Source organism: Megalops cyprinoides, chromosome 16 (assembly GCF_013368585.1).
Source record: "Megalops cyprinoides isolate fMegCyp1 chromosome 16, fMegCyp1.pri, whole genome shotgun sequence".
Classification (NCBI taxonomy): Eukaryota; Metazoa; Chordata; class Actinopteri; order Elopiformes; family Megalopidae; genus Megalops; species Megalops cyprinoides.
The window spans coordinates 8,439,859-8,510,269 of NC_050598.1; the positions used below are offsets into that span (position 1 = coordinate 8,439,859).

General features: G+C 49.3%; 3 protein-coding genes across 6 annotated transcripts in view; all 3 read left to right on the plus strand.

The window, feature by feature from the left end:
• The first annotated feature begins 2,737 nt into the window (after positions 1 to 2,737).
• On the plus strand, positions 2,738 to 39,634 carry LOC118790624 (ankyrin repeat and KH domain-containing protein 1-like). Of its 4 annotated transcripts, none has more exons than XM_036547600.1 (34): positions 2,738 to 3,175; positions 13,277 to 13,430; positions 17,850 to 18,006; positions 18,502 to 18,664; positions 19,392 to 19,539; positions 19,645 to 19,878; positions 20,019 to 20,113; positions 22,064 to 22,301; positions 22,637 to 22,828; positions 23,017 to 23,126; positions 23,461 to 23,548; positions 23,950 to 24,077; positions 24,277 to 24,420; positions 24,553 to 24,655; positions 25,796 to 26,722; positions 27,952 to 28,088; positions 28,260 to 28,371; positions 28,469 to 28,614; positions 29,154 to 29,296; positions 29,589 to 29,802; positions 30,165 to 30,340; positions 30,485 to 30,647; positions 30,764 to 30,859; positions 31,180 to 31,296; positions 31,873 to 32,038; positions 32,496 to 33,036; positions 33,212 to 33,367; positions 33,781 to 33,930; positions 34,053 to 35,602; positions 35,790 to 35,966; positions 36,721 to 36,975; positions 37,673 to 37,848; positions 38,235 to 38,399; positions 39,073 to 39,634. In XM_036547600.1, the coding sequence occupies exons 1-34, from the start codon at positions 2,900 to 2,902 to the stop codon at positions 39,130 to 39,132; spliced, it is 7,857 nt and encodes a 2,618-aa protein (XP_036403493.1). In that variant the 5' UTR covers positions 2,738 to 2,899; the 3' UTR covers positions 39,133 to 39,634. The 4 variants fall into 4 exon arrangements, with proteins under 4 accessions (XP_036403493.1, XP_036403494.1, XP_036403495.1 ...); XM_036547601.1 differs by having other exon boundaries at positions 18,517 to 18,664; XM_036547602.1 differs by having other exon boundaries at positions 17,883 to 18,006.
• A 1,631-nt stretch (positions 39,635 to 41,265) lies between these two features.
• On the plus strand, positions 41,266 to 48,354 carry LOC118791411 (eukaryotic translation initiation factor 4E-binding protein 3-like). Its single transcript, XM_036548761.1, has 3 exons — positions 41,266 to 41,658; positions 46,091 to 46,267; positions 47,761 to 48,354. Exons 1-3 carry the CDS (start codon positions 41,526 to 41,528, stop codon positions 47,790 to 47,792), a joined length of 342 nt encoding a protein of 113 aa, XP_036404654.1. The 5' UTR covers positions 41,266 to 41,525; the 3' UTR covers positions 47,793 to 48,354.
• Positions 48,355 to 61,335: 12,981 nt separating this feature from the next.
• The window catches only part of LOC118791534 (cysteine-rich and transmembrane domain-containing protein 1-like), a 15,372-nt gene continuing 6,296 nt past the window's right edge, over positions 61,336 to 70,411 (plus strand). The window contains exon 1 of the mRNA XM_036548924.1: positions 61,336 to 61,448. The gene's annotated coding sequence lies outside the window, so the exon portion shown is untranslated. The remainder of the gene's footprint in view (positions 61,449 to 70,411) is intronic.

Sequence of the window (70,411 nt, forward strand, 5' to 3'; positions counted from 1 at the left end):
ACGTTTGAAGATTACACTCAGCGGAGCGGGGTCACCAGAGGACACCTGCAATATGCGGCACTGTGAATGATGGGATTCAGCCGTATAGGAGAAATATTATTTATTTGGTGCACGCTCTGATCCGGAATTACTTAAAAGGCCAGAAGAAGGTACAGAAAAGAAGGTATAGAAAAACGTAGTGTATATCATTACAGCTGCTTGAACAAGGGCTTTGGTTCAGAATAGCAATGTCCAACAAAAGTGAAAAGCAGTTAACATAAGGAAGATATTTTCTGATTTTTTATGAAGACAGACAATACATGTTCTCACCACACCCAGTATGCCAGACCTGGGTGGGCCAGGCCCACCAAAATTTTCACTTGGCCCCACCAAGCCTTGAAGCCTATGGGAACAAATGGGCCACGCTTCACTAGCTACACACATTCCCAGTAATAGATGGAATGCTGCCAAACTGTGGTGCCATATATTTAGAGTTCAGGGTAACTGCATCACGTGCAAAGATGGATACAGGTGTAGCACTGTCTTGCAATGTAGATAGTGGTATGGCTGAGCTCACTTGCCGGCTTTGTTGAATAAATCTGGGTTGTGTCAGCAAGGCACAACTGCTCATGTTCTCAGAACTGCATCAAAGAGGCACATTGATGTTCTAAAGAGGAAGGTATCATGTAAGCCTATGTTTAAAGAATGTAGCCCCAGCAGATAGCTAAGTGGAGAAAGAAGATGGAGTGTCTCTTTAGTGTCACTTGGCATTATTCCAGACTGTGGCTTTAGTGCCTGATGATGCAAGAAGCCTGCTTTTGTTTCCCCTCACAGTGTTTTGGTTACTCAGATGACAGGGATACTGTGATCACCTCCCATTGCTTCAGTACTGGAAAATAGGCACTTGAACATGACCAGTGTGTTCCAAAAGCAGGCCTCAAGCCAGGGAAATTTACAACCCGCCTCTCTTTGGGCAGACCTCTGTAAAAAGCAGGCAACCAGAAAAACAGTTGCATCACTGCTGAGGTCTTAACTTAGCAAGATAGCTAATTAAGACTGTGACTGGTTATATTTGGTGTAGACAGCTATGCTAATTTTGCCTTTGTGTATTTCTTATGCCTTTTTATAAAGTTTTAATTGCAGTATTGTCTCCTGGTACTTCAATTGTATGAGTTCCTCAACTTCTTAAGGATAAATATTAGACAGAAGGTGCTGGCTAAATCACTTTCAGTTTTAAGGTGTCTTCCAGCTTATTGCTCATCTGCTTTGCTATAGGCTGTTCTGTACCTATGTGGTTGCTGTCAATCTTGGTCCTACATTCACCTTCTAACATATCTTGATATGATAACTTTTGAAGCTGGTCTTAACGTCTGTCAGTCCTTTACTATTAGCTACCAATATAACAGTAATGTTTCTTTTTGGGCAGCTTGATTTTTGTCCCTTAAGATATTATGTTAGCCCCATTTCATGGACCCTGTGCCGTGATCTGGTGTTGACTGTCTTAGGGTCGCCCTCATGACTATGCGAGTCCCTTGCCTCCCGTCCCCTAGGTATGCTGCCATAATGTTAGCCTGCCGGGGTCTTTCCTTGTTGCACACCTTTTTCTCTGCCCTTCCTCTCCTGCCTCTCTGTTCTACATCCCTGCCATTCTTATCATCCACTAACCACTGTTTTCTGTTTGCTTCCTATTCCCTGCTCCGGGCTCCTGTCCGGAGCTGTAGCCCAAGCGCCTCATCCCGTTTTCCAGTCCTGCTACCTCGCTGCCCTGCCCATCAAAGCCAACTGCATTCCAAGACCCGGACATCCTAGGAGACATTCTTATAATTACTCTACTGTTAACTACTATTGTTCTATCTGCCCAGTGCCGGCCAGAAGCAGATGGGCCCCCCCCATGAGCCCGGTTCTGCTCAAGGTTTCTTCCTGATAGGGAGTTTTTCCTTGCCACTGTTGCCTTAGGCTTGCTCTCAGGGGGTCTCAGGCCTGGGAACAATGTAAAGCTGCTTTGTGACAACTTGTGTTGTAAAAAGCGCTATACAAATAAAAATGAATTGAATTGAATTGAATTGAAGCCAGCCCTGGATCTGACGACCCAACTCCTGAAGCACCCACTGATGCCCCTGCAAAATGGGGCTGCATCGATTTCATCACAACTTCAATTCCCAAACATTTTTGGATAACACGTCTGTTATGCTATGTTTAGCAAGCAACAAAAAAATTGTGGTATCTTCTGTTGTACCGCTGTGTCGTCCCTCACCTGACCATCCACTCATCCATTTGCACACTTTGGAAACACGTTAAGTGCAAAGACATTAACAGTACCCTAAGGCGAATCGTGGTAGATAACCACCAATCTTCCTAATTCTCACTGTAGGATTTCCTAAAATTGTTTGGCAAATGCAACTAGGAAAGCACTGTAAAAAGGCAGTTAATATTATGACGTAAATATCACTTTACCCATTACCCAAATTAACCTTTACTTTTTAATTGAAATTAAATAGGCGGATCCAATGGGTGGGACATTGTGATAGACACTGTGGCATCCAATCGCCAACTAATAGCTATTCCGTTTCCTGACGTGATAGCTCAAAACCCTGAGACACCGGTAAACCTAACATGACGCTAGCGAGCTTGCGCTTGATGAGCATTCGTAAAGGCCAATGAATATATAGAATACCTTTCTTTTGGCCAATAGCATTTCATAAGTATTAAAGAGGGGCGGGACTTCATTCAGAAGCAATGCGCGTTGGGTTAGGTTGTTAGAAAGTTAATGGCAGGGGGAACGAGATTCTCTTCTCTTCTCGCTTCAGGAGAGTTTCGGGATTTTCTGAAGTAAAAACACCATAATTTATAAACAAATACAAACCCGAAAGAAGTTTAAGGCAATATTGTTACTCTTAATAAACATATTATTTAGATAAGTATGCAGGATGCAGTAGCCGGGACAGCAATGCTGACAGACGGCTTCGAGGACGAGATTGACTCGGTGACTCCGCGCTCCCCTGCGGTAGGGATGGGGGTAGGTGCCACACCAGGAGCCGGACTCGGGGGCATAGGGATTGGTGTCGGCGGAAAAAAAGTCCGGTTGTTTGGCGACTCCGGTGGGGCCACTGCAGACAGGCTGGATTTTAAACTGGCCGCAGCAGCAGTGCTTTCCTCTGGTCCGGGATCTGGCAGCGACGAAGACGAGGTCTCAGAGGTAAGCTTAGACACGATCCCTATTAGCTAGCTAGCTAGCTAGATAACCAACCCCCTCCCTCCCCCCATGAAATTACATAAAAACAACCACCATTTTAACCCAAATATATCACATGCCAACCATATCGTTGGTAATTTATACGTTTAACTAGGGTGTATATAGTGGACACGGGCTTATTTTTACAATTTCAAGGTAAAATGTTTTATTCATGGCGAAGGCTGAAAGTGGGGCCTAGTGACTTAGGGTGTTAGCCAGCTATCTCAGGAACGATGGCAGCGGCAGGGCTTGCAGTATCGCACACATTTTAGCCAGCTAGCTTGCTAGCTTACTAACTTTGCAGGTTATTAATCTGACTAGCAGGCTGCCTGGCTTGCTACATGTGGTTTCGTGTGCGTTGGCAGAAGGGATATACAACAGTTCGCTACCATGTTTTACAATAATGGCGCCATTGCGTCACTCTAGTTAGCTAGCTGGCTAAGTATAAGCTGTTTTTCTCCCCTTTCCTCTATTGCGCTGGCTAGCAAGCTAAGTGACCGATATCCATGATAACGAAGAGCAGTGGGGTGGCACCGTGAGAGCAGTCCTTGATCACGAGTTTTTTAGCTTGATGGCACCCTCTGTTTCGTGGTGGAGCATTGCGGAGAATGTTATTAGCTAGCCAGCCGCCTCCTTCTGAAAACTGGTTAACATTAACATGTTCTCACTCCGGCTCAGTCTGGGTGTCGAGCCCAAACGTTTGCGACATGTGCACTCGTCTGCGGAGCGCCTTTCCACTCCAAACGAAGTGATCTCATGTTTGCCAGTTGTGGTCTGAGCGGCCACCTGGTCTGTCGGTCCCCGCATGTGTTTCTGTAGCTCCACACCCTCGTCATTTGCTGCAAGTCCCTTCTCACCGAAAACCGGATGATTTGCCTTTTAAAACGAGGCGCAGATGCCACTCTTGGATCCTGTCAAAACTCTGCCAGGCCCTGTTCTCACGTCATAACAACCTGGGTTGACTGTCTGCATGTGATGTATCTGGCAATGTTTACCTCTCATGTTATTTATTGGGAGCTACGGCTAAACCTGTCACCTAACGCATCGCACCTGCAGTAAGCACACAGATGCCAAATTATCTGCATCTGTAACGCATAAATATCGGTTCCCGGGCAGCAGCAACAATCGCAGACGCCCGTGTTTGCTTACACAGGTGCTTAATAATAGGATGATGCCACTTGATGCTTCTAATTAAATGGTCCCAGTCGCTGGTGTGGCACAGTGCGCCTAGACTTTGCGGGGGGTGAGCGGTTTTTAGAAAATCATTCTGGACTGTTCTGTAAAACGCTCGTCATTAAGCGAAAGTCGGAGACGAGCTGCAGCTCCCTTTCCCGTGGGGATCCCTCTCCGGCATCCCTCTCCGGCATCCCGCTCACACCGAGCGCCGGCGTTATGCTCCGGAGGGCACAGGTAGCCAGCAGTTCCCTTTAGCGAGAGGGAAATGCCACTATCAGACCAGTCATCAAAATTTGGTTCACATCAAGCTTTTACTAATTGGTGCTAGTGCTTGGATAATCTATTTTTTTTACCAGTTTAATTATCAATGTAATGACAGTTCCTGCTCAGGGAGCTTCTGGAGAATGATGTTATCACCTTTATGGAGTCCAACATCTAAATGTTCCTGTCTGCAAACACACAAATGTCAGATGATTGAATTAGCTGGTTAGGCGTGCTCACCAACTCAGTAAATTCTGGCATAAACCTTTTCACATGAGACGGTCATGTATGAGTCCTACTCGTGGAGGCAAAAGTGCGTTGTAAACGAGACGGCACCTTAATTACTTCAAATATATTTGATGTGTGCAAAAAAATAAAATAAAAACACTGGCCTCGTGTAATTGTCAGCCAACGCAATAAGACTGGGTCAGGGTGGCGGCGCGCGTGCTGTACCCCCCTCTGTAGGATACGGGTGCCCCTGCCGGGGCTTTTTAAGGGGCAGCACGTGTTCCTCCTGACCGCTCGGTGCATTTCGCTGGCATGCCGGGGGAGAGTGCTGTCCACGCCCGAAGCATGCTAGGCAGCTGGGCGCAGCTGACACCGCGTCCTCAGACTCTGTGCCGGGGGGTCTCGCCGGGACCCCGCACGCCCAGCTCCTACCGAGCAGCTACAGGCCCCTCTTCTATACCTCCCATCCAGGGGCCGTCAGCTCCGAGTCCCTCGCACCCAGGGCTGCGCACGGAGGATTCCAGAAAGCCATGTCTCGCTGTTGCTTTTCTCTCTGTGCACAACGCTCTATACTAGCTACGAGCCATCCAGGTTATGATTCTTACGTTATTGGCGGGTCTCTCTTTTTTTTTTTTTTTTTTTTTTTTCCAGGGCAGCTCGCATAGCTTTTGTATATGATCCATTTACACTGCCGGGTATTTAAAGAAGCAAATCACATTAAGCACAGCAGAAGTGTCCCACTTGACACGCCGCTTCCTAGTTACAATACCAGTTTCTTAACCACTGTGCCACACTGCCAGCCACATCTGTCACAGTGGGTGTTTCCGCCAGTCAGAGGGCGGCGGGCATTATGTTGCGATATTAACCAGCCTTGTCTTCAGAGTGGGGTTTTTTTTTAAACACATCTAAGAATGTTCTGTAAATGGTGGAGACAAAACAAGCCACACCTATTAGCGAAACCACGCCATGAATTCTACAGATTATCATCATGCACTGAAATCAACATCACATTCAGTTATTATTAATGAACGAGCAGTCCTTGATTTGTTCAGTCATTGCACTCTGTGTTGAGCAAGACTTATTGTCATTTTTAAAGTAGTGCAGATTGATTATTGGACTTGTATCGTAAAACTTCATTTGAATTTTTTATCAGGTCTTTTTTATTTCAGTCTTGCAGGACATAAATTGACACCACACTCTGGACTGCTGTCATATAATATGCGTAAAAGGCTCATTAATCGCGCATCGATGTTTAGACAGACGGCGGCTGCTTTCGGTGAATCGTGCCGGAGAGGTGCGGGTGAAGGATCATCTGCGTCCGCCCGGACCTGCTCCCCTTGTCGCCGTGCCACGGCGGCTCGTCCTGTCTGCTCACATCGCCGGAGGTGCGGCGGCCTGCCGGCGGCTGCGTTTGTTGAGCGCTGGGCCTCGGAGAGCGCAGCCGGACAGCGGGCGCGGTGCTCGCTAGCAAGCAGCGGTGATCCGCCGCCTGTGTTCAGGGGCCAGCCGTGGGGTCAAGGTCGTCAGACGGCTGGCGGCGGCCGGGGCTCTCTGTCCTCTTGGTCCGTCCAATGGCGAGAACGTAACTGGCCGGCTGCCGTTGGAGTGCCCGGTGTGATTGGAGAAATGCCGCCGGGGGGGGGGGTAGACGGCTTCAGATTTTCTTCCGGAATATGAAGTCAGTAAATTTCTGAACCTGGCGTTGCCATTTATCTGTTTGTCCGGCTGTTATATGTTCAAAAGACCCCATAGGTCCTCCATTACTGGCGGTCTGTTGTGAAGTGCTCAGCTAAAATCTGAAGTCCAGGATTAGATAGATGCTTTTCCAGGCCTTTCCAGCTCAAGTGAGCATGTGCTTCGGATGCTGCTCTCTCTGGGAGCTGTAGTTCATTAACGGGGAGGAGGGGGGGGTGGATTGCTGTGCATTGTTTCTTTTAGGAGCCCTAATGGAACTACAGCCCCCATAGCTCATTGTGTGCTGCATTCCTTTCATACACATTCCTAAGCATTGCTGCCTGCCATTAGCAGTCACTGTGTTTTCACCAGCCCTTTGGCCCATGTGATTTCCTCTCAGTTCCTGAGCAGAGATGCACATTTTCAACATTTAGGGGAAGGGAATGCATCATCAGATTTATCTGTTAACCTGCAGCCTGGCTTGAAGTTTGTGCATAAATAAATTAAAATTAAGATGTCCGTCACATCATGTAGGCTTCCACACGGTTGTGCACATCCAGGCTCATTTGTAAAATGCTCATTCTTGAATCGCTGCATTCGGATTAGTGAAGTACACCGTTATGCCCTTTGCTGTCCTAAACCTTGTCGTCTCTGGTTTTGCGTACTTTAATACAAGTTCTGCTGTGTGTAGGCCAGGTGCAAGGATCGTGATTTGTGTGTTAGCCAGCTTGTCTCCTGACTACCAGATCGTGATCGGTCTACTAGCTGACTGGTCTCCCGCCTGCCTGCCTACCTACCTCCTACACTGGAAGTGGAGCTACACGAAAATTTCTGCTCGTTGACAGCACTGTTTTGCAGCCTGGGCTCATGGCCTGACACGGGAATTCGCATTATTTGAAAATGCGCTCCGTATGATCTTCACCTGTAATCGGTGACAGTATCTGTAGAGTTTAGCACAGGGCAGAGTTCTCCGATGTGTTTGCGTGCGGGAAAACCTGTTACTATGTGTCTGTGCCTGTACCTGTGCATCTGTGCCCCGAGCGCACGATCAGGTGGTGTTCTGCGTGGCGGGAAAAGGCAGGACTCCGCTGCCGCTCCTCTGCGGTGGACATGCCGGCGTTTGCCATCCAAAACCCGAAGCTGGCTACACCTCAGCAAGGGTGAAATGGTGTGGGCTTGTTTGGGGATCTAATATACGATTTTTGTGGTTTGTTTTCGTTAGATATACCGTTAAAGGCTTGCTCTTAAATCTGAATTGGAAAATGAATTGATCAGTTAAAAGGAATGCTGTTGGCACACACAACCCCCACTCTGACAGTAGTGACGCTTCCTGATGTAGCTCAGACCTGTAACTTCTATAGAAGTTAATTAGCTGAGCTTAGCTATCTTACCTTCACTGGTAAATTGATTGACTAGATTGTGCGTACTTGATGACCTTTTGCACTCGCGTGGAAGAGACGAATTTCAGCCAGCGAACCGAGGTGCGACTGTGCAAACCTGTGTTGAATTAGTGACATTTACAGTGACAAAATGCTGGTCTCGCCTCGGTCTAGCAAATCCAGCATTGTGGAGCTTGCTCTTGTGTCAGTGATCTCGTAACCGGCGGTGTGATGAAGTGGTGCGGATTCGTCTGTGCAGCTGGAGACGCATCGGCGATGGGCTAAATGACGAGGTTCTGTGGAGGGGGGGGGTGTCAGATTGCGATGGTAAATTCTGTGCAGAGTCCCAGCAGGAGCGTAATCACTGGCTCTCTTGGTGATTATGAGAAACAAAGGCCAGCTGTGTTATTTAAAAGAGAACGGGGAAGCGGCGCTCTGACAAGGCTTCCCTTCCTTTCCTTTGCCTCCGTGAAAGCCGTCTGTTCAGCACGTTAATGCGCACGGGCAGGCTCAGGTCTGTGCGGGGCAGGCGGACGCTCTTACTGGAAGTGTGCTGGACGGAGGTGTCAGGTTGTCGTGGGTAGCGCCTTCACTGCAGACGCGCACGCACGCGCTCACACCCCGCCCCCCGTGCCGCGAGAGCGCCGCACACGCCATCATACCGCACGTGCGCGTGTGTGCGCCTGAGTTACGGGTCAGCGCCGTGGCAGGAGGCGCCGTAGCCGTGGAGACGCTCGGCCTCCCTCGCCCCCGAGCGCGGAACGGAGGCCGCGTCCAACCCCGCTCCCGCTCCTGCTGCCGGGCACACACACACACACACACACACACACACGCACGCCACACTCCTGTCTGCAACAACACCTCTGCACCAAACCCGCCTCTGGGAGGCCTGGCGTCAAATATTCAGCACTGGAGACGAGCAGCCGGCCCATTGGCCGCTTCACGCTCTGTAGCGCCTGTGTGCTTTATGGGAGTCCGAGCTGGTGGTCTGCAGTGCCAGAGGAGGTGTGCTGTGGCTGTACTGCTTATGGAGCCGTGTCTCCTGAAAGGCTGCGGATTGGATTCCCCCCCCGGCCCCTGCGCTGGCCGTCCCATCCCCGAGCAAAGGTGCTTAACCCGAGCGGCTTCAGTAAATATCCAGCTGTGTAAGTGGATAATGTGTAGAAATGTGATCTTATGTAAGCGTCTCTGGAACAGGGCGCCGGCCAGGCAAATAAATAATGTAGTGTAAGCAGCAGACGTTCCGGCTGGAGGGACGAGTCGAGCGCGCAGCCCCGCCGCGCCGAGGTTGCGCAACGCCCGGGCCCCGCGCGCTTTGTGGGGCGCGGACCCCCTAGGTGTGTGTGTGTGTGTGTGTGTGTGTGTGTGTGTGTGTGTGTGTGACAGAGAGAGGGGTGTGAAGGGTCGGAGCCGGAGGGGGCTCCGGCTCATTACAGCAGAGTGGATTAGCGCTGTTAGACAGGCAGGAGCGGTTTGAATGCCTCATCTTACACTGGGGAGGCTCTGGTTGCCCGGCGCCCCAGTGACCACTGACGAGCATGACACGGCCACGCCCAGACACATGGCCTGGGCCCCGCCCCTTTTAACCTTCTAAATGCCACGATCAACGTTGTGAGGAAACAGATGTGCTGATTCGGCTCAAATGCTCTGTTTGACTCGACTGGAACAAGTTAACAGAAAACGCCCATTGTTCCAAAAATATATGTCAGAGTGCTTACTACTGCATCATTTTAAAATATATTACAGAAAATTACCAAAAGGTAAGAAAGAGTGTTTAGCTCTTAAATGTAGCTGATTATTTTAAAATATTTTTTCATTGATTTAGACTGCTTGTGTCTAAGTTGGTTGGAAAATCAGCAAGTTACTTATTATGGTTTCAGTTTCTTTTATGTTCTCTGTGTTAACTGAAATATGAAAGACCAGACTCAGACAGACCGTTAGTTAGACCCCAAACTTGTGCCCCCAACTTGTGCCCTTTGGAAGGGTTGCTCCCTCTGGAGGTACAGAACTTGTGTACGGTGAGGCGCCCTCCGCCCCCCCCCCCCCCCCCCCCCCCCCCCCCCCATTCCCCCGCTCCCCTCCTGAATGCAGCACGCACAGCCCCCTCCCAGAAGAAGAACGTGCGAGTTGTAAATGGATCCAGATGCCGAGCGGTGATGTCACCCGCGGCCCCCGGGCTCCTCCCTGTCAGCTGGACCCGCCTGAACGCGCGGGGCCTGTGTTGTCAGGCTTCCCCTGCGTCCCCGCCGCGGCGACGGATGCTGGCCAGCCCTCAGAGACTCACCCTGAGCTCGCAGGATGTGGCCGGGGACTGAGGAAGTCGGCTGCAGGGCCCAGGTGTAAGACATGAATACGGAGAAAGAGGGTGAAGTAGACTGCATATGCCGTCACATTGAAAGGCATTCGCGGTGTGACATGGGTATTAAGTCTGCTTGTAAGAGCTATCGACTTGGCGCGCTCCTTGAACATGCGCTTACTCTTGTTTAGTGTCATAGTGTCATGCTCACGCTCACTGGTCTGGGAGTGTTGTTAGCATTAGCATGCTCTGACACTGTTGCTCATTCAGCTTGAACGGATACACTTCTGTTCTTTTGCACTGGAAGTCCCTCTGCTAAATGAATGTAACGTAATGTTTATACTTTTATTCGCGGTTGTAAGGTAAGCCGCTGACTCAGCCCTCAGTGCCCTCGAAGTGTGTTTTTGATTGAAGACTTTATATTGTAGCTGAGCAGAGAGGTTCCTAGCAGCACGGTTAAAGAGCTCGACAGGAGTGCGTCTCTTTGGCCTAGCTAATTTTGTGCGCGCGCAGTCGTTCGGAGCGGTTTAGCGTAGCGCCGGCTTCCTGCAGGGTGTACACGCGCCGCCCTGGCGAGCAGCAGTTTGGAGACTGGAAAAACCGGTCCGTGTAGTTCCCATCCAAATGATGCGAGAGAGAGGCCTCTGGCAGAGAGCTGGAGGAGCCGGGGCCCGCGCGCACATGTGCGCTCAGACGGCTTTAATCACACAGGCCTGCCCTTTTATTCTGGAAGCGCTCGCCTGAAAATGGGCCACACCTTGGCTTTGCGTGTCGTATTTGTCGAGCTGATGTAACTCCTCGGGTTGTTGGCGCTGCAGGGCGCAGGGGGTGTGTTTTTTTTTCTTCTTCTTCAGTGTCCGCCGCGGTAACGCTGTGCTCCGCGCGCCCCTCCGGTCCCGACCCGTCCCCGAAATGCTGACATACTGATTGACAGCTCGTCAGTGTTCGGTCCCCGCATGAATTGTTTGTCTGTTCCGATATTTAGAGAGGGGGCGAGAGTGAATCTAGAGGGCTAAATCGAAGTCAGCTCCCGGTATAATTCAGACTTGCCGTGCTTGGTCAGGGTGACCTCAGATGAACTTCTGGGAAACTCGGAAGATTCCAGATCGGTGTCGCCTGTGCGTATGCAGGATCCCGCTCTCCTCCTGCTCACTGATCGCAGCGCAGCGGTGTATGCTACGCCGGTACACTCTTTCACTTATCAGGAGAGATCTGCGGAATGGCACTGCCCTTGGTCTGAGCTTCAAGGCTGAAATGTCAGCCTTGCAGACCTGGTGTTTTTCCCTGGAGGGAGTGCTGGGAAGAGGGCTCGTAAACAGCGCCCTGTTTCAGAAGCGCAGTCTTCATAACAGGTGTAAAACTGTCTCAAGAGGACTGTTGTAACGCTGTTGTTACAAAGCTGCAGAGATCAGTAAGGTGCCTGTGGTGGCAGGGCTAGCATGCCTAAAGAGCCGGTCAGGAGCCTGGGAGGGGATTGGCAGACCCACAGTTGTACGGTTTTGGTTGTGGCCTTCAGAAACGCTTACGGCACCAGCAGCGCTGCGGTTGTGTAGGCAGAAGTGTGACTGTACGCAAGGAGGAGCCGGCAGGAACAGGAAGAGAGGGAGACGGACCTGCCTCCTTCCTCTCCTCCTACCTCTTTTACTCATCCCTTCCTCTCTCCCTCCCTCCCTCGCTCCGCTGGCGGAACATCCTGTCTCCGATGGACCGCTTCCATCATTACTAACATGAAGTGTCTACGCACTGCGGGGGAACCCTGTGAGGCAGTGATGGGGGTGTGGGTGTGTGTGCATTTTTCACACCCTCTGTGTCTGGGCATTTAATGCATATGCTTGCATCTCCGCGTGTGACTTCGTGTGCCACTATATCTTGCTTGTATGTGTCTGTGTTTTAGGTGCACATGGTGGTGTTTTTGCCGCTTAGGTCAGCGCTGTAGGGTCTCTGCTTTTAAGCAATCGCACAGCCATAGCTACAGTTGTGGAATTGACCTTTGAGAATGGAAGGTCAGAACTGGCTGCTTCAAAACTTCCATTAGCAGATAAGTTATAGCGTGGTAACTTGCATAAATAGGGAGTCCTGTTCAGTTTTAATCAATAAATTCGGGTGGCGGTGGGTGTACATTGATTTTCAGGGTTGGAGTCTAGCTATATTACACAGGAAGGTGTACTGCAGCGCTTGGGGCTCTGTAAGCTTACGTCATTAAAAACAACAAATTGGAGCAAAAATTCAGAGTAAAAAAGGAAATCGGACAACACTGAAATTTTGTTGAAAAACAGGATATGCCCCAGCCCTGTGAGTGGGAGCAGAAAACCTCAGTGACCCTGGGAAGCAGTTCATCTGAAGGAGACCCAGTTCCTCAGGTGTGTGTGTATGTGTGTGCGCGCGCGGCCGAGCGTTACGGTTTGTAAACAGGAGCCGTCGCGGCGGCGCCCTCCAGAGCCGAGGCGCGGCTGTACGGAGGTCAAGGGCGCGACCGAGCAGAGGGACGTGAGCCAATGAGTTCATGACCGTGGCAGCTTGGCTCTTTAAGTCCAGTGTTACTGTGGCCCTGATCCTTGGAGGGGGCGGTGCAGCTAGACACGCCCACCACTGTCACTGGTCCCCTCAGCTGTCACTCACAGGTGTGGGCTCTGGGTGTGGAATACAGTAACTGCTCTTCTGTCTGAGCTTGCCAAATCAGGAAGCTCGGTGACGCAGGCGTACTTCACCGAGTGACTTACTCCTCTCTGAGAGAGAGAGAGAGAGAGAGACACACTGACCCCCCAGTGCTTTCTGGCGGAATTAAGAGAGAAATGAATGTCTAAAATTACCTCCAAATATGTCTACTCCTCTGATCAACCATAACCAATGTCTGAACAGGAAGTAGTATTTCACGCATATGGAACATGTTGAAAATTTCAATGCTGTCAGCATGGCCCAGGGCAGGGAAGGTGAAGGTGTTAAAGGTCGCTGGTCAGGCGTTGATGACCGCACACCCTCTGATCGATCCCCCGCGAGCCTCACCGTTACAGCCGCCGCGTCTGCCCTCTCCCCCGCCTCCCCCCCCCCCAGGTGGAGTCTTTCATACTGGACCAGGAGGACCTGGACAACCCCATGCTGAAGACGGCGTCCGAGCTGCTCCTGTCCAGCGCCACAGACGGGGTGGACCTGCGCAGTGTGGACCCAGAGACACAGGTCAGGCTCGAGGCCCTGCTGGAGGCCGCAGGTACGTCCCGAGAAGCGCCGCGGAGCTGCCCCCCCGCGGGGCCGCGCTTTACAGGGGATAGAGAGCGCTCAGCGTGACACTTCAGCCCAAATTGTCTAACCATTCCTCTAATGAAATGCTGGAGTCAAACGGGGATGGAAATTGCGTCCCTGTTCACCCAAGGCATGTAAATTCGGGCCACTGGGTTACAATACGTAAATATATAATAATACCATATAATACATATTTGTATTATATAATTTGTTGGCTTCCTATATATAAATCAGGATACACCTAAAAAGTAAGGTTTGCTTGATGTGACATTGATTCTCATGAAGGCTCTCCCTTTAGCGTTTGTGACCTGTGCAGCACATAAAAGCATACGGTGTTTGAGAAGTGACAACGTCATTTTACATCTGTTGAGTGGCATGGGTGAAACCGATCCACTGTAACCATTGCCGCTAGGAGGGAGATCCGGCAGGCATCACCTGTTCACAGTTCAGCATAGCTATTATTAGACATTATTATTATTATTAGCCCCATCTGTAACTGTGAGGATTATATTTTATTTAGGGATTTTAGTTATGCTGTGAGCGTGACTGCTTGTCTGTATTCATTCTTCACTAGAATCTGTTATCACATCAGGCAGATCTTTTTAATGTAACGGCTTTAATGGGTACATACACGCATGCAGCAGGTTACCTGAGATCTGACATTTACAGGCAGTTATCAGAATTTCCAGTATGTGTGCATTCCTGTTCAAACTGAACCTCGTCACAGTGTCGATCAGCAGCACAAAATTAGTAATTTTGTAGTGTAGTGCATCTTGTTTGAGCCTTTGCAGTTGGAAATGCTGGTTTTTTGGTTTGTTTTTTTTGTTCGTGCCGTGACAGATGCGTGTCACTCTGGGTTACAGCCTGAGCTCTTGCGCGTTGAGTGAACTGTGCTGTCAGGGGAGTTGTGTGTGGAGTGTTTCCAGTATGTCTGTCTGTCTGTCTGTGACGTGTCTTTAGCGACAGTCCTGTTTTTGCGGGGTGTTCTGTTACAAAACCCCGCCGCCTGAAAGGACACGCTAGATCTGGTGTCTGGTCCTGTTCTCGTTCCTGCTCACTGTGCACAGTGTCTCTGTCGGGGTTTCTCTCTCTGTCTCTCTGGGTGTCCCTCTGTTTGTCTGTCTCTCTCTGTTTTTCTCTCTCGACCTCTGTATTTCGCTCTGAATCTTGGTCCTCTCTCTCACAGTCCCGTAACTCTGTCTCTTTCTCTTTGTTTCTCTCTCTGCATCTCTGATCTCTGTCTTGTTCTCGGGGCGTCACTCTGTCTCTCAGCCCTCTTGCTGACTCTTTGGGTCTCTCTTCCTGTCTCTCTCCCTGGCCCATTGTAAGCACTCTTGGTATTTTCCTAATACATACTTCAGGCTGAAAGGAAACAGATTGCCCCTGTCTCTGTCCTTTAATCTGTCACACAGAGGAGCGAGTTCAGAAGCGAGATATGAAGAGCCCGTTGATGAATAATCGATTTGCACAGGACATGCGGTGCAAAAAGGCATTTTCCCACAGGCACCTTCAAGGAAATTCCCCTCAGCGGCTGAGAGAATGCTTGTCTGATCGCGCAGCTATTCGCGCCTTTCTCGCAAGGCCCAGTGCATGCCGCCCGAAGCCTCGGGCTCAGTTTGTTCGGAGGACGACCCCGGCTGCCCCTTAATGTGTGTTTTTACCTGCGCCCACGTCCGGTTGTTTGCCCTGGTCCCAGCAGGTCACCCGCGTTTCGCTGTCGGATGACAAACGCCGCGTTAATGATTGACCGCTGAGCGACCCGCTCCGCCACCTGGAACATTGCAAAAATCCCGTCTGCGGAGCCAGGAAAGTCACACCGTGGGCACTCGGGGGTAAACAGCGCTCTGGAAGAGGAGGACAGGAATAGAAAAGGCGGGGAGGGAGAGAGGGAGAGAGAGAGGGAAGAGGGAGGTGCTGGCGGTGTGTAGTAGTTGCGGTGAGATTGGCTGTCGGTGTGGCTTACAGCGGTTCAGAGAGGTGACAGTGGTAAAAGGATATCATTGGGTAATGCTAAAGGAAAGTGTGAAAATTGGCAAGGTAGGGGTATGAGGGAGATATTGCCTGGTAGACACTGGGAGACAGAGGGGAGAGAGAGAGAGGAGAGAGAAAGGAGGAGAAGGAAGTTCAGGGAAAGGGAGTTGAGCCATGTGACACGTTGGGTGTGTGCGAGCGTATGCATGGTTCGGGGTGTGTGTTGGTGCGCTGCTGGAGGGAAGCTGTTTGGGTGTGTGTGTGTGTGTGTGTGTGTGTGTGTGTGTGAGAGAGTGAGAGAGAGAGAGAGAGCGAGAGAGAGAGAGCAGGGAGAGGCCCGGCATAGCTGAGCTGGTACAGGACCACCGCGGGGAGAGATTAGGGATCTGCAGCAGAACAATAGATTCCCATAGAGCAGCAGCACATCCCCTCATGACTCAGCACTAGCCTTTGGTGCGCGGCGTGCGCGTTTGCCTGTGTCTGCGTTCCTCTGCGAGAGTTTACACTGTGCGCGTGTGCGCTGCGCGCGCGTGTGAGCACCGCTCTGCACGCCGCTGTGTGAAGGACGTGGGGGCTTTCAGCTGTGAGTCTCGGGGAGGCCCGGCTGCCCGTGACCTGCCTGTGAGCACAGGAGATGCGGTCTGTCTCTGAGCGGGCAAGTCAGGCAGGCGGGGCGCTCCAGAGGCAGGCAGGTGTGGTCCCACTCACACACACACACACACACGCGCATATGCATACATGCAAACGTGTACACGCACACACAGTCATGAGCGGGCAGGCAGTGTAAGGGGCTGTTGGGGTATCCCTGCCATGGGAACCGCTCTCTCTCTCTCTCTCTCTCTCTCTCTCTCTCACTCCAGATGAAAACCCTGCTCTTATGTAGGTCAGCTGAACAAGCAGTCTGTTCACACACGGGCAAACACACACACGCATTCCTCTTTCTGGGCTGGATTCTTCCGCAGCCCTCAGCTGCTCTCCCCACTGTTCCTCAGCCCTGCCCAGGCTTCTGCTTCCTCTGCTTCATATTTTATTCAGTGAGGGTGGCTGCTGCAGTTGTGTGTGTTGTGTGTGGCTGTTGTGAGCTGCTCTCTCTCCTCTGTCTGTGAGCTGCTCTCTCTCCTCTGTCTGTGTGAGCTGCTCTCTCTCCTCTGTCTGTGTGAGCTGCTCTCTCTCTCTGTGAACTGCTCTCTCTCCTCTGTCTGTGAGCTGCTCTCTCTCCTCTGTCTGTGTGAGCTGCTCTCTCTCCTCTGTCTGTGTGAGCTGAGCTGCTCTCTCCTCTGTCTGTGTGAGCTGCTCTCTCTCCTCTGTGTGAGCTGAACTGCTCTCTCCTCTCTCTGTGTGAGCTGCTCTCTCTCCTCTGTCTGTGAGCTGCTCTCTCGCCTCTGTCTGTGTGAGCTGCTCTCTCTCCTCTGTCTGTGTGAGCTGCTCTCTCTTCTCTGTGTGAGCTGCTCTCTCTCCTCTGTGTGAGCTGAGCTGTTCTCTCCTCTCTCTGTGTGAGCTGCTCTCTCTCCTCTGTGTGAGCTGCTCTCTCTCCTCTGTGTGAGCTGCTCTCTCTCCTCTGTGTGAGCTGTTCTCTCCTCTGTCTGTGTGAGCTGCTCTCTCTCCTCTGTCTGTGTGAGCTGCTCTCTCTCCTCTGTGAGAGATGCCCTATGAATCCCCTTCCTATGAGTTTGTCATTTTATCCATTGTAATTATGTCTGCAGGCCTTGCAACATGCACTTGTAACTGTGTGACCTATGTATATGTGTGTGTGTGTATGTGTGTGTGTGTACATGTGACCTGAAGCACAGCTCAAGATACTCAGGCCCCAGAGTTGACTGACATCTGTCCGTCCAGCCTGTCTGCTTTAGTCCGCCTGTCACATCTGTCTCATCCTCCAGGACACACTGCCCTCTAAGGCAGAGGGAACTCGCCCTCCTGCTGCTTACACTTAACGCGCACACAGAGGAACCCAAACACACATGCACACGCACAATCATACCGGCCGCTGTTAGAAATATCACTGTTATAAGGGGAAAATTTAGCTTGTGGCACCAAAAAGAAAACTTTGGGCCGGTTCCAGCGAACGCGGTGTACTGCCTCCCAAAGCCACTTAGTGTGCAGATCCAATCCAAGTTAGTGCGGATTTGTCTGAAGTCAGGCCCGCTGCGGTTATTCAGAGCGGCCTTATCGCCTTTTCACCTGGCGGGACACCAGCTGTGGGAGGATGGGGGCGGGGGAGACAGTACACTGTGCTAGCGTGTCATTTGAAGACTAACGTGTTGCATGGTTTGGACGTGATTAACCCGAGCTGGCTCTTGTGTTTTTTGTGTGTGTGTGCGTGTGTGTGCGCGCCGTTTGGGCTGGCACTAACCCTCGGCTGCCGCTGCGCTGCGAATGGCGGTGGTGGTGGTGTGGCGCGCTGCTAACGGCGAAGGCATCGGTAAACTGTCCACTGCGGACGGTAAAGCGTTCGCAGATCCCGAGGTGCTGCGCCGGCTGACGTCGTCGGTGAGCTGCGCGCTGGACGAGGCCGCCGCCGCCCTCACGCGCATGAGGGCCGAGAACACGCTCAACGCCGGCCAGGCCGACAAGTATGTATCTCTGCTGTCTGCTCCCCCAGCCAGGCCCTCTGTCTGCCCCTCAGTTAGTTTGAATATTTCAGCAGGGCCCTCTGTCTGTCCCTGAATCACTAATATACACGTATGAATGTATATGTATAGTTAATTCAAGTTATAAGTATACTGTTATGTGTATACGTGTGTGTGTGTGTGTGTGTGTGCATGTCTATGTAGTCATAAATACTGATGCTGTTTTTCCAAATATATTTGATTGTGCCACCCTAAGAAAACCGATGTATTTGATTTGTTGCCACATTTTGTTTTGGTTCCTAATTGTAGGTATGTTTATTTGTCATGTTAAAGAGAGTGTGCAGTAGCATGCATTTTCCTGTAAGCCTGGAGTTACAGTAGTGCAGTAAGACCCTGGCTCCGTGACAAGGCTCTTCAGTTATGGATCCCGGCAGGGGCGTTAGAGTGAGGGGGGCGCGGTGGCTTATATCACCTGCACAGTCCCAGTAATGGCAGCAGTCTGGTTATTTTCAGCCGTAGCTTGGCAGAGGCCTGCTCCGACGGGGACGTCAACGCCGTGAGGAAGCTCCTGGACGAGGGCCGGAGCGTCAACGAGCACACAGAGGAGGGCGAGAGCTTGCTGTGCCTCGCCTGCTCCGCCGGATACTACGAACTCGCACAGGTGGGCGGGTCTCAGGGTAATGCACACACACACAGGTGGGCGGGTCTCAGGGTATCACACACTCACACAGGTGGGCAGGTCTCAGGGTATCACACACTCACACAGGTGGGCAGGGTATCACACACTCACACAGGTGGGCAGGTCTCAGGGTAATGCACACAAGTGGGCGGGTCTCAGGGTAATGCGCACTCACACAGGTGGGCGGATCTCAGGGTAATGCACACTCACACAGGTGGGCGGGTCTCAGGGTAATGCACACAAACACAGGTGGGCGGGTCTCAGGGTAATGCACACACACACAGGTGGGCGGATCTCAGGGTAATGCGCACAAACACAGGTGGGCGGGTCTCAGGGTAATGCACACACACACAGGTGGGCGGATCTCAGGGTAATGCGCACACACACAAGTGGGCGGATCTCAGGGTAATGCACACACACACAGGTGGGCGGGTCTCAGGGTATTGCACACTCACACAGGTGGGCGGGTCTCAGGGTATTGCACACTCACACAGGTGGGCGGGTCTCAGGGTAATGCGCACACACACAGGTAGGAGGATCTCAGAATGTCACACTCACACAGGTAGACACACATATCCTTTGTCTTCTGTTTTGTTTATCCTTCCATGGTTTGTGTGTGTGAGTAAAGTTGAATGCAAATAAAGTGGTGCGCGTGTGTGTGTGCATGTGTGTACGTGTGTGTAACCTGATCTCTGTGGTATCTCGGCAGGTCCTGCTGGCCATGCACGCCAATGTGGAGGACCGGGGTATCAAGGGGGACATCACCCCCCTCATGGCAGCAGCCAGCGGCGGCTACGTGGACATAGTCAAACTGCTCCTGGTGCACGGGGCCGACGTCAACGCGCAGTCCTCCACAGGCGAGTGCACGCCCCCGCAGACTCGCGCGCCCCGTCCCGCGCCCCGTCCCCCGCCCCCGAGCCGCCAGAGTGACGCCCTCTCCCCCCCCCCTCCCTCCCCCGCAGGCAACACGGCGCTGACGTACGCGTGCGCGGGCGGCTTCGTGGACGTGGTGAAGGTGCTCCTTAAGGAGGGCGCCAACATCGAGGACCACAACGAGAACGGCCACACGCCGCTGATGGAGGCGGCCAGCGCCGGGCACGTGGAGGTGGCCCGCGTGCTGCTGGAGTACGGGGCCGGCATCAACACCCACTCCAACGAGTTCAAGGAAAGCGCGCTTACGCTAGCCTGCTACAAAGGTGCGCTCACGCCGCCTCCCCGACGGCTGTCTCTCTCGCGTTGCTTGTTTGTCGTGACATGCCCTGCTAGGAGGTCAGAAGCTCAGTGTTTGTCTCTGTGTCCCCCCCCCCTGCCCCCCCCCTCCCCGGTGTGGCTGCAGGACACCTGGACATGGTGCGCTTTCTGCTGGAGGCCGGGGCAGACCAGGAGCACAAGACAGACGAGATGCACACCGCGCTGATGGAGGCCTGCATGGTGAGGCCCTGCAGCTCATGTGTACGACTCGCTGGGATCCTTTAAATACCCTACCCTGGGCCTCAGAGCCGGTACAGACTCCCACAGGGCCTCGGAGCCGGCGTGAACCACCTCAGGGCTTCGGAGCCAGTATTCACCTCCCTCGGGCCTCAGAGCCAACATAAAACGCCTTAGGACTTCAGAGCCAACGCTCTCCTCAGAGCCAAGATAAACACACCTAAAAATGACAGCAGTCAATGGTATCACTGAACATGCGAGGGTGGCCTTTAGTCTCTTAGAGCCCCGGTACATTATATCATAATAAAAGTGCAAAGGCATCAAACTGTTTTTATGCAAAGGCTTTATGATTTATGAAACCATGATCAAAACGTTGCTCCAGTGGTTACTAAGATAATCTAGAGGCAGATAAATGTCATGTCACTTTAACTGCACTTAAGAGGTCACCTTAAGCCAGAAAGGTGCTCCTGTGCACATCACAAGGTTGAGATGATCTACCTTGATGAAGAGAATGCTTTCATGATTATGCATCTCTGGAAAAAATAAATTTTATTTATGGCACCCATTCAAAAAATACTAAATCAGTGGCTAACAAGTGACTGCGTTTGTGGAGAAAACGTGCTATTTGATGACAGAGAGATAGATTAAACTATTAACAGTGAAGGAGCAGCTGTTAATTAAAAAGGTTGCCCGAACGCTCAGAAGACGGCATGTTGGCGACTCTTGTCTGCAGTGCGTTATAGAATCATAACCAAAGCTACAAATGTCAGTTATTTTGCATTCTCTAAAAGCATTTGAATGGCTAGAAGACTGGCACTGACCAACAGCAGAATATCTACAGTGCTTGTGTTGTGTGTGTGGTGTGGGTCCTTGTTGGCTTCACAACAGCAGAATATCTACAGTGCTTGTGTTGTGTGTGTGTGGTGTGGGTCCTTGTTGGCTTCACATCTGTTTTGTTTGAGTCCAAAAAAGACACACTTCCGGTTGTCATGGAGACAGTGGCGTGCCAGTGTTGATGCAGGGTTCATCTCCCTTTCAGTTGATGCCAAATTCCAAATGTTCCCATAATTCATGTCTGGCCTCTTTAAATTGACAAGACTGTAACCTTTGGGCTACGAGGAGCAACTTTCTAATCTTCTGAGATATGTAACGGTGTGTCACCAGCCGCGCCAGACCCTTTCAATCCATTCACTATGGGAGAGTTCAAAGTTCAGGAAACACTAGAGCGCTCATGAAACAAGCTTTCAGCGTTGCCTCAGTTATTAGGCTCTTTCACATGTATCCCTGAAGATAAGCCGCTATCAGTGGTTGCTTCAAGAGAAGCGGATCAATAATGGAAAATGGGAAGAAACACGCATTCTGAAATGAATAACTAGCTAAGCCTTCAGTAAATAGAAATGGCTGCAGTTTTCTGTTCAGTCAGACTGAATACTGAAAAAAGCCAACCTCAGAGCCACTCCGGACGCACCCCTGGGTGTTAGTGCTTGTGTGCGTGTGTGTGCGTGTGTGTGCGTGTGTGTGCTTGTGTGTGTGTGTGTGTGTGTGTCTGTGTGTGTGTCTGTGTGTGTGTCTGTGTGTGTGTGTGTGTGCTTGTGTGTGTGTGTGTGTGTGTGTGTGTGTGCTTGTGTGTGTGTTCTGACATTATAAGAGGGTATGTGAAATCGTACTGTTGTACCAATGAGCCTGGCTCTTTGGCGTCATAGTCAAAGTCGCATGGTTGGTACCCTGTAGACCCGGGTTCGAGGCCGGGTGGGGTGACTGCTCTCGCCCTTCGCTACAGCATATATGTAGATTTTTTTTTTTTTTTTTTTTTATTAGAGCGGGAGATTTTGTTTGTGTGGGGTTGTGTGAGTCTGTATACAGGTGTATGTGTGACAGTCAGTGTTACACCTGCTGCGTGAGTGTGAGTGTGCGCGCGGGTGCTGAGCCCTGTGTCTCCCTGCGCTCTCTCAGGACGGGCACGTGGAGGTGGCGCGGCTGCTGTTGGACAGCGGGGCACAGGTCAACATGCCGGCGGACTCATTCGAGTCGCCGCTGACGCTGGCGGCCTGCGGGGGCCACGTGGAGCTGGCCGCCCTGCTCATCGAGCGAGGGGCCAACCTGGAGGAGGTGAACGACGAGGGCTACACGCCCCTCATGGAGGCGGCGCGGGAGGGGCACGAGGAGATGGTGGCCCTGCTGCTGGCACAGGGTGAGCGCCTGTAGCGATAGGACAGTAAGACTTCATCAACCCCAGGATGAACAGGGCTGCCCTGTTTTTTTTCCCCTCTCACTTTCAACCAATTGTAATGTTTTAGTGTGGGGAGCAGTGTCATTGATTGGTTCATAGATTTGATTGACAGCACACGGTAGCCCCGTCCTTTATGATGTCACAAAAGCCTTGTTCTGCCACCAGCATTTCAGTGCCCTGCTGAGCTGACTGTGTAGTATGATTAAGCGCCTGTCAGGCCAGGTGGAAAATGAGGGTCGTTATTAATTGCGTCTCCGCGGTGCTCATTAGTGTTGCATCCGCCCTCTGCCGCCCAGGTGCGAACATCAACGCTCAGACGGAGGAGACGCAGGAGACGGCCCTGACGCTGGCCTGCTGCGGGGGCTTCCTGGAGGTGGCCGACTTCCTGATCAAGGCGGGGGCGGACATCGAGCTGGGCTGCTCCACGCCGCTCATGGAGGCTGCGCAGGAGGGCCACCTGGAGCTCGTCAAGTACCTGCTGGCTGCAGGTGAGGCTGACTGCGTCAGATCGGCCGGTCGAAGCCATTCGTACATGCACACAGTTAAGGAGGTGTTGCTGTCGCCTGCCTTTTGGTCCTGTGTCTCAGCGGTTGATGGAATTAGTGTGTGTGGTATAGTCTGCGTTGAATAAGCTGTCGTCTGATGTCATCTCTCTGACTTCTGTGCCTCTCTGAAGGAGCGAACGTCCATGCTACCACGGCAACGGGAGACACAGCGCTGACGTACGCGTGTGAGAACGGACATACCGATGTGGCGGACGTGCTGCTGCAGGCCGGGGCTGACTTGGTGCGTCTGGCTCTCCTCTCACCCTGTCCCCTCCCCCCCAAACTCTTTCCTTCCACTTCCCCTTCCAGCCTGCCATCTCTCCTGACAGGCCTCCTACCTCATCTCTCTCATCCCAACCTTTTTCTTCTGTGAAGTCTTTTCTCCTTTGTGATACGCCTCCTCCTCTGTGACACCTCTCCTCCTCTGTGACACCTCTCCTCCTCTGTGACATTTCCTCCTCTGTGACACGTCTCCTCCTCCTGTGACATTTCCTCCTCTGTGACACGTCTCCTCCTCTCCGCTCTGTGTGAACGTTCCGGAAGTGTCTGATATGCGTTTCGGGTTCGTCCCGCAGGAGCACGAGTCCGAGGGGGGGAGGACGCCCCTGATGAAGGCAGCCAGAGCGGGGCACCTGTGCACTGTGCAGTTCTTAATCAGCAAAGGTGCGTCTGCTCCTCCGCGGCCCGAACAAGGCTGAGTCTGCACCAAGCCCGCGCTTCAAAGAGCAGAACTGCTTACACTGGGCTCGCAAGGACAGGGAAAAGTGGACTACTGTCTCTGTACTGGAATAAAAGAGTTTTCTCACTGTGTCATGGTTCGCGGCAGTAGTGTTGATAACACTGTTCTATTCAGCATTTAATGTTGATGAATGGAGATGTTACATGGTGCATTAAAAGAATACGTGTGTATGAATGTGTATGTGCCTTTAAATTGGACCATGAGGACCCTTCATGTTAATTAAAATAACTTAAATAAATAAATAAATGTACCTCAACTTCTGATCGCTCGGTCTTTGTCAGCGCTGTTAACCCGTAACCCTGTGATTGCTCTCTGCTGCCCCCAGGTGCTAATGTGAACAGAGCCACGGCCAACAACGACCACACGGTGGTGTCGCTGGCCTGTGCAGGGGGCCACCTGGCCGTGGTGGAGCTGCTGCTGGCCCACGGGGCCGACCCCACCCACAGACTGAAGGTGCGCTCGCCCCCCACTTCCTTTCGGGAGGAAACATGGGAAATCCTCCAGCCATTTTTATTGTTAGCGGTTTGTAAAAACATGGTCACTGAGTGAAATAGAAGTTAAGTCGCCAGCGCATTGTGAGGTAAACTGAGACGGTGAGGCCTAGAGTGGCCTGTACGCGCGTGTGACCCCCCGGCTCTCTCTCCACACGCAGGATGGCTCCACCATGCTCATCGAAGCTGCTAAGGGCGGCCACACCAATGTGGTGTCCTACCTGCTAGACTACCCAAACAACATCCTCTCTGTCCCCGCGCCAGACCTGTCCCAGCTCACACCCCCCTCCCACGACACATCTCAGGTAAGGACACGTCCCCGCTGGGCCTGGAGCCGTGCAGCTGCGTGCGGCCTGGGTGCCCACGTGCTCGTGTGTGTGTGTGTGTGTGTGTGGTGACTGCAGCGTGACACCGGTTTCCACCCCCCCTACACACAGGTTCCTCGTGTTCCATTCCAAGCCCTGGCCATGGTGGTGCCCCCCCAGGAGCCCGACAGAGTGCCCTCCACCATCACGACCCCCCCTCCCGTCGCCATCAAAGGTCAGCAGACTCCTGTCCGCTCATGAGGCTGTGTGAATTTACACCTCTGTACCTAAAACTCAGAGCCACGCGAAAGCGGAAAACGAGCAAAGGCAGCTTCTATCGACTGCTTTTGAAGGCTGAGGGTAGATAGAGGAGCGTGGGGGCAGCAGAGTGGTTTATATATGGTTCGTCTTTGCCCCCAGCCCCTGTGCAAGCGCCTCTCCTAACAGCTGACTCACGTAATCCCTCTGTGGGATGTGGAGCGGCTCTGGCAAATGCCCTGTTCCCGCTCTAATTGCGAGAGGCGCGCTCCATTGCGCGGAAGCCCCGGGCGGCCCGGTCGGACTCCCGCTGTGACATCACGACGCGCGGGGAATCGGACGGCGTCATCGCCAGGCGTCTCTGCAGACGCGGCCGCCGCTTTACCCGGCCCGCGGTCACGACTTTGCACGGGCTCGAAACCTCCTTACCTCCCGGCGCCAAAGAGCGCCGGAGGAATTTAGGTCGTTGTTGTTTGTTAGACATACAGTTGTTACGCGTAATATTAGAGACTCTACTAATAAAAGAAATTCCCGCATTGGGATTTTACTGTGGTTGTGTTTATAGATGTAGTTTGTGCTGACAGCTTGCCTTGTCCTGCCTGGAGGCAAGGAGTATTTTTAATGCTGTGAAATGGGAGATGCAGTACATCACTGACTCTCATTGTTAACGAATTCTGTTTGACTGTAATCTCCCATGTCTGTGATACTTTAGGTGGTAAACTGCTGCTTTCCAGAGCATTGCTCTCAGGGAGTTAATTTAACTACAAAATGAATGAATGCTTGAAATTGACATTTTTTTTTTCAGTTCCTAGTGTGGTTAAGTCTGTAAGATGGATTAGGGGGTGTGGTCTGTGTTGAGTTACTGTGATTGCGAGGGGCAGGTCTAGACTTGGGGTTTCCAGGGTCCAAAGCACAGGAATCTTAGGCTTGTCTTGTCCTACTTTTCCTCAGAAGTTTGTTGTCCAAACAACAATTTGCTCAATATGTTATGAACGTACGCGCTCGTTTTTGACGTCACTGCCCCTTTTCCAGCGCACACAGATGCGCACACAGCCCAGCCAAAAAAAGTGCTACTGTAGTTTAACATTGTTTGATGTCTCTGTCCCCACGCGCTCAGGCTCGTCCAAGCAGCGGCCGAGCCCCCTGCAGGGCGGCGCCGGTACTGCGGGCCGGCCGGACGCGGACGTGCTGCCCCCCTTCCACCCGTACCAGCCGCTGGAGTGCATCGTGGAGGAGACGGAGGGCAAGCTGAACGAGCTGGGCCAGCGCATCAGCGCCATCGAGAAGGCCCAGCTGCAGTCGCTGGAGCTCATCCAGGGCGAGCCGCTCACCAAAGACAAGATCGAGGAGCTGAAGAAGAGCCGCGAGGAGCAGGTGCAGAAGAAGAAGAAGATCCTGAAGGAGCTGCAGAAGGTGGAGCGGCAGCTGCAGCTCAAGACGCAGCAGCAGTTCACCAAAGAGTACATGGAGGCCAAGGGGCTGAAGGACGACCCGGGGCAGGCCGGGGGGGCCCAGCCGCCCGGCGCCCTCCCGCCCCCGCGGCCGGCGCAGCCGGGCTCCGACACGGACGAGGAGGGCCGCTGCGGGGACGAGGACAGCCAGCCCTCCCCGGCCGACGAGGAGGAGGAGGAGGACGAAGAGGAGGACGAGGACGAAGATGATGAGGAGGAGGAGGAGGAGGAGGAGGAGGACGAGGAGGACGAGGACGAGGAGGAGGACTACCCCAAGCTCCCGCAGGTGGACACCATCCTGTACAGAGACGTCCAGCCCCCGCCGCCGCCCCCTCCCCCGCAGGCCCCGCCCCCCCAGGGCCCCGGCCCCGCCCCCCTGCAGACGGGCTTCGTCCCCATCCAGCCTCTGGCCGCGCAGCAGTCCACCGACTTCAGCGGCGCCGACTACCCCGGCAGCGCCAGCCCCGACCTGCAGAGGGTGCTGGTGAGCCAGCAGATGCTGGGCCCGGGCCTCCTCGCCCAGGCCCCCGACGGCCTCATGGTGGCCACGCCCGCGCAGACGCTCACAGACACGCTGGACGACATCATGGCTGGTGCGTTCGCACATCTCGTTTTCTTCCTCTTAACCTCGTACATCACCAGTGGGCCAAGCCCCCCCCACCCTTCTATACTTCCCTTTCACTTGGCGTTTTTTTCTGAGGGTGTGTTTTGACTAGCCATGTGTCTGCCTCGTCCAACTCCCCTTCCACATACCGCTTGCCTTGCGTATGCGCTGAGGCCATCGGCCCTCTGTGGTCACCGTGGAGCGCAGGGTGCGGCCCTACAGCCACTCCCACTGTCTGCTCTCAGCGCCCTGAGATCTTTCAGCTCTCTGCTCTAAGTGCCTCTAACTAAATTGATAATGGACGCTGGGCGTAAGATCCAAGAGCCGGTCTGCCACACCGCAGGCTCTGAGAGGTTCAGGCAGATTGTGAACGGGAGGGAATTGAATCCCTCTGATTTAAGCAGTCTGCGTGATGTCTTCACTTAGTGCTTAAAAGGCTCTTAGAATGACGCACTTAGTAGCAAGGGCTCGAGGTCGTTCCTCCCAGCCCCTCAGTCGTCACACTCGTGGCTAATGGCCATTACACGTCCTTACCTTCTCCGCTTCCTGTCCCGGCTGCCACAATCTTATTTGTGAGGGATCATTTCCTGTCAGTTATCTGGCAGTCCCCCCACGTCACTAACACATATTTAATGTGAGTTGTATGGCCAGGGCGGGAGGGCATGACAAACTGTAATTGAGAGAGCTCAAGGCCCAGAGCTTGTTTTGATTTAATCAAGGCCCACAATGAAAGCAGGCTGAATCACGCAGGCACCAACTGTCCCGTTAATTGTCTCCTGCCTGTGTCAACAGCATTCTGTGTGACTCTGTCAGCCTGAAACGCCGGCTGTGTACTGCAGTCCGGCGTATCGGGAGTCCGGAGATTACACGCTTGCTTTGTTGAGGCAGGGTTTTGAAGTAGCGTTCAATAGCTGGAAATGGTTTGCGGTAGGAGTTCCAGGAAAAATGAGACAAGTTTGTGGCAGTGTGTGGGGCAGTTGTGAGTACCTGGAGCAGGCTGAACGCTTCACAGAAGCGGGGAGGGTTTCGCGGTCTGTGGAATGCGCTAACGACCCTGCTCCTGGAAGTCTCGCGCTCCCGTGCGCCAGCTTTAACACTGAGAGGCTCCGTGCCCCCCGCCCCCCCCCCCCCCCCCCCGCTCCCCGTGCTCTGAATGACAATGGTGCGGTGTGTGGGTTTTGTCGCTCTAACACGCCCCTCCCCCTTGCCCCATCACAGCGGTGAGCAGCAGGGTGCCCATGCTGAGCACTACGACCTCGCCCACGCCCCAGCCCGCCACCGCCCAGACGCCCGTCACCACCGTGTCCCCGCCCTCCATGCTGCCCCTCTACCCCTCCGTGGACATCGACGCACACGTAAGCCCCGCCCACTCTCACACACATCATACCACCGCTCTGGAAGAGGAGAGGAATGTAACAATGTGTGTCTGTCTGTGTGTGTGTGTGTGTGTTTGTGTGTGTGTGTGTGTGTGTGTGTGTGTTTGTGTGTGTGTGTGTGTGTGTGTGTGTGTCTGTGTGTATCCACAGACGGAGAGCAATCACGACACCGCGCTAACGCTCGCCTGTGCCGGGGGCCACGAGGAGCTGGTGTCGGTGCTGATTGCACGTGGGGCCAACATCGAGCACCGGGACAAGAAGGGTACGCACCCTCCCACAAACCCCCTACAAACCCCACCCACCCCCGGAACGCGTTAACAATGGCCTAACCCTGTCCACCACACCCCCCCCCCCTCCAGGCTTTACCCCTCTGATCCTGGCCGCCACTGCGGGTCACGTGGGCGTGGTGGAGGTCCTGCTGGATAAGGGAGGAGACATCGAGGCCCAGTCGGAGAGAACCAAAGACACGCCGCTCTCCCTGGCCTGCTCCGGGGGCCGACAAGAGGTACAGAGAGCACTGCCCAAAAACCCCGTGCTTCGCAGATATCCTGCATCAATCGGAGGGCCCTACCCTGACAGAAAATCACTGTCGTGTGGCCCCGCTGAACATATGATAAATCTGTGGTCACGTGATTTAACTGCAGTCTCATGGGGACTGAAACCATGGGTGAACCTGGTATAGGGAATGCTCAGTGGTAGTTATGAGTCCTGGTCCTGTGCTGGAGGAGCTGTTGTGCTGAATAGGGAGGATTTTCACGATTCCCTTAGTCTCTGAGAAGTTTTCACATAGAAGTTGTCTGCATATGGCAGGGCACATTAATGGTGAAGGGATAGAAAACTGCACCTTTGTGTCCCTTAGATTTCACATTCTCTTCATTCACCCTATAACTCTTCCCCCGGAAGTGTGGCATATACATGATTCGCCTCACTAAAACTAGACTCGTAAGTCACCCAGCTGACTTTGGCACAGAGGTTTTGGGTGTGTGAGCGTAGGTCCCAGGTGTGTGCGCGCGCGTGTGAGACTCAGACGCTCTCGTGTCTCAGGTGGTCGAGCTGCTGCTGCTGCGTGGGGCCAACAAGGAGCACCGCAACGTGTCGGACTACACCCCGCTCAGCCTGGCCGCCTCGGGCGGCTACGTCAACATCATCAAGATCCTTCTCAACGCCGGCGCCGAGATCAACTCCAGGTGGGTCCGAGCGAGCGTCCGTTTCACCCCTCACCGACCCCGCGTCTGTAACTAACCTCACGCGCCCGTGTGTTTCTAACCTTAGCCGACCTTGTCACACACGCACACACTCACACACTGTGTACACACTGACCTTGTGTAGTCTGAACAGCTCTGTCTGTCCTTGGCAATACCGTTCTCAGTGTGTGGTCCTTTCATTCCCAGTGTGTATGTCTGTCATTCCCAGTGATGCTTTTCATGTTTGCCGCTCGTCTGGCTCCGTTGCTGATTTGGCGCGCCTCGTTCCCCGCAGGACCGGGAGCAAGCTGGGGATCTCTCCCCTGATGCTGGCCGCCATGAACGGCCACGTCCCCGCGGTCAAGCTGCTGCTGGACATGGGCTCCGACATCAACGCGCAGATCGAGACCAACCGCAACACGGCGCTGACGCTGGCCTGCTTCCAGGGCCGCGCCGAGGTGGTCAGCCTGCTGCTGGACCGCAAGGCCAACGTGGAGCACCGGGCCAAGGTGAGCGCCGGCCGCGGCGCAGCTGAGGGAAAGGGTGGGACGGGGTGCGGCCACTAGAGGAGTGTGCTGTGAGGGGCGGCAGTGTAGTTAAGGCGGTTAAGTGGTTCTCGGTGGTTAAGGAGCGGGACTCGTAACTGAAAGGTTGCTGGTTGGATTCCCCACAGGGGCACTGCTGCTTTACCTTTGGGCAAGGTACTTAACCTGGAATTGCCTCAGTAAATATCTAGCTGTATAAATGGATAACAGTGTAAAAACCTGTAATTGATGTAAGTTGGTCTGGATCAGAGCATCTGCTAAATGCCTGTAATGTAATGTAATGTGTGTAGTCTCTGAACTAACCCCTCTGACCGCTCCTGTTGCAGACCGGGCTGACCCCCCTGATGGAGGCCGCGTCCGGAGGCTACGCCGAGGTGGGCCGCGTGCTGCTGGACAAGGGCGCGGACGTGAACGCTCCCCCCGTCCCCTCGTCCCGGGACACCGCCCTCACCATCGCGGCCGACAAGGGCCACTACAAGTTCTGCGAGCTCCTCATCAACAGGTAAGCGTGGTCCCGCGCAGCGGTTCCTCCGTTCGGATCGAAGGCTTCACGGTGCGGCAGCGTGCCTTTTTCCACATATTCCTCCTCGAGGTTAAATTTCTCCCCGTCCCCTGCCGCTTCCTCCCCCGCCCTGTCCCTCCACAGGGGGGCGCACATCGACGTGCGCAATAAGAAGGGGAACACGCCGCTGTGGCTGGCGGCCAACGGCGGGCACTTCGACGTGGTGCAGCTCCTGGTGCAGGCGGGCGCCGACGTGGACGCCGCCGACAACCGCAAGATCACCCCACTCATGGCGGCCTTCCGCAAGGTACCCGCCCCGCCCGGGCCCCCCTGCGCCGCGCCGCCGTCCCCTGTTCATTCAGCCCTTTGCGCACACGCACAGTGCTTCTGAGCACCCCGCTAAACTGCGGTCTCTGTCTGCAGGGTCACGTGAAAGTGGTGCAGTATCTGGTGAAGGAAGTTAACCAGTTTCCCTCGGACATCGAGTGCATGAGATACATCGCCACCATCGCAGACAAGGTGGGAGAATCTGTCCCTGCCGTGCCTCTGTGCCACCCTCAACTGATCTGTGTGTGTGTGTGTGTGTGTGTGTGTGTGTGTGTGTGTGTGTGGCAGCTCTCATAAGCAGCACATGGAGCCTCTGATCAGGAGATCAATATCCTTCTGTTGTGTGCCAACCTGAAGGGTATGTGCTGTGTGTGATCACTAAGACATCTGCCTGTTTCTACACTGAGAGCACTGTATGTGTGTGTGTGGTTGTTAAGTGCTCTGTGAGTATGTGATTACTTAGACTAAGGTAGGCACATACCTGACAGCAGGTGTGCTCTTTATCCCTACAGGAGCTCTTGAAGAAGTGTCACCAGTGCATGGAGACCATCGTTAAAGCCAAAGACCAGCAGGCGGCCGAGGCCAACAAGAACGCCAGCATCCTGCTGAAGGAGCTGGACCTGGAGAAGGTGAGCCCCTTTCACCTCCCACAAGTCTGGGGAGATCTCAGTGCTCTTCCATAGCTCTTTTCATCAGAGATGCAAGCTTGGAAATGCAATGTAAATTGGAGCCCGGTACGAGCCCAGAGTCGCCATGGGCTCGTCTTTCCTTGCTGATATAGCATTCAAGTTGTCTGTATCAGACGATGAGATGGTTGAAAACAAAGGAATGACTGTACTACTGAGCTAACCCTGTGATGTCAGTAATGTTTCGCTGTGCATTCAACACTTAGCTTTACTGTCTGCTGTGGCAACAGCCAATGTCAGGGGGGATTAAAATAACTAATGAATGACCCGACTTCAACCATCAGTTACATACACACATATTGCACGAGTTTGAGTAGTGGTTTGTAATATGCACTAAAGAGAAGGGCCAATCATATGTGGCGGAGGTGAACTTGCACCCAGTTGAATAAACAAACCTCTGACAAAGAAATGCGCTTGCATCGGCCGTGCGGACAGCAGCTTCCAAGGACATACCCACTGTATGGTGAGCGGCTGGGTCAGCAGCCGTTTAGTTTCCCCTTGCTTTGCTTGCCCCCGCAGTCCAGGGAGGAGAGTAAGAAGCAGGCCCTGGCAGCCAAGCGCGAGAAGCGCAAGGAGAAACGCAAGAAGAAGAAGGAGGAGCAGAAGAGGAAGCAGGAAGAGGAGGAGGCGAAAAACAAGGAGGAGTTTTCGGGAATGCAGGACCAGGAGAAGGATTCTGCTGAGGGTAAGCACACGTGCACGCAGGCACACATGCACGCATGCACACGCAGTCTGAGTTTACATCTTACCTAGAGGGTTTCACCTCAGAGCACAGTTTGTGTCGTAAATGGTAACTGGAAGAGGAGCACCCTGGGTGCTGAGCTCTGAGCTCTAATGCCCTTGTGTGTCTCATTAATATATTGTGGCTGAGGCTGTGTCCAATTAATTCATAACAGTTAATTATCAAGACCAATAACAGTATTTTCAAAATGATATTAAATATTAATGTTACATGTATTAATATTTAATATTAATAGTTATTTGAATGTTAATTGCCATTTTAAATGGTAATTAAATTAGGAGAATTGTCGTGTTTTAATGTGCTTTTTTGAAGCCTTGCAGCCAGAGTCTCATTTTTTTCCAGTCTGAACCTCTTGATAACCTGTCTGTCTGTGTCTGTCTGTCTGTCTGCCTGCCTGCAGAGGCTGAGGTGCCCATTGAACCCCCCAGTGCCACCACCACCACCACCATCGGCATCTCGGCCACCTCCCCGACCTTCACCTGCGCCTTCGGCAAGAAGCGGGCCAACGTGGTGACCACGCCCAGCACCAACCGCAAGAACAAGAAGAACAAGACCAAGGACTCCCCGAGCGAGCCCATCATCCTGCAGGACCCCCAGGTGGCGCTGGCGCAGCAGAAGGCCGACAGGAACAAGATCCACGGGGAGCCGCGGGGCGGCGGGGCGCCGGGGGGCAACAGCGACTCCGACAACCTGGACAGCGCCGACGGTAACAGCGAGAGCAGCAGCGGCGGCGGCGGCAAGAGCCAGGAGCTCAGCTACCTGCCCGACCTGGCCTCCTCCTCGTCCTCGTCTTCCTCCTCGTCCTCCTCTTCCTCGTCCTCCTCCTCGGCCCCCTCCGGCCCCGCCCACGCCCCACCCGCTCAGGAGAAGAGGCAGTGCCCCGCTCCGCACGGCTCCCGCGACGACAAGGTCACGGTCTCCATCTCCAAACCCCAGCAGAAGTGAGTGGGTCTCTGCGTTCGCTGATGTCGCGACGGGGCTATCGCTAGTGCTGCAGACATCAGATTTATTCCCAATATGTTCTGTTTATTCAGTTTGGTTGGGTTCTGGTTTTTCCACTGAGGTGATGGAAGGACTGATAGATGTCCGTGTCCTTTTCTCCCCTCCGCTCCTCAGAATGACAGACTGCGCTAATGACTTGACTCCCAGCTCACTCCCCTCTTCCTTCAAGACGATCTCACTGCCAGTGTCCTCGCCCAACGGAAAGATGAACCTCACCAGCCCCAAGAGAGGCCAGAAGAGAGAGGAGGGGTGGAAGGAGGTGGTCCGGAGGTGGGTTTCCTGCCAGAAATCCTGCCTCTGCTTTTCCTATGCATTAAAAGCCGTTTATGGTTTGGCTTCAGTTTAACGCTTTTCCCAAAAGCCTTTGCAATAACAGAAGGCTTCCTCTTGTACCTACTATGGCACTTAACAGAATATGGTATTCTGTGTACAACTCTTGGATTTTGGATTTGGATTTTGAACATTTTGAACACAGGATTTACGATCATCATTTCTGTTTGCGTTTTTGTAAATGCCTTTGGGTGGGTGCAGCTTACAAGCTAACTGATTAATGTGTAATGGATATCCATGAGAAAGTGCAGACCTCACCCCCTGTGTGCTCTGGTCAGGCCGGCGTCTCTGCTCCATGGAGAGGCTGTGCGTGTGCCTGTGTGTCTGACCTGTGCTCTGCCGGCGTTGCGCAGGTCTAAGAAGCTCTCGGTCCCGGCGTCGGTCGTGTCTCGGATCATGGGCAGAGGCGGCTGCAACATCACTGCCATCCAGGACGTGACGGGCGCGCACATCGACGTGGACAAGCAGAAGGACAAGAACGGCGAGCGGATGATCACCATCAGGTACGGGTAACCCTGCGTCTCAGTGCCCTGTTGGATTATAGGCCTTTGAAGGTTACAGAGCGAGGAATGGTGGGTAGGTGTCTCCTTAGGTATCCCACCGCTGACACCACGGTGTGTTGCAGGGGTGGCACAGAGTCGACGCGGCACGCCGTTCAGCTGATCAACGCGCTGATCCAGGACCCCGCCAAAGAGCTGGAGGACCTGATCCCCCGAAACCACATCCGCACCCCGGGCGCCCACAAGGTGGGCTCGTCCTTCGCCTCGTCGGCGGGGTCGGGCGGCGGCGCGGCTGGCTCCAAGGGCCTGGCGTCCATGCCGCCGTCGTCCACCGTGTCCTTCCAGACGGCCTCGTCCTCGGCGCCACAGCCGGCGGGGAAGCTGGGCAAGGGGCTGTCCTCGGGCGTGCGGCCGCCCTTCCCCGTCTCGCTGCCCCTGGCCTACGCCCACCCGCAGCTCGCCCTGCTGGCCGCGCAGACCATGCACCAGATCCGCCACCCGCGGCTGCCCATGGCGCAGTTCGGCGGCACCTTCTCCCCGGCACCCAACACCTGGGGCCCCTTCCCGGTGCGGCCCGTCAGCCCGGGCAGCGCCAACAGCTCCCCGAAACACAACGGTAACGGGGCCGTGCGCCCCGGCGCCGCCCACGCCGAGTACCCGCCCCCCAGCGCCAACCCCGGCGCCCCCCTCGCAGCCTCGCCCCCCTCCGTCAGCGCCCAGTCCCAGCCCTGCCCGCCCAGCGCCCCCACCCCCTCCTCCGTGAGGAAGCAGCTGTTCACCGCCGAGCCCAAGACGGGCAGCAGCGCCGCGGCGGCCGCCACTGTGAGCAGCGCGTGCACCACGCGGGCGGCGGGCTCCCCCGCCCAACCGGCCACGCCCCCCACGCCTCCGCCTCCCCCGCCCATCGCCCCGCCCGCGCAGCAGCCCCAACCCCCCAAACCTGAGCCCTGCGCCGCGGCCACGCCCGGGAAGGAGAAGCCCTCCCTGGAGCAGCCGCCCGTCGCAGCGGGAGGGGCGCCCGACGCCGTCAGCTCCGCGGGCTCCCTCCCCTTCCCGGCCCCGCCCGCGTCCCTGCCCCTCCCCTTCTCCTCCAGCGCCGATCCAGCGCCCGCCGCGGCCCCGCCCAGCTCCAGCCTCCCCTCCTCCTGCCCCGCCCCCACCTGCGCCAGCTCTGTCACGCACACCAGCAACACCTTACCTCACTTGGCCGCCCCCGCGCCCCGCGTGTCCCACCGGATGCAGCCGCCCGGCTCCTTCTTCCCGCTGCCGGAGCAGCAGTCGGTGTTCGTGCCCCTCAGCGCCCCGCAGGAGCCCCTGAAGCAGCAGCCGCAGCCCGGCGCGGCCCCGCCCGCCTCCCTGCAGGCCTCCTCCGCCGTGGGCGTCATGAACGGCTCCCAGGTGCACCTCCACGGCGGCAAGGGCCAGCTCCCCCCCAACTTCGGCCCCGCCGCCCTCTTCAACCATTTCGGCAGCATCTTCGACAGCAACCAGGTGGGCAGCAGCCAGGTGTGGGGGGCGTGCCACCTCCCCGCCCGCACCCCGCCCGAGCAGCCCTACAGCGCCCCGTCGGCCTTCATGGGCATGGGGCAGATGGAGGGCGTGATGCCCCCTCCGGACGGCTCCAAGGCACCTGGCTACCGCTCCGCCTCTCAGAGGATGGTCACCAGTCCCATAGGTAAGACCCTGCTCTCAAACGCACCCTATTGGACGCTCACTCTGTCTGTCTCGCTCAGACACACTCACTCTGCAGAGTAACCCGCAGCCCCGGTTTTCTAACCGGATCTGTGTGTTCAGCGTGGAAGTTTAGTTCCTGCAGCTCAACATGGTGTGTTTTATTCCCGTTTCCCTCCCGGTCGCCTCAGCCGTGCACCCATTGGACCCCTCGGGCACCTCCATCTCCGCCTCCTCCGCGGCGCTGACGAGCTTCGCCACCAGCATCTCGGGAAGCCCGGTGTACCTGCCGGGCCCCGCCCCCGTGGGCACGCCCTCCTTCAGCCGCCAGCACTTCTCCCCCCACCCCTGGAGCGCCTCTACTTCCTGTACGTACTTCCCATTACTAACTTCACTGCCTGTGTGAAACCCATGTGTGGAGATTATTTATAGCGTGTTATTTGTGAAAAGTTGTTTACCCAGCCCTCAAAAGCTTCTCCACGTTCGCGGAGCTAAAATGGCGGCACGCACGACATCACTTACAGCATTCTTCAGGAGATGCCTTTCAGCCCTAGAGGGACGTTTAGTCTAAAATACTGATAATGACTTTCAAATCACATGCGGTGGTATGAGACAACATGCAAAACACAATCTGTTGTTCATGAGGATACGTGGCATGGGCCTTTCATGTCTGTATGGAACATCTGGGTATTGACATCATTTGGAATGAGAGAACGAGTGTGAGGTAGTTCAGGACTGAGCAGCCCATAGAGGCCCCCCACACCCTGACTGCTGCTGTGGTAGAGAAGGGAGGCTGTTCCTAAACTGAGCCATATGTGCAGATGGTTCTATATGTTTGTGGGACTTTTCAGGCTTGGTATCCACTCACCTAGGGTTTGCTAGGGTCCCTGTATTATCCGTGTGGAGACATAGAGGGTATTTAGGAGTTCTGTAGACTGCTGGTGGAGTGTCAGTGCAGAGTCAGAGAGCCAGTGCAGCCTGTGTGGCCAGAAACATTTTCTCATGTTTTAAATAATCAGACTAGCTTCAGGTGAAATGCAAAGCAGAGGGTTGTCTGTGTGGTGCGGAGTGAGAGCACGCGGTAAATAAGCGGTGTAATGGCAATGGCTTGAGTTTTCGCAGGTGAGTCCCCGGTGCCCTCGGCCTCGTCGGGAGCCTCCTCCCCGCTGTCGGTGTCCGCCGCCGCCCCTCCCCTGATCCAGGCCAAGCCCAGCAGCTCCAGCCAGCAGGACCGCAAGGTCCCGCCGCCCATCGGCACCGAGCGCCTGGCCCGCATCCGGCAGACGGGCTCCGTCAACCCCGCGCTGCTCACCACCAGCTACACCGCGCCCGTCGGCCAGGGCGGCATCTGGTCCTTCGGCGTGGGCAGTGCCTCCGGTGAGTGAGAGACCGGTGTCATCAGCAGTGATGGCCTGGCAGTCTCAAACCCTCACTGACTGAAGTAGCCTCAGTGTTCACATGGAGAACTGGTCATGAGACGAAATATTGTAATATTAAATTTGCAGAATCAGAAAATGAATAGATGTTCCGTGGCCCTGAGAACATACTGCAAAATCTAAATACCGACCTATGTAGATTAAAACTGGATAGAATGTGGGATACATGATTTTCCCACAAAAAAAAATCATATTGGTTGAGTTTCTACTTGCTTTACTCGTTCTGTCCAGTACTCCTCTTGAATGCTGTTTGCGTTTTAGTAGCCAGTTGAACTGTTTTTTTACTAATAGTATACTACTGCCCATCTTATTTCCAGAGGGACATGTTTTCTTTAATTTTATATGGTGAAAATTTCACGAAATGCATCATATTGTAAGCTGAGTGCATGTTGTGGCTGTTGAATAATGTCTGCGTATGGAAGCTTTAAAGCAGAGCTTTGTTCAGTGCTTTCAGAAGGTGGGCTGTTTGTGAATCAGGAATGATCATGGTTTAGACATGTACGGGGGAGGGTGGTCTGTTATTTTAGTTTGCCTGTTGTGGGGACAGATTGTGGGAGGCGATCTGGTGCTCCGCTTTTGGGAGTGTGTGTGTGTGTGTGTGTGGGGGATTGATCCCATGTTGTTCCGGTGCTGTGCAGAGGCCATGTCGGGCTGGTCGCAGCCCCTGGTGAGCAGCCACATGCTGCACCAGCAGCTGCCGGAGCAGTCGGCCTTCTCCCAGCACCAGCCCATGGAGCAGGACGACACCGGCATCGTGGCGCCTTCCAACACCTTCCACCAGCCCGTGCCCAGCAGCTTCATGGACTTCCCCAAGGTGAGAGAGCCGCTCTCGTCCCGGTGGCCTGGCAGCAACCTGTATGCCCAGCCCTCCAGTCTGCCCTTTCTGTACTCTGTGTACTCCACAACTGTATCAACTGATTGCTAAATTACATGAATAATATATATATTATATACTATATAAGTCATGTTTGTAAGGTTTCTGATCATTACTTAATCTGCCTGATTCGTTTGTTGTCTAAAGCTTTAGTTGGTCAGAGTAAAAAGCTGCATGGCTGTCTTTATTACCTGGCATTGTAATGGGAGGATGAAAAATTGGAAGGATGTCTTTGTCTGTGTGGACTTCAGAAGTCTTGAATCGCACTGAACTGGAGGTGTGAGATGTGATGTCGGTGTGTGATGTGTCAGCTGGTCTGTCTCCAGGGTATGCCACTGTCGATGTATGGTGGGACAATGATCCCTCCCCATCCCCCGATGGCTGAGGGGCCGGGGGCCCCGATATACAACGGCCTCCACGCCGCTGACCCCGCCTGGAACCCCATCCTCAAGGTCGTCCCAAACTCCGCAGAGAACTCAGACCCCCAGCAGGTGAGAGCTCCACGGAAGCGTTTTGTCTCCCATGTGTCTGCACAGTCCCCCATGTGTCTGTGCATTCTCATTGTGTCTGCGCAGTCCCCCATGTGTCTGCGCATTTTCATTGTATCTGTGCATTCTCATTGTGTCTGTGCAGTCCCCCATGTGTCTGCGCATTCTCATTGTGTCTGCGCAGTCCCCCATGTGTCTGCGCATTCTCATTGTGTCTGCGCATTCTCATTGTGTCTGCGCAGTCCCCCATGTGTCTGCGCATTCTCATTGTGTCTGTGCAGTCCCCCATGTGTCTGTGCATTCTCATTGTGTCTGCGCAGTCCCCCATGTGTTTGCGCATTCTCATTATGTCTGCGCAGTGCCCCATGTGTCTGCGCATTTTCATTGTGTCTGTGCATTCTCATTGTGTCTGCGCAGTCCCCCATGTGTCTGCGCATTCTCATTATGTCTGCGCAGTGCCCCATGTGTCTGTGCATTCTCATTGTGTCTGCGCAGTCCCCCATGTGTCTGCGCAGTTTCCCTCTGTGTACACTGTCCCCCTCTGCCTGCGCTGTTAGCACGTGTCCATTGCTGTCCCCCAGTGTCTGCACTCTCATGTGTTGCCACTGTCACTCTCTTGGGAGCGGTCACTCCTTGCACCTGTTCCTGCGTCTGACGTAAACCCCTGTCGTTTCAGGTCTGGCCTGGTACTTGGGCCCCACATATCGGAAATGTGCCCCTGAACCATGTCAACTGAACACCAGAATGATCGAGGCATATGACCAGTAAAAGAAACATGAATTTTTAATGAACAAGATAATTGCAATGATAATGTTAACCTAGCAAGTGTCCTAAAAGAGATAAGAATCGGAAGGATGGACACCATTTTTGATGTGCCTAACTAAACAGGAGAATTCAGTGTGGGCTGTTACTTGTTTACCACTGTCCATGAACAAAATTGATTGCCTGTTCAACAGGATACAACCTCTGCGTGTAGAATAGCCATTTTGACTTTAAAACCCCACATAAACTGTTCTTGGTCTGCAGGGCTCAACAGAACTGTAAGCTATTTATACTCAGACAAGAACTAGATGATTACATAAAAACATAAATCAGACCTTTTAGAGTGGTAAATACATGTATAATTGTTTACATACTAAAAAGGGTTAAAATGAGAGTAAATTTCATGTCGTATAGTGGCTCTACTTTATGTAGCCTGTATTAATGTGAAATATTTACCTTAATATTCAATAAAAAGATGGAGCTGTATGTATCTGGTTTTGTTTTCTTTAATGTGGGTGCTGTTTTGAAGTGGAGGCAGAGACTTCGACAGAATTAAAATTGTTGCAAAAGAATGGATGTTCCCAAAGAACACATCTTTTCCCACTTACAACTGTAGGTACCGAACAAGGGTTAAAGACAAGAGAAAACTGAACAAGAGGGGGTGCTGTTTCACATCTAATGTCTTGACTGTGATTTAAACATATGCCAAAACGTATCTTATCTGATGATAAATATAGGCTTGCCTAACCCATTAATATCAGGTGAGAGTTTCTGTCGGGGGACATGTTCTGAAATAATCTGTTGTCTTGCAATATTACAGTTCACCCTTCTTTGGTTTACACAATCTTTTATTCACTTTTCAAAACTTTTTTTTTCTTTCTTTCTGGCAGCTCTCTGTAGCATTGTTTCAGCCAAAACTGATTTGACTATCAAGCCATCATGCCAGCTACTTTAGGCCTGTTCACCCACGTGTCTCCTGCCCTTCTAAAACACCCTTGTTTATGAACATGCAATCCGAAATGGAAAGCATTTTTGTATGGCATGTGAAATACTTTGGTAAATTAATTTGGGGCTTTTGATAAGTTTAGAAACGTTATGTAGTTGTACTCTACAGTGCCACGAGCCAAATGTCAAATGAGGGATGCGCATATGAACACTGTAGACATGAGGTTATGTGGATACAGTCTTGGCATAGTTAAGGTGTGCATGGGGTCGAGATCCAAAAACAGTTAAGGTGGAAAGAAATCTGACCCAGTGTAAACAGAGGGGAACGGGCTTTATTTGGGACAACGCTTTAACATGACTTACATATGTTTACAAACCATTTATAGCTGTTTTTTTTTAATTGCGTTACTTTCCATAATTACTCGCGCCTTGTGCTTGAGTCTATAGTTAACGTTCATTTATTAGTATTACATTTCATCCCTGTCAAAAATAGAGAGGTCTAATGTGCATTATTCTGCCAGGGAAAACATAGGTGTATGTCTGAATATCGGTGAAATTGCTTTTTTACGGACATTCCTGCTTGAGGAAACGATATATAGTATGCCCGTGTTTCCTACTTTATCATCTAATAAACATTCTGATGAACATGTTATTTCAATCCCATATTTTTATTTGTAAAGTCAGAAAATGCTAGTGTACATTACTAGCTTTCTTGGGTTTGAGAGAAACTGAGGTAAACAGGAATATGATCGCCATATTGTCATCAAAAATGCTAGTATCGGTATTTCAACTATCACGTGAGCAAACGTTGACGCATATTCTGACGCATAAACACCATATTTTGCCATGCTGAAAAGCATGGCACTGCAAACACCTGCATTTCGTGTCACTTAAAACTGAAAAACAAAAAGGTCGCAACTCCTTCAGCGATTTGGGTTACGGGGGTAAGCGGCTGTTCGGTGTGCTACGCGTGTTTCTTTATCAGTATGTCCTTATAAAGCGTTATTATTAACGTAGGATACAGTCAACATCCGGACGCGCGTAATGTACCACGTGACGGGGGCTTGAGGCACTCTCCAGTTGTTGCGAAATCACAATGCATCACATGAGCCGAGTCACGTAATGTTTTTTTCCCCCTTTGCGCGTCGCTAGCAAATACAAGTGCACATGGTCAACACGTTGCACTCTCGCCTTTCCCGTTGCACTGCCTACTCGGCACTCTCTCCGACTTAGTTTCAGAAAACTTTGCAGCTAGCTCGCTTCTTGCTAGCCATATTTGTTCTGTTTGGTGTTTTGTCTTTGTTGAAGGAAGCAAGCTCGCTATATTCTTTGGGATCGCTAACTTCCTAAATACCATCCATCCGTATCTATTCCGATACCAGAAAGTTTTTTTTTAATTTCCTGAACAAATAACAGCACATAATGTCCACCAACTGCAATCAGACCAAAAGCTGCCCGATTCCCACCCGCGTTCTGCACCTGAAGGACTGGTCGCAGCTCCCGGACTGCTACAGCCAGACACCCGGGGGCACCCTCTTCTCCACCACGCCCGGAGGTAAGATTTACTGTCCCGACATTAGGAAGACTAACTTAGATAATGTCGATAACCACGGGAAGCACTGCTAGCAAAACATTCGCATTGTTTTGCAAGTAGTATTTTGGCTCGCTACTTCGCTCGTCAATAATTTAGTTGTTTCCGTATATCTTGTGTTTGGATGCAGTGTGGGTCCCTTTGTATACATTTATGTCTATTGTCGAACGATCTTCACCTGGTAGTGAAGAATAAATATACCTAGATGCGTGTGAAAATACAACCTGAGTAATTGTGATTATAAAATTACCTTACGAGTCGACAAACTATAGTACTGGTTTAACGGCTGTAAACAAGCTCGGAGCATAGTGAAGTAGCTCGTAGCCAGCATTGCAAATGTTTAGTGTATTTTTCCCCAAAACGGTTATTATTAGCACACTTTCACATGTTGGCTGTGCAGCGGAAATATGCATGGCATCTAGGGGGAACATGACGGACGCCTCTTTGAATCGCTCTGCCAAACGAGCAAGGAGAAACGCTGGATACCCCTGCTGCAAAACAAGCATTTGGACAGCACTGCACGTCCAGTTGACTGGCCTCAATGCACCCTGGGTAGCTTTGTGCGCCGTTTGCACTTCGCTTTTCTGCTTTTGTTCGTGCGCGTTTAACTGCACGCCAGTATCAACAGGATGTACACGTAGTCGTCGTCTCCCCTCTCGCCTTTGTCAGTTTAGCGAGTATGTCCCCAACATACAGAGTAATAACATTTTGACCTGCTAAATTCCACACCTCCTCAACCCCATGCCACGCTGGTCTAATTGTTAACCAGATAGCTTCGCACACTTTCATTTAACAAGTATGAGAATCTGGCTTGGTACAGGACGTGGCTGTGGCACTAAATGAGCAGTCTCACCTTCAAGAGCGTCTGCTGTCCGTCGAATGCTTTTGCATTTTAAAATAGAAGCAACTTTTGTTGCTGGTAAAGATAAAATAAATGAATCAGTAAAATGCCACTACACTACACACTACACACTACATTGTGGCTCTTGTTACGCCATACGGCTGTCTACGTTTGTCGAGAGCATACTCCATTGGTGAACTGTAGAGCTGCACGTTATTTACCAAAACTTTTTGTAACGGCAAGAGCTGACAATGGAAGTGATTTGAAGCTTCGATTAAGCCCTAGAATTGAAGGTTGTGGCGAAAAACAAACGTAATAGAGAACTGCTGCCGTAGTCATTTTAACAGAGGATATCTTAGATCCATCACACTGGTGCAGACTGATTACGAGGGATGTTATGCAATATTCTTGACAGGACAGGCTCTTCCTGTGCCCTAACGGAATTACACTGCTGTTCATCAGCTCCTGTCATAACAAGAAGGAAAAAAGTTTCCATAGTTGCTAACACTGCATATGTAAACAAGCGCCAGATAGCATGTACGCCACACTTATGGGAGGCCAGCACTCAAATGAGAGACTCATAACTTGCTACAGCAATGAAAAGAAGGGAAAACAATGGCCGCTCCCGGACACCATTGGTAGTTGGAGAACAAAACCCTCTCAGTGTGTCAACCACACTTATTGGATGCATAATCAGCACTTGCTGAGAGGGAAACCTACACACACACACACACACACACACACACACACATACACAGACAGGCATGCAGACACTTGTGCTCTCCGTGGCTGGCGGGTTGCCGGGGGGCCCAGGGCGTGAGGGGAAATGGAGAGAGACGCCCCCCCTCGGCCCAGCTGCTTGGCCACATCAGAAATAGCTGAGAACATTCTGTCCCAGCCCGCAGGAGCCGCTGCGGTGGGAAGGCGAAGGAGACTGCCACCCTTTCTAAGAATTAGGAGGGGAACCCCAGGAAGGAACTGGTTTCCGCTCTCACGCCGTGGAGGTGGGCGCGTTTGGAGCACCGGGGGGTCTGGGATCAGGGCCCCCGAGCCACCGGTGAAGGCTGGTGTGCACATTCACAGAAAGAGCAACGGGCGCGGGGCTAGCTGCGTCAGGGAGGGCCAGCAGTGGGACAGAACGGCGGGTCTGGCGTACACAGGTCCGCCTGTTCAGGTCACTTAGCGTGGCGCTGTACGCTGATGAAGCGATACCTGGCCTGGCTCCACACACCTGCTTCAGTTAGCATCCTGTCTGAAAATTTGCGTCCTCTGTGCCTATAATAGCGCAAATTAAGTGAAGATTTTAAGGTATGTGTCACACTTTATGCAATCCGTTCAAATCAGATTCTCATTTTCAGCATGCAGTGTGCAAATGAAAATTAGCACACAAACATCTCTGTAGGGGTGTGGATGTCAAAACATCAGAGGGGAAATTGATGCAAAGAAATGCTAAATGTCTTAGTTTTAGATGCCAATTGGCATTTTTCTCGATGATTGCTCGATGTGCAAACTGTAATGGAAAATTTTGAATGGAGTGATGATTCGCAAAAACATCAGTATCACATGACTTTAAGTGGGGAAACGGTCAGTATGATGTGTGAGGCTGTAAGACCACAGACAGCCTGCTCACAGATTAATGTGGACTCCCCTTCAGCTTTGAGCTCTCGAGGCGAGGAGATAAATAAATGACATAACAGAGTCACGCTGATCCACGGATTACATATCAGAGGTGTAAACAGCACTGTGTGTGTCGGCCTCTCTTTGGTGCGCAGCCAGCCAGCGCAGGCATACTAGGATCCAATGAGGTGTCACAGTTAGGTCCACACCTACCCCTCCCCATAGAAAAGAGTGTGTGTTTGTGTGTGTGGGGGGGGGGGGGGGGAGTGTCCCTGCATGCTTCTCTGTGATACAGAGAGGTGGGGTTATCATCTCTGCAGCTCTGTCTCCCTCCGCATACCAGCCCCCACCCCCTTTTGTCCAGGGCGCACTGCATAACAGGCTCGGTTGCATAACATGTTTTTCATCTGTTGAATAGGCTGACAGGTACAGTATGGTTCAAACTACAGAGCACGCCCAGTACAGTACAGTTCAAACTTCAGCGGACTCCATAATGACACATTGCGCTTCAGTGTTGCTGGGCATTCTTCAGTCCGCGGTGCGGCTCAGTGCTCGCAAGAATGCGTTTCTGTGTGGACGACAACGAGCTGCTAAGTTTGCAGGGCCAGGCTGTTGTGGCTGTTATGACTGCTAAGGGCTCCCTCTCTCTCTCTTTCTCTCTCTCTCCCTCTGTGCTTCCCTCCCCCCTCCCTCCCCTAGAACAGAGTGAAATGGCAGCCAGATTTTTGTACGTGTTTATCTGTTTGCATGGTTTTCCTAGAACTGTTGCAGGGGAGCCAATCCCCCGCCCCCTCCTTTTTTGCGGCGGGAACTTTAGTGTGTGTTGGGAAGCCTCCAGTGCCTCTGGCTGCTGTGGTGACTGGACACAAGGGTCCCAGCCAAAGCAAGCAAACTCCCTCTGCCCTCTCACACACACGCACACACACACACACACGCACGCTCTACCTCAACTTGCTCTCTCGCTCACACAAACATACACACTATCTCACCTCTTTGGCACAGACCCTCACCTCCTCACAAACATCAAGTACATTCCCTTTTCTCTGACACGCACGTATAACAGCATGTTCATGCCTCCTCTCCCTTTTTATGCTTCCCTTTATGCAACCCTTTTATACAAGTTCAATAATAATAATAATAATAATAATAATAATAATAATGATGATAATAATAATGATAATAATAATATTTATGGTCCACCCAAAGGCAGAACTTTGCCTTTGGCCTCTATCTCCCATTACCCCCATCTCACTACAGCCACCTTTGCACTTGAAACAGATGCAATTCTCTGATAGACTCGCAGGCAGCCAACGGCTGTTTTTCACACTTTAAGTCCCACAGTGCACCACAGCGTCGCGGTTGCCAGTTAGAGGATAGGTGCAACTCCGCTGATGCTATCTGAGCAACTTGCAGGCGCTTTGTGGATGAATTATGGAAACCCTGGCCGACCTACCCCTGCCTCTTCCCAGCAGAACAAAGCCAGTTTCTGATGCCCCTGTCGGCTCCCGGTCCCCATAGGGCTCAGACTACGACTCTGTCTCCTTTTGTGTGTGACCCGTATAGGTTGGTCGTGAAATGTGTCATAGTGTCTGAGGTGCACAGAGATGTAATTAAATGTAACGGAGTGCATGTCGACATGCTTATGTGGATACAGTAAGGCAGCAGTGTAGCATAGCGGTTAAGGAGCAGGACTCGTGACTGAAAGGTTGCTGGTTCGATTCCCTGCGGTGGGACTGCTGTTGTTCCCTTGATCAAGGCACTTAACCCATAATTGCCTCAGTAAATGTCCAGTTGTATAAATGGATAACATTATAAAAAACCTGTAACCAAAGTAAGTTGCTCTGGATAAGAGCGTCTGCTAAAAGCCAATAATGTAACGTAATGTAATTCAGTACTGGAACGCGGCAGAAGTGTGACCGGTGTCCTTGCATCCCTCAGGAACCCGCATCATCTACGACAGGAAGTTCCTGCTGGACTGCCGGAACTCGCCGATCGCTCGCACCCCTCCCTGCTGCCTCCCGCAGATCCCCGGGGTCACCGTCCCCTCACTGCACCCCCTGAACAAGCTGCAGGACCTCAAAGAGGAGCTGGAGGAGGAGGAAAAGGACCTGCCAGGTGAGACAGAGAGAGACAGAGAGAGAGAGACAGAGAGAGAGAGAGAGACCTGTACCGTTTTGTGCGTGTGTGTACACCCACTGGCACGTGCATTCCATAACATAGCCTGGAGGCTAGTTGGAGCGTTGAGGTGACTCCTTCCTGCCAGCGTATGTACATACAGCCACGAGACATACAGTATAACTCGAAAATCCAGTTTTCATTTTAATGTCTGTATATGTCAGAAGTGCCACGTGGAGGGTGAAAATAGTCACTTTTCTTGTCTGGTGGGAGACGTGCACAGACATGCAGACGAGAGAGTATACCACGAGACATCCTGTCTGCCTGCCAGCCTGCCAGCGTCCGCTCGCCTCCAGCAGAGAGGTTCCGGGAACTCGTCTTTACGAAATGCCTGTCTCCTGGAACTAGGTCACCTCTCCAGGGCTGGGTCGAGCTTGGCCTGCTGGCCCCTTATATGTCCCTGACAGCTCGAGCCACTCGCACGTCCTCATCATAAAAGGCCCATTTCCTCGGTCCCCGGGTGCCGCTGTGTACTCGAGCTCCGTCAGCGAGTGAGCTAATGCCGCAGAATGAACCCTGCCTGCAGCGGGTGTTTGTGTAATGCGCCCCTGTGGCCTCAGCTTTGGCAGCTGTACTAACAGACCTCAGACTATTTCTTCTCAAAGTCCTCTTCACCTCCTCCTCAGGAAACGCTGCACGGGGTTCAAAGGACAGGCCCGCTCCCGGTCCTCGCGTCCCCTGCAGCCGTTTGGGATAGCTTTGAAGCACAGGGCGTGGAGGACGACCGCAGTTGCAGCCAAAGTTGTTCGGTTTTTCGGCCAGCGTCGGTCAGGGGAGGGGCTCAGTAGTTTGACCCTCTACATTATTGTGCCTGGGAACAAATTGGTCCCTTCTGCTAGTTGTTCACACACATTGTTGTTTTGAGACTTTGGGTCGGCCACGAGGCTCGTATGGAACAGGGGAGGGCCATGGCAAACAGCCACGGTCTCACATGCTGTTTAGATAAGCGCAGAGGCTAGCCGTCCCTTATCCGTGTCATTGATTTATTAGATTTATTTTGTCCTCTTGTTTTAGTGCCCCTGCACCTGACCATATTTGTTTGATTAGGGCACAGATATGGTTTCAAGGTGACCGCGTTACTGCACCATGTGGAAGTCTTGCCTTTTACCCAGCCAGTCAAACTGGAAGTGAATCTGTAGTTGCATTGAATGTTTTTTTTTTTTTTTGTCAACTTCACAATTATCAGCGTTAATTTTTACCCACATTATGTGATAAATATAGAACTTGGAAAGCTGTACTGTTTGTATCACATGGTTTAACTTTGACCACATGAATATTCAAGAAAAGTTGCTCCCAGCTGTTTCAGAAAAGCTGGGTTGTGGCTTGATATTTCAGTCCTCTACAGTGCACAGTGCGTTTGAGTGCTTCAACACTGAGATGCTATTCTCACTGATGCTATTCTCTCCCACCCCCCACCCCTCTTCTCTCCACAGCGGACGAGAGCCAGTTTGAGATGGACATCTGAGCGCCTCTTCCTACCTCCTGTGGAGAACGTTTTCTCTTTTGATGTCCCCATTGGCCTCTCTCCGGAGCTGCGGATGTCATTTCCTCGTCCCTTTTTAGATTTCCTTTAATTTCTTTTTTTTACTTTGTGGACAACCAAAAATAATAATCAGGGTTGTTGAACCTTGAGTTAGAAGGCAGCAGTTTGTGTTGTAAAGCTGGGGTACAGAAAGCTGTTTGGGTTGGAGGGCTTTGGTGCCTAAGCTGGAGAAGCTGGAGAGAGGAAGTTAGGGATTGCAGGGCTGCTTGTAATGCAGTTTTTTTGCGTTTGTACATTTGGTACTTTATATTTTTTAAGATGCTACATGATTGTATAATGTACATTTAGTTTGGGGAGGGGCGGGGGTTGCAGGGAGAAGACATTTTGTTTTTTCGTGAGCCGCCCCTTCCTCCGCGTCGGCGGTGACCTGCAGAGGCTCATGGGTCAGATGGGTCCTGGCACGCCCGAACCGGGGCGTAGGGGCAGCCGTGAAACGCCCTCCACTGTGCTGGACCGTGCAGCTGTGGAGGGGAAAAAAAAAGAACTGAAACACAGAAATGTGAAAACAATTATAAAATAAAAATTTAAAAACACAAAATGTGTCGACTCATCGCTTTCGAGGGCCTGACTCTGAGCTGCAAGCTGTGTTTCTCGGTTCTCTCTCCCCACAGTGCTGAAGCACAGTTCTGAGGTCAGTGTGGCAGTAAAAGTGGTGGGTAACCCAGTTAGATGCACTTTGCACACACAGGCCTCTCTATCACCCATATGTTGCCCTTATCTGCTCAGGACTGCCCAGAACAGGGATGAGATACAGAGGAGCTGGTGAGCAGGTAAACAGGGCGTGAGTAGGCGTGCATGCTCAGGAGAGATAATGGAGAAGCACTTTACAATGAACGCATTATTACTTTCCCATTAGCAGGACAGTGAGTGAACTTAATTCCAAGTGCACAGAAATGTGTGGTCTGAATGTTAATATTTCCTATGCCCATGTCTGTCCGTGTGTGTACCTGCAGTTTGTGTTGTGTGGGTGGGTCAGTGTACATGTGGGAGTGTGAACATACTGGCTCACGCTTGTCACTTCACTCGAGGTCTCATATTGACACCAGCTGTTTGTAATATTTACATTTTTTAGAATATGAGTGCCCAAGATTCTCCTCACTTCCAAACCTCTTATTTCAGTCTATAAAAATGAATGTTAAGTATTTCCTCTCAAATATGCTGACTTGGCATTCCCCTTTTAAATTGAGTCCATACAATGTTCTATTTTTCTCTTTGAATTGTGGGTAGTATATATTGTTTTAAGCTGTAGTGAGGTTTCAAAGGCCACCCTGCACCATAGACCTTTCTCTACTGTTTAATATGTGTATAGTGACACGGTATCCCCTTCCCACTTCTGGTCATATCTATATGTCTCATATCTGTCTTCTGTATGGTGCAATGTGTGGTACTTTTTTAACAATCACATTTTAATTACCTGACACAATTCATCTTCCCTTGAACATCAATGACATCCACTCTACTGCAGATCTATCTAACCCCCAGATCTGTCTAAATAGGACAAAGGCAGCCATTTTCTTGGAAGGAATTCTAAGAAAGAGGCAGCTTATCTGAAACCGAAGTAAGGCTCATCTTTCTCACCATTGGAAAATGAGGAATTGCTGGTCTCTTGAATGGAAACATAATATTCACAAAAACATCCATCTCTGAGAAACCAAAGGCTTATAAATAACCATAAAGGGCACAATGGGGTCAACGTTTGTGTGATGAAAAACTTCTCTAATGAGAAACTATCCAAACTCCAGTTTGTGTCAGAGGGGAGGAATAAAATTTAAAATTACATAACAGTGTTGCCCTACAAAGTAGGAATTGATTTCCAAGAAGTTTACTTGACAATACTAAGGAGACTTCTTTATTGTTTTTTTATTTGTTTGTTGTTTTTATTTTATTTTTCATCTCTCTTTGTAAAGCACCTTTAAAAATGTATTATTTGAAAATACACATAGATACACAGAGCAACTTTATCACAAGAATGAAATGAATTTGAAATGAGAAAAGGAGAATCTGTGAGCTCTGAAGAGACAACTCTGCTCTTTCAAGTGTCTGAAACCTCAGAGGGTTTTGAATCTACACCCACTGTTTCTCGCAAACCTGTCCTCACGTCTGACCACCGTTCCAAAAACTACTTCTTGCCATGAAAGACAGGTACAAACTCTCCACAGGTCAGATCTAACCAACTCAGGAAACATACCCGCACTCATATGTAGCTCCCAAAAGAACTGACTGTAAGAGGACTGAATGTCAGGTCCACATGCCCCATGCACCTGAGAAAATTTGGGTATTTGTATGTTGTACACAAAATCTGATCAAGCACAAGTTTATGGAGCACCTCATAGCATTGCTTTAAAACTACCGAGGAGTCCCTCTGAAATACTGGATCCCCACATAATGACAATCATTTCATATTTGACTTCAGACCCACCAGCGTCTACACTGACAGTTTTTATATATTTGCCATGCCTTTTGTGGGTTTCAGTCTTCAGTTTCCCCGGTGTTGTGCCTTAGGGGGCTAACAGGAACTGGCAGGCCAAGGCCAATCCGTCAGATTGTGTGTGCACTGCTCTGGCACCGTACAGAGCACAGAGGCTGGAGTCTCATCGGTGTCACAGAGGACATCTGGCTTAGTTCCAGTGGCCTCGGTGACATGGAAAGCGCTTTTTCAATTTTGTTTATTTATCCTTTACTTAACCAGGAAAATCCTATTGAGATAAGAACAAGGGAGACCCGGCCAAGAGCAAACAAAAAAGAAAGGAACAGTCAAAATCTGTACAGATTAAAAGCAAGAACATTCACATTCGTTGACAAAGTTGTATATCAAGCAAAACATCAGAAATTGGGCTCGCTCCAGGGTTCCGGGAGGATTGAACAAAAGGTAAGAATGGACACACACAAAGACACAAGGGACCAAATTCTTCCCACTTAAGGGCAGCAGAAAACTGAACGGCCAGTGGAACCTTTTCTTTCCCAAGCAGCCCTCAGAGGGGGAAACTTGGGAAAGACAGACTTTTTTCCTCACCTAACCCTAACCCTTATCCTAACCATGGCCCTAACCATTGTATTGGAAAACTACAATGGGCGGCAATGTAGCATAGTGGTTAAGGAGCAGGACTCGTAACCGAAAGGTTGCCGGTTCGATCCCCGCTGGGACACTGCTGCTGTACCCTTAGGCAAGGTACTTAACCCACACTTGCCTCAGTAAATATCCAGCTGTATAAATGGATGACATTGTAAAGAGCTGTAACCTATGTAAGTTGCTTTGGATAAAAGCGTCTGCTAAATGAATAAATGTAAATGTAAAAAAAATGCAGATCTATCTAAATAAGACATTGGCAGCCATTTTCTTAGAAGGAATTCTAAGAGAGAGGCACTTTATCTGAAACTGAAATAAGGCTCATTTTTCTCTCTCACCACTGGAAAAGGAGGAATTGCTGTTCTCTTTGATGGAAACATTGCATTCACAAAAGGGTTATAAATAACCATGAACAGCGCAATGGGGTCAATGTTTGTGTGATGAAAAACCTCTCTCCTGAGAAATTATCCAAACTCCAGTTTTTATCAGAGGGGAGGAATAAAGTTCAAAATTACATAACACTCTGGTCCTAGAAAGTTGGAATAGTTCTCCAAGTTTTCTTGACAATACTAAGGAAGAGCTTATTCTTTACCCTATTTTTGCCTCTCCTTTTAAAGCACTTTAAAGAAATGTATTACTGTATTTGAGAATACACATAGCTACATACTTGAGAGCAGCTTTATCGCAAGGATGAAGCAAATGTGGAAATGAGAGCCCTCATTTGGAGCGCTTGTGCACAGCTCTGGCACCATACAAAGCCATGAGGCTGGAGTGTCATGGAGGACATCTGGCATAGTTCCAGTGTCCTCAGTGACATAGGGAGCGTTTTTTTGTTTATTTATCCTTTATTTTCATTGACAAAGTTATATATCAAGTTATATATCGGAAACCGGGCTCGGTCTTTGAATGCTAACTCTGACAAAGATGATGGGGGAGACCTGGGGAGACTGTTTTCCAGGCTAACACTGAACAAACTGTGATACCGGTCTCTCTGTACCATCCATACTGCAAGCACAGTCAGGCCCACTTCAGCTGCACAAATGACAGGGACTCCAGGGACTCAGAGCAGTTGCTCTGACACTATGGCTGTTGTCCAGCTGAGAAACTTACAACTACAGTCACCCCAATAAAACTCAAGTCACGCTAAAAACAAGAGCAATGATGCTAAGACTCCAGTCCTACTGTTGACAAATGCACAAACTTTATTGACAGCTGCCTGCTGGGTTATATGAGATGAAGCCCCCTTCCTCTCTCATTACTCCAGAAGAGGTGTGCTGGTATTGTTCCTGCTATCATAGTGGTGTCCCTCAGGAGGGGAGAGAGAAAGAGGGAGAAGGAGAGAGAAAGAGAGAAAGAGGGAAAGGGAGAGAGGGAGAGAGAAGAGAGAGAGAGAGAGGAGAGAGAGAGAGAGAGAGGGAAAGAGAAGAGAGAGAGAGAGAGAGAGAGATTGAAGGACTTGACTTGACCCAGCTGGCACACGTATCCATCACATGCAACCCTTGTGATTCTGTGAAGATAATTAAGAAATCACTGACTCTAAGGGCTAAACAATGTGCATTGCTTTGCCTCCAGTGGGATTACAGTTACTAAGGGAGTTGGAGAGGTCATCTAGAGGGGAGAGATGAATTTGGAGTGAGTTAATGCCTGCCTGGCATGCAGCAGCTGCCCTCTGTAGACACAGTTATTGTTGCTACATTTACTGTGACCTGAGCTATATCAGTGCAACTGTACAGTGTGTCTGGAGTGGAAATATCAGTGGCCCTGTTCTCAGTCTGTCTGGAGTTGCAGTATCGGTGACGCTGTTCTCAGTCTGTCTGGAGTTGCAGTATCAGTGACGCTGTTCTCAGTCTGTCTGGAGTTGCAGTATCGGTGACGCTGTTCTCAGCGTGTCTGGAGTAACAGTATCAGCGGCCCTGTTCTCAGTCTGTGCGGAGTTGCAGTATCAGTGACTCTGTTCTCAGTCTGTCTGGAGTTGCAGTATCAGTGGCTCTGTGCTTTGAATCACCATATCCATTGCTCTGTTCTCAGTCTCAATGATTATAACAGTCACCAGAGTTATGAAAAGCGAATAGTCAGTGGGGGCCAGAGAAAGGGGCCAGTGTGATTTTATAACCATCATCTTGAGTGATCCCAGGACCAGCCCTGGGTGTTATGTAATGCTCCTTTCTCTAAGGGTATGTTTGAATTTGCTTGAACAAAGTCAAACTCCGAAAGTCAGCTAAGCTGATTATGACCTCCCCAAAAGTCCTGCCTCTGCACACTTCCACACAAACAAGCTGTTATCTGTGTTACAGCAGAGTCTGCCATAGCGGGTGTGGCAGACTGTGGCATAGTTTATGCAAGGATGCTCGTGTTTGGTAACGTGAAGATCAGCAACAAATGTGACAGATGTGATCAGAGATTACAGTTGTGGTTTCTAAAACAAGTCTGCAAGCGTGCTACCATAACAGCTGTAGACTGCGTTGTGTATTTAACTACCTGGGTTCTCACTGCTCACTGCCAACCCCTTATGGCCAGCGTCGTTGCCAGTTGAGCTAAAGGCAAGTTGCCCCTAGCCTGTCGGCAACAACGCTAGTTAACCAGGTCTCAGGGAGTGATGTAACCGTTGCAACCGCTCGGCTACCTGCTACCCACTACCCCACAGGCTTTACGCAGGGCTTGCACGGGCTACTCACTTCAGCTCTGCCACACTACCATGACCCTTAACATTCAGGAATGATTCCTCATGCCACCACACTGCCCCGTTTGGGAATTGGAGCTTATTTTCATGCAACCCACTTACTCCTCCCTCGCCTGATGTTGATCACTGAGGCCAAATAGCTGTTGTCAGGACGACAGGATAAACAGTGTCCCCAAGACAAGGCTTGTCTAGGCACATTCATCAATTCAATGACAAATAGGCGGCAGCTGCTAGGATCAGCGTGCACAGCCACGTCCCGCACATACTGCGGTGGGGGTATTCAGGGTTGCCAGGTCCAGCTATCAGCTTTCACTATTGTGGAGTCAAAAATATCCCATTTTAAGCTGTTTTCACAGATGTCCCACCCGTGCCTCCATAGACACTAAAGTAACAAATAATTAGCTAAGGTAGCATATTTTTGCTGCAATAAAAATGATTTAATCTTCTACTAAATACATATTGATTACTTCAATAATCAATTTGCTGTGTGGTTGAACAATTTAATTTTTCAAAAAATACCGCTTGATATCTTGATAAAGAAAGGATGATGGTATCTGGATGTTTAAAACAAGGCTGTCTTAACATTACTGACTACATTTGAACATTTTAAGAACAGAACTAATTGCTGTTTCTGCGGAGCCAATGTGCCCATGTGTCTGTCCTCTGGTATGGTTGCCTTCCTGGACTTCTGGTTGTCTTTAGGATACAATATAAAGCATCAGAAAATCTATACAGCACAGGCATCAAATGCATAAATTTAGTTTTACTCATGTAGCTCACAGAGTGGATTTATCAATTAGCAGAAGAAAAACCTCTCATAGTGAGTAAAAAGTATATTTTGGTGCTCATGTTAGCTAGCATCCAGTGGTGGCAGTGGTAGGCACTGCTTAATTAATGAACGTAGCCAGCTAATAAATTTGTACAAATGTCTGACTTTGGGCGAAGGTAAGTGTCTGTAACATGATCTGTAAATACCACACCTGCTTTTAACTTAGTGAATATGACTGGACAGCTGGGAGGGTGAAGTAGGTCAGCGTGATGTCTGGTGACTTTGGGCTATATTTTAGGATCTGAGCATGAAGCATACAAGCAATTGTCACAGGAGAGAGATGCGCCAAAAGCTATTCAAGCCAGACGTTTATGCTTAAAGATATTTCCCCCATTTACGAGGTAAATCAATAATTGGAAAAATTACATTCCTTCACCATTTTTCTACCCCATCAGCTCTAAATAAGGGTTGTTTTTATAACATGGACATGCTGTAGGAGCTGTCCATCACCTCAGACCATGCATTCCTGAATGGTATAAAACCCTTTCAATCACCCCTCCCCTTCCCTCCCCAGCAGAAATGACAAATATATCAATTTAAAGGGAAGATTCCCCACCAGACAATATCAAAATCTGAGAAAATGTATGCAACAGACTCACTGTGTAATGTCGGGTCACCTGACCCTAACCAGAACCCCCAGCACACACATCCCAACAAATCCAACTTAATTCTAGTATCTGAATGTTTTTATTCACTTTTTTAGGGCAAGGCTTATTTTGCATCCAGCTGGACACCTAGAGGCCTGCCTTTCTCAATGAATTTCCCAGGCTGAAAGGCTGGTGTTTCAGAGACGTGTCCCCCGGCGATCATCTGGGAGATAAATTTAGCGTCAGGTCACCTCTGAACCCAAGGGAACAAGTCCTCTTCGCAGCGATTGACCTGTCACTCCACCGAGGGCCGCTCCTGTTGAGCGTTCTCACAGCTCCCCCACCGCGTGCTTTTCCGGCTCTGCTGGGGCCGCTGTCACTGCTAAGCAATGCTGCTGGGCTATGCCTATATAGAGAGAACATGCTGGAAGTGTGCTCGACCCCCAGTGCCTCTCTTTCTGTCTGGGCCTGAGCACAGGTCCCGCAGCATCTAGGGTAGCGGAGCCGGAGAACAGCTGTCAGACTAATTGGGAGTCGGGAGATTCCACTACAACACTCAATATCATCTGAGAGCACTACAGCACTCTGGAATATTGTCCATTGCCTGTGAAACACAGATGCTACGTTTCCTTGCTGGAATTAGATTTTTTGGTTATCCACGCGGTTTTACGCTCCTTGCAGTTATCCTCATAATAACCTACCTTCGTATAGAGCGTGTTGGTGCGAGGGGGAGACTGCGGCTCCGCACAACATTACATATGATCGCTTTGACTTTTCTCCAGAGTTGAACGTGCCAAAGTAATGTAAGTGCAGATGTCCTGGGTGCGCCGCGTCCCGCGGTCACGCGGATTCCAGCGGCTCATCTTTCCCCTGTTTTCTGGGAGTCCGGCAACCCCCGGATGTGCAAACTCTCTTTGGCAGGACAAGTGAGCACTGCATCACTTTTATCTCCACGAACTGGTACTGCCAGTCTGTGGGTGCGGTGCTTGAAGGGGGTGCTGAACATTTTAATGAATATGTTCGTGTCTCAGTGTATCCAAGCGTAATAAGCAACACATATATGCCCAAACACAGCGTGACACATTCGTTCTCTAAATGCAACCATCTGTTGCAAAGATACAGAATAAATACACAAATCCATACATACACCGACTACAGCTGAATATCAGTTTTTGCTGAACCCAAGCACTAACTTGTGATTTGTTTGGCCTGGTCAGGAAGTGTAATTCAATCTCCTGGATAGTCACCAAGCAGGGTCATTGTGGATTGGCTAGCCATACGAGCGGACGGATGGATTAGGCTGACATCTGCTGGTGAAAATGAGGAACCGCATCTGAAAATTCCGTACCCCTGCGATGTTGCGGACTTGAACAAGCAGGAGGAGATGAATGGGCTTTCATTCAGGTTCCCAGGAAACGCAAGTGGCAGATTGCGGCAGCGTCGTCACAGACACTAGATATGATTGGTTAAAATGATCATTTAGTCACAAAAATGATCACTTCACACCATGCTTCCTTTCATCGTCACAAACTCATTGTCACCCGCAGTCACTCAGATACATGAACAAAAATTATGTAAAATATGAGCAACAGCAATGGCAATAGCTGTTGTTAAGATAAATAGAAATTACATGCTCGCATGTAACAGATTATACACAATTACACCCTTTAGCTGCATTTAATTCTCCTCTGCGCTACTTTTTGATGTAAAGTAGGGCCTTTAGTCTAAGACAACAGCTTCCAGCAAATGTCTGACTTTGCAGGAGGGAAACTGTATCCCTGTGTTTTGCTGAAAGATTATTGCAATGAACATTCTATGTTGAATCAACACCAATTTTGGATTTCTGGATGTGTTTTTCTGCATCAAACTGTGTTGAAAACACACCACTTAATTAGTGCTTATCTACTTGATATTAGGTTATTAAATCACCATTGGGTTTATTTGTTTATAACAGGCTTGCTGAAACCCAATACTGAATCAGCATCGATTTTTGATGTGGTTTGCTTCGATCCGCATCGACTGTGTTTGGTTTATTGTCAGCATTCAATAAATCTGAACACATGCCATTGAATCAACATTCACAGGAGGGGTCTGCAGGAGTTGCACTGGGTCAGATTTCAAGGAAGATTTCACAGAAGTGGATGGATTTGGTCTCAGAGACTTTTTTTCTCAGTCTTTGGAATTAAGCCCTGTACTTTCATCCCAGTCTTTTGGGTTCCCTTTCCTCCTCTTAGAAGCATTGTATTCACACTAATGCCAGTGAGGGCAAGTTTAGAGTAATGTGAATAACACCAAAATCTAATGATATTATGGGCCTAGCAGAAAGCCTTAGAAACAACAATAACGACAATTCACACTGAGAGACATCATCCTATGCCAAGTAAACAACACCGTTCAAATGGGAGCGATTGATTTTCCTTTTATACATCATCAGTTGCCTGTTAATGGGTATAGGAGACCAACAGGCCAGCCATTAGGAGAGGGAAATTAGCATCAGCCTGACCTAGTCTGACTGCAGACAGCCATTGAGGCAAACTGGAACACACAATGGTCTAATAAAATTACAGTGTGGATATCTTCTAATAGTGAGTCCAATTATTGTAAATGTTGAGGATGCATAAATTCCAATGACAGTGTATGGAATATTTAATATTTATAATGAACATTAATTCACTTTATAAGTTCTTATTAAATGTTAAATAGTCTTAGAATATTAAAGCACTGTATATACGGCCCTATTTGTCACTGTTATTTGTTCTGTTCCTGCTCATGATGGTAAAACAACAGTTTTTCGCAGTCAGCTTGATCATATCTTCCTAAAACACAAGTCACCAAATCTATTTCTGTGACGGTTTCACAGACGCACTGCACTAAATCTGGCATGGATGTGTCGATGCTTTCGTACATTATTTAATTGAGGATGAAAATGGCGAGGGTTTTTGTGTCTGCTACATAGGCATATTTCTATTTTTTGTTGTTGAAAATTAATTTCTTCCTAAAGCCAAACAAAAACTTCTCAGTGGAATTCTTATTAGAAAAAGATACTCAACGTGCTTTATGCCACAAGGTACACGCAGGTCGACAACAGCAACTTGAATAATCCAGCAGGGGGTGCTGATGTTCTCTTTTCACCTGATCCATGGAACATGCTGCTTTTTACTTACTGTATGTCCCTCAACTGTAAGCGTGTGACATCTGTCATCCTCACACATTAAACTAACAGACTTAAAACTTCATAAAATGAGTTTGCCTAATATGGCAGCCACTTCTCATTGAATTAATGTGATTCTGGAAGTCTATGTCAAATGTCAAAATGCATTCACATCACAGTGTATGAGATTACCCAGACTGCATATCTCAGCAACCAGAATGCATCAGATAGTGTACGTTCTGTTCTTCAGGACTGCTGTTTGAGACAGCGTCTGGCCCTTTCTGTACCTCAAGCAGGGTGTACTCCCATTAAGGCTAGCACCTGAGGACACACTAGACTTCTTCCATCCAGGGCTCTCCTCTGTGTGATTATCTCTAGTTTTATGTCCTGTTATTATTTATATGTTTATCAACTGGGGGACTGAATTTAATGGGAGCCTTTCCTTAAGGAGTCAGTAGTATTTTAAAACTAACCAAGGGAAAGGGTATTAGCTGGAAGTCTAATGCAGGCAGCAAGTCTATAACTCTTTCAAGGCAGAGGTATAAATGATCAGTGCATAAAGTTTCCCCTGGCTTTTATTTTCCCACAGAACCACATCAAGTGGCTTTTAGGATTCCTCTTCAGCCATCCTCATGCAATTTTTAGATCCTTTTTTTAGTTTTGACTTTTCTCAGTAAATCTTACATTCCCCTCTCATTTCCATTCTGTTCTCTCTAACCTTCTCTCTGCTGGTGCACACACCTTCTTTAAGGCAAAACCTTGGAAATCTTCTGAAACAGACTGTGGGGTGAACATAGTCCCAACAACTTTTAGAAACCAGTTTTGCTTTCAAAAACATTTCTGGACTCTTTTTGGTGAAAGTCAACAGAGCATGCCAATAGATATAAAACAAACCAGTCACACTTTTGATGTAGTTCTGTTTTTGACTGGGCCCTAGTTAAAAACATGTATTTATTTATTTTATGGATTGTGAGATATTTAATATACTTCTCTGCTTATATGTAATTCAGACATATACAGTGCCTTCCATATCTCCTAACAAACATGCTTTGAAAGAAGAACATATTGGATAATTATTATGCTGAAATAATGTTTAAACCATTACATTTTAATCTTAATACCATTGCAAAGAGCTAAATCATATGCTCCAAGTGTATTCCTTATCTTGTTGATTACAAATATAATCATGTTCAAGGCCTTGATGCTTGCATACAGGGTGACCAACGAAACTGCACCTACCTACCTGAACTCACTACTGCAAGGCTATGTTCCCTCCTGACTGCTACACTCTGCTACCGAATGGTGTCTGGTTGTCCTACTGCATCGTGGCGCAAAATCACTATCCAGGACCTTTCTGCGCCATTGTCCCCCGATGGTGGAATGAACTTCCACATTTCATCCTTTCTGCCGAGCCCCTCTCTGTCTTCAAGAAACATCTGAAGACACAGCTCTCTCTGTCTCATCTAAGCACCTGAAACACTACCTCTAAAGGAATTTCTTATGTCTCAAAACTGCTTCCTACTAAACTATAAAATAAAAAAGGTAATCTAATGGTTTTTATGTTCTTGTTAGCTCTATCAGCTACCTTTACTTTAGCTGTACTTTGTCTGGCCAACCACTGAAACCTGGTCATGCAGCGCTTCTAATATTGTTGACTCCGTATGATTTTTTGCTTGTGTTGTACTCTACTTAACTTGTAGGTGGCTTTGGATAAAAGTGTTTGCCAAATGAATAAATGTAAATGTAATCATATTTAATCTCATATTTAATTCTATTTGACCCTCTACCTAGATTTGTCAACAGCCATAATGTTAGGGGGTGCCATAACTGCAATAATAGATGCAATGCCCCCAATCACAAGTTATCTCTCAGTACCTTTTCCATGCCTGATCAGTATAGAGAAATAGGAGAAAGTGGGGGGTCCGGGGCGTTGTAAAAGTATTAATCTGGAAATGGAATTGTAACATTGTGTATTGGCCTGTAAGCAACTGCCAAGAAAAATGAGCCCATGCACAGCACCACAGAGTAAAACTACCTCAGTACAAAGCTCTCAAAATCCCAGTGCCTGAAATTTCTTTCCTTGGTGAGGAATTAGTGATACAATGAGAGACTGTAATAGACTTCCTTTACACTGTAATCATTTTCTAATGGTATCTGCCAGTTTGCAGTTTTTAGATTAGTAAACCCTTTTCAACAGAAATGGCAGCCTAAAGCCTAACACTGACTCAAGAAATGCTGCATGACCTGTGTTGTCATTTAAATTGAGCAGTTCTCCATAACTGCAATTTTGTAGCCCAGGATGGGCTGGCTGGGGTCACCTGTTGTGGGAGATGCACTATGCATTTGTATGAAGATAAACTGGTTGGAGTAGTTGCACGTTCCACTTTAAATCAAATATTGAAATATAGACATGATCAAATGTGTACAGCTACAAGCTGAAGGTGGTCTGTTGTGGGAGACAAAGCATCTATAATTGAGAGGCATTATATTCCTTGATTGTTTACCATAAATACCCATGGGTTGTAAAATAACATATTGCTGCTCATAAATTATGATAAAATTATTGATAAAATTATGTCAGATCCATTGTATATGCACTAATAGGTCTAATGAATAATAATGAATCTATATTGCCATTTTCTGTCTGCCAAAGTCAGGAGTTATATTATCCCTTCCAATGAAACGAGTAAATTTAATTCAGGCTATGTAATAGTAAAATATAAACAAAATACGACAACGCAACGATAATGCACACTGAATCAGTTAGTTTAAGCCTCTAACTTCCCCTAGTTTAAACTTCTAACTTCTCTTATAACTAAATCATGTGACGTGGTTGGGCCGTCCATCCATTACTCATTTGGGTGTTAGTAGGTATGGTAGAGGCCACGTCCTGTGTAGTTGACGCAAGATCGTGAGAAGAGCTTGGGGGGAAAGTCAGGTGATTGGAAGTCAGAAGTTCCAATGAACGGACGTATTTATTTTTCAACAAAGCCACAACGCGTTCGCCTTTGATTGGGTAAGGCGCTCGTCCCATAGCATACTGTCCAATCATACAAAAACGTTGAGTTTCCGTTGAATACGAACGTTCACCGGACCCCTTGCACCGCTGTGGTGATTACGTCACGCATCTAATACACCCGTTTTCATTACGTACGGAGTTCTGGGGCAAGGCGGCAGCTTGATGCGGTAAATATTGGGAGAGATCACATTGAAGAGTTACACAGGAGAAGAGCATCAACTCAGAGATATACTATTCCTGCCAAGGTAAACTTCGTCTTAACTTCATTTTTCACGAACCAGAAAGTAACTCGAGAGGCTGGATACCTTTTTAAAATAACGTTACAATGATTTGTCGCAATAAGTACTGGACTGTTTCAAGATGCTGGAGCATGGCGAGCTAATGTTATCTCATAACTGTGTCGATGTCTGGATTGCTGGCTAACATGGGATTCTGTTTTTTTCCGTGTCTCACTTTGCCTGGCCATTCTCTGTAGTTACCATCTTATTGGTAAGTTTCTTTGCTAGCTAGCCATCTTAAACATCTGACCAGGGGTAAATCGATTTGAGGTTGATGTATAATTTTATCTTGTAATGAAACATTATTCTTCATCGTTTTTTACCAACGTATCTAAACTAATTTCGTTCAGTGGTATATTTAATTCCATGTTGGGAGGATTACGGCATTAGTAGGAGAAAGCGGAATTTGCTGAAGGTGCATTTGCACCTGATCCCCCCAGTTTTGTACGGACGATTATACTAGCTAGTCTAGCTAATTTAGCTAGCTGTTCGGGCACAAGAGGGGAGTATGTATGTTTTTTTCCAATCATTCTGCTCTAATAATGTGTCGTACCAATTGGTTTCAAACTATGCGCCGGTCAGACTTCTTTTTATAAATATATTTTAGAGATGACAGTCCAGCTAGCCGGTTATAAACACGCTTTTCACAAATTGCTTTTCTGCATGAGTCATGGTTTCGTGTAAGGCACGCTATTTCTCCACGCCGCATGTCGTCTTGTCCCGGGACACAATTGCAGTTAAAATAAAATTTATTTACAGTCAATCTCAGTATAATTCATATTTAATATTAGCCCTTTTATGTTAGCTTTAGCTCGAGCTTCACACAGGGTATGCTCTGGACGCACGGACTGCGTCCCAAAAGTGTACTAGCAACTATTGATAGCTAACTAGCTAATTTAGCCAGATCGAACGTGGTCAGTTGTCTTTACAGCAGACTAGTTAATTTGCTAAATACATCGCAGTACGAATGTCGTATCTGTACTGGATGTCCGGTGTATCTATTACCTTCATTAACTCCGTGTCTGCTCCCTTCTTCAAAGTTAAAGCGTCTGTGCTGTGTTGGAAATAATTTACTGGCCTGTTGTCTGTATGCGCGTTATAAGAGTTCTGTTATAAAATTTGAAGTACAGCCATTAATCCGACGAGAATAACAATTTAACGGGTTTTCAGCAGCGTCTCTCACGACTGTCTCATTGCAGTATCAGCTACAAAACATTGCTTTGTTGCCAAGATGCTCTGCAGGGATTATCTTAATCGTAACATATAAAATAGTCGGCAATAGTTTGAAGTTTTTCCGTAACCCTGTACCAGTATTTCCAGTAATGCTGTACCAGTCTTGCGTTAAATAGGCTAAACCAGTTTAACTGGCTAACAAGCTAATTTATAGAAAACTACGTTCTGGGGTTTTCAACCTTTTGGCTAGTTTTCTGTCGCTTCGTAAATTCTGGCACTCCTTACACGTTTACTCAAACATATAGCATAACGCAGCACTCTAAGGGTATGATCGATATGTGATGTCAATAAGGAAATCATAGTGATTAAGCTTGATTCTACGTTTGCAACAGAGGTGCAGTGTTCAAGGCGCAAGGGTCGAAGCCTGCTCCATTCTTCTTTACCAACATATGAGACAACCTTATTTGTTCGAACGTATGAGGGGAAAAAATTGACTTGTGAATTGTCCTTGTATCAATGTTTCCCTCGCCATTTCAGTTTCAAATTCTGCACAGTAGTCAGATAAAGAGAAGCTGATACCATGCTTTTTTGATACCATGAGAATTGGTAGCTGTAATGAAGCTGCGTGATCAGAAATGTTTTGGCAAAGTGATATTAGTATAACATGTATAATGTCACATGGTTTGCTATTATTTTAGGGTCTTACCTCAAAAGACTTTTTTTTTTTTACTACCGTTATTAGTTAAGTAGTGGGCCTATATGGCTGTAATGGCACATCTCAAAGTCCACTTTGTGCATATATTTACCCCCTGATGGCAAGTGTGTGGTGCTTGCATAAAACCATAAAAAGTGCTCTGGATGGTGCAGCAAATGAAGACAGTGCATTTTAGTCAGGGAGAAGGCATTATATATTGCAGTGAGCTCAGATGGTGTCATATTGCTGGATTTGTATACAATGGAAATAGAGACTCTGTCTGAATCTTGAGGATGTTTTCTTGCCCAGCTAGGAAAATCAGTCTCTCTGTAACAGAGAGGTCAGGATTTTTGAAAAAATTCTCCAGCTGCTCCATATATATGCATATACCCAAGCTCCCCAATAAATGTGTGACTTTTACTGTTGACTGTCTTTAACTAATGCGGGAGATATGTTTGTCATCACTCAAGCAAACATTATCAGGCTAATGATTAACCTGTATGATATTGTGGGATAGCAGGGCACATTGGTTCTCTGATGGACAGAAACTGATGTTTTTCCAGATCACATATAATACAGTAGATATGACTGCACTTCAAAGCTAGTTGGAACAATTAATAGTGCTGAGTCATAATTCATAATCATACTTAATGTTTTCTTAAAAGATGCTCTTATCCAGAGCAACTTAAGACAGTATTTACTTGTTATGCATTTTTACCTGAGGTAATTCAGGTTACATACCTTGTCCAACATTTAAACACCAGTGACCCACTTGGGAAATGAACCAGATATTTTCAAGCTATGAGCCCTACTCCTTACCACCACACCATACTAATGTCCTTTATAGGATACATGTGTTATAATTATCGTGCAGTGTTATTTTTTATAACAGTATAAAAATATGGGAGATGGTTGGGGTTAAGGAAAATCAGACATTTTAAGAATGTAAAAATAAGCCCCAGTATTATCAGGTACAGTGTGAAAAGACGCATTTCAAGAAATTGTAATATCTGTAATTTGTATACAAGTCTGATGTTGTTTCAATGTCGGTGAGAGTTCAGTATGCAGATGTATCTGTACCCTGTACTTTCTCTGTTGCATGCATGTGTTGTAAATAGGGAAGTTCATGTATTTACTGATCTGTATGGAAGTGGAATGACATCCCTCTTCATCTAATAGCACAGAGGACCCATGGTGCAGGTCTCTGAACAAAATGGTTATGAAATTGAGTTTGCTGCTGATGTAACCAGGCTCTGTGTTGCATTGAATTGAAGACCATAGGAGTCAAGGATTCCAGCTCTATTTTTCACTCTGGAAAAAGGACGTTGCATTGTGTGTACAGCCACACAGTTCCATACATATGCTAAATGTATGATATAGACACATAGACACAGTCCTCTGAATTGGGGGTGGTGAGGTGGAGAAGGAGACACAGGAGAATCAGGCTTCATGAACCCTGAAATTGATGGAGCTAGCTGATACTATCAGTGACTCACTGATTTAACCCGGTAATAGTGTTCCCTACTGTGGGGTATATAAATTGGTTCTCACCAGCCATTGATTAACAGCAAGTGATAATTCTACTCTTGGTGGATTCATGAAGCCTCGCTTTCTTCTCTAGAGAAAAGGCTTAATCCCAGACTTCTTAGCATTTTCAAGAATATGTCAGTCTTCTCATTCACAGCTAACATCTCACTTTCAGTGGGCTTGAACACACTCATTTTTTCTCAGAGGCAGGAGAGTGGGAGTCCATTTTAAGCACCCCAAAGCAGAAGAACCAAGACGGAAATGCCAGCAGTGAAATAGTACTGAGCATGAAAACAAAGCAATAAGGGGTGAATAATGGTCTTGCAGCAAACCAAAACAGAGCAGAGCAGAACCCTAGTTTCATGCAGGCAGGTGAAGCTCAGACCCGAGCTGCAGAGTTACAGGAATGGGACATGTGACTTACCCTCTTGCCACACGTGGAACTAGAACGGAATAGGACATGCTGCCGGGGATGGGGGGGGGGGGCACAGCGGGCGTGGCTTCACCTCTGGCCCCGCTGTTCCCATCTGTGTGTTGTTTTGCCTGCGCTTTAATGTGTCCCCTCTCTAATGAGCCCCCGTGGGACTAAAGTTACACTCTGCACATAACGCAGAACCATACTGCAGGCAGGCACACTTGCACACCTTGTTGAAGACCGGCAAGACGCTCCACCAGTTGAACACTTTTCCTCACCAAAGTTTGACACAGGTAAAATGATGTTGGAGACGGCTGGCTCTTAGTGTCGAACGTGTAGTGATGCTTTTCATTTCATAAGACCACCTTTGTGAGACCAGGAATGTGATTCATCTGTATACACTACAAATTCATGTAGTGTGTCCTGATGCTCATGTATAGAGCCATAGAGTCATTATTTGTCAGAGTGTGCTAAGCAGCAGTGTGTTGTTGATAAGTTCGAGTGTGGTATGCTGCTGCCTTGGTCTGTGAACTGTTGCCTAACAACGCTGGTGGTGTGCGGACGATGCATGGTTTTCACACTGCGATAACCGTCAGTATTTAGCTCTGAGCTGTTGGTGAAACAGTGGCGATGTCTGTGCTGCCGAAGCGCGAGTTTGCATCGTTGCGCCGGGCTTCATGGACGGGCGTGACGTCTCTGTGTTGTGGAAACAGTGCAGCGATTCAGGGTCACTGCGCTGGCGAGGGACACGCTGGAGCCACCTCGCACATCAATGACAAACGAAACGGTGCTTTACGGGATCGGACAGTCTCGCACGTCTGGGCTAAATGAGGCGTTGGGGAATGGCGGAGCCCTCGTCTGCTGCCTGAGTGGAAGCAGATAAACGTGTGCAGCCGTAGAGAGCTGGGTTGAAGAGTGTGGCGATCGTAGCTGCTCCTGTCTGAGCTAACTGGGAGTATTGGGTTTTACCTTGTACCTGCAAGTGGAGAGCTTCTGTTTGTAAGGCTGTCTGCTCATAGGCCCGGGAAGAGCCTTGTCATTGTGGGCCAGCCTATGGTATTCTAGTGTAGCTGGACTCTGGACCTGAGGGTGCCCAGGTTTTTAGTATGGCTTAAAAGATTGATTTTGAGGAATTTTGGAAGAAATGCCTTTTATCATTTCTAAAAAATGAAGCCTAATAGTGGGTTCCCAAAGCAAAACGGAGGTCAAGGCACAGAGGCAGGGGTAATGTTAGGTTTGGGGAGCTTAACCTTGATTGTTTCAGTGAAACTCAGATGTAAAAATGGCTCATTGAAAGTATAAAGTGACAGAAAAGAATATGTCATGGCTGTGCAGCAAAACAAAAACACTCTGACAATGTCACTGGAGTTGCGTGTCTTATGTGCTGCTGCATGAGGATCCAAAAGTGGTGTTATCACAGTGGCTTTCTTCAAAAACAGGAAGTGGTAAAGCACTGATGATTGATCAATCAGAAAACTCCACAGTGTCATTGTAACAAAGTCCCCTCTTGCCACAGACTGTGCTATGCAAGCCGGAGAAGTGGGACTGTAATCCTGATAGGTTTTTAAACAAGTTCAGTTCTCACCAACCTGATATTTGAGGATCCCAGCTAGGTCACTGGTTAAGGCCATTTGGAGTGGAAGCTGTCCTCTCTGGCCCCGTACTGACCCTAGCTGTGTCATCAGCTGATGTTGACCAGGAGCCCACAGCAGCGGAACAATGTGGTTTCGTTTTACCAGCAGTAGGGGAGGATAGGACGCCTAGGGCCTAGGTTTTCCTCCCAGACACCCTACGATTGGTTTTGATGACATCTACAGAGTGTCGCCTATCTTCCGATGAGCACCTACTCCATTGTAGTGTGCTGGGTGACTTGCAGGACACAAAATAGCTGTTGATTACATTCAAGTGTATCAGAGGATTGCATTTGTCTCACTTCACTGCTCCTGCATGGCTGCTGTGGTTGTCTTGGCAAGACGAGCTTATAATAAATTTGGTGTTTCAGAAAAAAAAGAACATGAGGGGTTGCACTGAAGGGCGAAAAGCATAGAAAAGAGTAAGAAATTAGGCCATCTGATTATGGCAGAAGTCACTTATTTTCCACTGAGCACAAACAACTTGAAGTACCATACAACAAATGCAGTATTGTTATGATTGTAATTCTGTAAAATGTTTTTAACGCTTAGTTTTCATGTGACCTTGTCTTGCCTTAAAAACATGCCTTTTTGGATTACACTGGCTAAAATGTCAGAAGCGTTTCTGTGGCAAAATCAGCAAGATCAGCAAGATCTGTCGGCCATTAAACTGCAGACACAGTGGGAACTATTGGTGATGTAGTATGAGATGCAGTTAATGGCTACACCTGACCAGGTGATTTTGTGAGACCATGTAGCAAAGAATTCCGTCAGACCTGCATGGGAAAGTGTTCATTGGTTGTACTGAGAATGGATCTCTTGTGTTTCTGTATCCTCAGTGACCACTGGTACTTCCACTGGCAAAAAAGTTGTAACTAAAACGGTACCTAAAAAGGTGATCAGAGGTATTACTTGAAAAAGTATTATGTACACCTCATTCAGTGATAAGGCCCCTACTTTGTAGTGAGATGCATTTTAACCAATGAGAGGGGCCCTTACTGTTCTGTTAGATACATATTAACCAATGACATGGCCATTACTTTTCTGTGATTGTGAAGCTGATGTTTGTAAATGGACTTCCCAGTTTTGAGTAGAGTAAGAAGTTTCAAAACAGAATCAGGTGCTTTCCAACGCCACATAGTTTGTACACTGCAGTTAGACTGAGTTAAATTTGGGACACTGCTTGCTGATAATGTTTGAGCTGAAAAAGTGAATTGCATATTCATGGCCGTTTGCTGTATATATGCAGGAAGCACAAAATAAATAACTTTGCTTGTGCTTGCTGTGTAACCCCTAACTCATCGATGCAGTTGCCGTGCTTCGTGGCCACATTGAGAAGCAGGCAGGCAGTAATAAATGCTGGCAGCTCCACCTCCTCAAAAAACCTGGAAAAATGTGCTCCTAGAAGAAGGGGATTATAAGGTCATTAGCTACAGTTTGATTAATTCTGCACTTATTACCAACTTTGTATCTGTCAAAGTTATATTTAATTATTTTGGATGGGGTAAACAAGAAGCAGGAAGGAAAAGCACGGAAGAAAACTGAAAATGCAGAGAAAAAGGTGGGACATGGAATTATTCATTTTGACAAATGAAATGCGCCCTTTTTTAAAAAAAAATTGTATTGACTCTACAATAATCATAAGCATAACTGGAGAATGGCCTTAGGTCTTCTTTAAGGACCAGTTCAGCCTCCATGTCTGAACACAGGAGTGCTGAGGCTGTAGTTCTCCTGGTCCTGGAAGCAGAAGATCTGAAATTCATCTGAAAGGGGATGGATGTACTGTATCAGTTGCTGATGTGTACATTGCACACAGTGAAACTTCCTTGCGAGCTTTTATCAACGCGGAGCGTTGCTTTACTGTAATGTTTTGAGCATTATCATTAATCTGTACTTTAGGCCTTATCAAGGGCAATGTACATGTCAGATGTGTTGTGCAAGCCTTTTCTTTATGACTGGATTTTTCGTCCACCAAAGCAATCCATCACATGTTACTCAACTGTAAAATTCCGGGTGACCTAAATTGAGTGTGAGAGAGAGACAGAGACAAAGAATCGCTGTTAGGTGAAACCACAGGGAGACATAAGATGACTCCGACACAGGTATACAACTGTGCATAACAAGGAGAAATCCTTGAGGGTGTGTGGAATGAGGTCACATGAGTAGAGGAAAGGCGGGGTCTCTCCCTCATGTCTTTTTATAGTGCAACCCCCCACAACCATCATTTTCAACCCATTTAATCCGGTCCAGTTTCCTTCCTGCCTTGTTCCGTCATATGAACCTATTCTAGGAATGAATTGCATAGTGATTTTAGGTGTGTTTGGCTATTCATTCACTCCTGTGTGCTCAGGGACCTGGCCGTCTACTGCATTTTTGTGAGGTTTAGACACGAGTCGGGTTCTATTTTTACCTTTGTCACCTGTGACCTTTTTATTCATTGTCTGGATGTATTACAAGGACAAAGACAGATAGCGTACCAGTGTTTCTGCTGGAAATGCTAATCCTGTTAGCATTTGGCATTTACCAATGGCAGGAATATTTATTATGGTTCTTAACATGCTGGCATGACAGTAGGTGTTACATAGAGGTCTCCCTCATCACAAGGCCTCTCATACTGGGTACCTGTTTTTCTGCAACTCCAACGGGCTACTCCTAGCATTGTGCAATTGAGTTGTACAATACAACTCAGTTGTGGATCTCAATAGCGGCATGCACTATCTGTTTGGAACAATAGTTATTCCAATTGAAAGTGGGCTCATTTTAACATGAGCCTTGGATATTTGAGACTTGAAAGTTGGCACATACAGTAGTGCCTTTGCTGTAATGAATGAGGCACATTTTCATGTTTGCACTAGGAATGTATGAGTAATCATTATTGTCATGGCTGAGCCCTTTTCTGACGTTAAAAATTAACTCATTAACCTGCGAGTTCCGCAATAACAGTTGAGTTCATACTACAAACGACTCTTTCCACCTGTAGCTACATTGCTACTAAATGTAGTGCCATTTAATAGCAGTTGGGTAGGTGTAGGTTGACAATATACGGACAATGCTTAACAAAAAACAAGTTCAAGGCCAAAGTAAAGAAGGGGAAAAAATATGGGCATCTCTTATAACAGGAAACACAATCTCAGAACAGTCAGGATGTAGCTCTGTCTCTGTTATATCCGTACGACTTTGGTAGCCTGTGTTCCATTTGTGTTTCTGACACTCTGTTAAGACTGTGTTACTTATTCTAAATTGAACTGAGCGTTGAACTGTCTGGCTGCTGGATTTGAAGGGTTCAAGGGTTCTGTGTTCAGGCGCACGGGTGCCAGCTGCATTTGGCAGACAGTTAACTGTGAGATTCGCAGCAGAGACGTAGGCCTACCCTTTCAGTGGGATGTCCTGGGATTGGGAGAATTCCACGAATCCAGTGTATTGAGGGACACGTCTCTGTGAGGTTATTTTGCTCTTAATGTGGAACACTCACAAGAATCACTCACAACAA

Excerpts from the sequence above, each read along its gene's own strand:
- LOC118790624 (XM_036547600.1), top strand. The coding sequence starts at position 2,900 with ATGCAGGATGCAGTAGCCGGGACAGCAATGCTGACAGACGGCTTCGAG. Across the intron at positions 3,176-13,276 it reads ACGAAGACGAGGTCTCAGAG|GTGGAGTCTTTCATACTGGA; the intron begins GTAAGCTTAGAC and ends CCCCCCCCCCAG. Across the intron at positions 30,648-30,763 it reads TCATGGCGGCCTTCCGCAAG|GGTCACGTGAAAGTGGTGCA; the intron begins GTACCCGCCCCG and ends CTCTGTCTGCAG.
- LOC118791411 (XM_036548761.1), top strand. The coding sequence starts at position 41,526 with ATGTCCACCAACTGCAATCAGACCAAAAGCTGCCCGATTCCCACCCGC. Across the intron at positions 41,659-46,090 it reads CTTCTCCACCACGCCCGGAG|GAACCCGCATCATCTACGAC; the intron begins GTAAGATTTACT and ends TGCATCCCTCAG. Across the intron at positions 46,268-47,760 it reads GGAGGAAAAGGACCTGCCAG|CGGACGAGAGCCAGTTTGAG; the intron begins GTGAGACAGAGA and ends TTCTCTCCACAG.